Genomic DNA, 72,089 nt, shown 5'->3' on the forward strand with positions numbered 1-72,089 from the left:
TTGCAGCACTGTTTACAAAAGCAAAAAGATGGAAGCAACCAAGGTACCCATCGACAGATTAATGGATAAATAAATTACTGGAATATTACGCATCAATAAAGAAAAGTAATGAAATCTATGAAACATTTCATAACATGGAGGAATCTGGAAGGCATTACGCTGAGTGAAACTAGTCAGTTGCAAAAGGACAAATATTGTATAAGACCACTATTATAAGAACTCAAGAAATAGTTTAAACAGAGAAGAAAATATTCCTTGATGGTTACAAGATGGGGGAGGAGGGAGAGAGGGGTATTCACTAATTAGACAGTATATAAGAACTACTTTAGGTGACGGGAAAGACAATACACAACACAGGCGAGGTCAGCACAACTGGACTAAACCAAAAGCAAAGAAGTTTCCTGTATAAACTGAATGCTTTGAAGGCCAGCGTAGCAGGGGCAGGGGTTTGGGGACCATGATTTCAGGGAATATCTAAGTCAATTGGCATAATAAAATCTATTAAGAAAACATTCTGCATCCCACCTTGGAAAGAGGCATCTGGGGTCTTAAATGCTGGCAAGCAGCCATCTAAGATGCATCATTTGGTCTCAACTCACCTGGATCAAAGGGGAATGAAGAACACCAAGGACACAAGGTAATTATGAGCCCAAGAGGCAGAAAGGGCCACACAAACCAGAAACTACCTCAGCCTGAGACCGAAGAGCTAGATGGCGCCTGGCTACAACCGATGACTGCCCTGACAGGGAACACAACAGAGAACCCCTGAGGGGGCAGGAGAGTAGTGGGATGCAGACCTCAAATTCTCGTAAAAAGACCAGACTTAATGGTCTGACTGGGGCTGGAAGGACCCCGGTGGTCATGGCCCCCAGACCTTCTGTTCCCCCAGGACAGGAACCATTCCCGAAGCCAACTCTTCAAACAGGGATTGGACTGAACAATGGGTTGGAGAAGGATGCTGGTGAGGAGTGAGCTTCTTGAATCAGGTGGACACTTGAGACTATACTGGCATCTCCTGCCTGGAGGGGAGATGAGAGGGTGGAGGGGGTTAGAAGCGGGTGAAATGGACAGAAAAAGAGAGAGCGGAGGGAGAGAGCGGGCTGTTTCATTAGGGGGAGAGTAATTGGGAGTGTGTAGCAAGTGGGTTTTCGTGTGACAGACTGACTTGATTTGTAAACTTTCACTTAAAGCACAATAAAAATTAAAAAAAAAAAAAAAGATTTACAGCCTTGGAAACTCTATGGGGGCAGCTCTACTCTGTCCTATAGGATCATTATGAGTCAGAATCGACTATATGGCACCTAACAACAACATCTGAACGTTTGAACACAACAGCTGCTCTGTGGGAGAATGGTGTGGCAGCCTGCTTCCATAAAGATGTACACCCTTGGAAACCCTATGGGGCAGTTCTACTCTGTCCTATAGGGTTACTGTGAGTTAAAACCAACTATATGGCACCTAACAGCAAGAACATCTGAACGTTTGAACACAACAGCTGCTCCATGGGAGAAAGACACAGCAGTCTGCTTCCATAAAGATGTATACCCTTGGAAACCCTATGGGGCAGTTCTACTCTGTCCTATAGGGTCATTGTGAGTCAGAAATGACTCAGTAGCAAAGGGTTTGTTTGTTTGGTATCCATGGTTGAGCCAAATATAGATTTAAAAACATTACTGCAAGTTATATTTTACTGTCATTCAACTCTAACAGAATTTGAGGAAATTTTTGTGTACTTAGAGAAAACTACAGTTACTGAAATCTAAGGGGCGCTGGTGGCTCAGGGGTTAAGAGCTCAGCTGCTAACCAAAAGGTTGGCAGTTCACATCTACCAGTTGCTCCTTGGAAACTCTATGGGGCAGTTCTACCCTGTCCTACAGGGTCCCTATGAGTCAGAATTGACTCAACGGCAATGGGTTTTTGGTTTTTTTATGGGACTCTTAGATTCAGTTGTTGTAAACATAACAGGGAAATGTATGAATTGAAATTCTGACTGAGGTTGAAAACCCTGCCCATCAACATCAAATATTTGGGGATGCCAAACTTTCTGTGGGACTATAGGTATTTAAGAATAAAAATGGGACTGCAACTTGGGAACTGATACTAGAGGCAGGACTCATTACATTTCAGCTTCTGCGAGCTCTGCTGTTTAATGAGTAGCTAACAGCCCAGACTCTCTGCCAGGTGTATCTGGTTGGCGTGGGCTGAAATGGATCACAGGTAAAGAACCACTATGTTTGGAGAGCTCCAGATCTCCTTTGATCACCATGCAGCTAGTATTAAAGCCAATTTTACAAATACCAGGCAAAGACACCACAAGCCTTTCTGAGCATGGTTCAATCACCCAGAAAACCAAATTATCAATTTTTTATATGTCTTATAAGGAGCCTTGGTGGCGCAGTGGTTAAGAGCTCAGCTGCTAACTAAAAGGTTGGGGTTGGAACCCACCAGCCATGATGTGGCCATCTGCTTCCGTAAAGATTACAGCCTTGGAAACCCTAAGGGGCAATTCTACTCTGTCACATGGGCTTATTACCAGTCAGAATCAACTCAATGGTAATGGGTTTGAGTTTTTGATACGTCGTTTAAATGCAAAGGGAAATTTCATTTTTTTCAAACAGGTTATTACCACTGAAAGAATAAGGCTCCCTGCAGCACAGGCTCAAAGAGTTCTTTGTCGATTCATATAAGTGAAGAGTTAATTATAGAATTCTACACATTTTTTTTTTTTTACACATATAGGTTTAACCGGTTGCCATCGAATGGACTCTGACTCATGGCGCCTGCGTTTGTGCCAGAATAGAACTGTGCTCCACAGGGCTCTCAATGGCTGCTTTTTCAGACAAGGATTGCCAGGCCTTTCTTCTGAGGTACCTCCGGATGAACTTGACCCCCCAACCTTTTCGTTTAGCAACAGCCAAGTGTGTTAACCATCTGTGCTACCCAGGGGGTCCCTGTATAGGTTTACACCAACTTAAAGATGAAATTAGGAAACACAGCAAATGTTCTAAGATGCAACATTTTGTTACAGCCCATGGAATCAGTCTGCATTTATCAACAGCTGTTCTTATTCGCACATTTACTTTGTTTACAATTTTACAAAAATCTGTGAAACGGGAAACACTTTCAAAATTCAACTAGGTAGACATCATTCACCTGGTAAATCCCCATTGTGGGTTTTTTGTCCCTTACAATAGAAACCACTTCTTCCCCCTTGAAAATAAATAATTTGAGAGAATATCCTCTTGTTCTTCAGAATATTTTAAAAAGAAAGAACACCCAGAATAATTTTCCATTTAGAGACTCAGATGCTATCGTTTGCTGCTGTTGAGTCAGCCCACGACTCATGGTGACTCCGTGCACGACAGAACCAAACAGAGTCTGGTCCTGTGCCATTCCCATGATGAGCTGCAGATCAGACCATTGTGCTCCATTGGGTTTTCACTGGCTGATTTTTGGAAGCAGATTGCCAGGCCTTTCTTCCTAGTCCCTCTTACCCTGAAACTCTGCTCAAGCCTGTTTAGCATCCTAGCAACACCGAAGCCTCTGCTGGCAGGTGGGTGCTGACTGTCCATGAGGTGCACTGGCCGGGAATTGATCTCGGGGCTCCCGCATGGAAAAGACTGAAGCTGTCAAGGATTCTATTTTACCCGGATCCACGATCAATGCCCATGGGAGCAGTGATCAGGAAATCAAATGATGGGTTGCACTGGGCAAGTCTGCTGCAAAACACTCTTTACAAAGATTGAGAAGATGTCACTTTCCGATCTAAGGTGTGCCTGACCTGAGCCACGATATTTTCAATCACCTCATATGCATGCAAAAGCTGGATGATGAATAAGGAAGACCAAAGGAGAACTGACACCTTTAAATTATGGTGTTGGCAAGGAATATTGAACATACCATGGACTGCCAGAAGAACGAAAAAATCAGTCTTGGAAGAAGTACAGCCAGAACGCTCCTCAGAAGCAAGGATGACGAGACTGCATCTCACATACTTTGGACATGTTATCAGGAGGGATGAGTCCCTGGAGAAGGACATTGAGCTCACTAAAATACAGGGTCAGTGGAAAAGAGGAAGACCCTCAATGAGATGGATTGACACAGTGGCTACAACAATGGGCTCAAGCATACCAACAATTGTGAGGATGGTGCAAGACTAGACAATGTTTTCTTCTGTTATACACATGGTCGCTATGGAGGTTCCTTAGCTCAACTGGAAGTCAGGACAGTGTAGTTGACACAGAGGTGCCAGTCCTTGCTGAGGACCTCTAAGAATTCCGTGTAAGAAATTAGGTGTAAGTTATGGTCCTTGTCCTTGGACAGAATAGCCCCAGTGCTGAAACCAGGCTTTACTTTCAGGACATCAGCCAGCAGCGGAGAAGGGTTAGAATCAAAAGTGCAGAGTGGCCACCTAGACGTGGAAAATAGGGAAAGTGTGGGATGAGAAAAACTTCCTGGGACGATAACAAACTTTCGATGTGAAGTAAAAAATGGAAAGAAAAGGACTGTGGTTGAGTGATGGCCAAAAAATAAACACAAAACCACAGAGACTAACAGACTATTGACAGGACAGGACAGAGAGAGGAACTTCCAGCAGGAAATAGCAGAACGAGGTACACAGAATTAAACATAGGAGTCCTGGAGAAAAGGCAGGACAAAAGCAAAAAGCCCTAATGAGAAAAAGGCTGAGTGGGAAGAGGGGGAAGAGGTGCCCCAAGGTATGACATGGGAAATACGGAGGGGTTAAATGAGAGAGGTGGGAGAAAGAGGCAAGCATGTGTGTGTGTGTGTGTGCTCACGTGTGTGCATGCCTGTGTGCGTGTGAGAAGCACTGGCTATATCAGGCTGGTGGTGAGGGAAGGGAACAGAATGGACAAGTGAATGGAAGGCCCCAGTTGCTGAGAAAACAGAATGAGCAGTTCTAGAAAGGTAAGTGCTCAAGAAAGTCAACACTGATGGAAATCCTCGGGGAATCTGATAGGTCATCAACAACATAAACCACACTCAACGGGGACGGCTTCCCTGGAGCCCAGAGAATCAAATCGCTTGTGTTCACACCCACTGCTTCTTGGTTGTATGGATCAGCCGATGCCCACCTCAGACATGCTTGCTGGTTCCTGAAAACTGCGGAAGCCTCACGGGCTTTGTAGCATTGTTGGACCCAACTTCCTTTTATGCTCAAGGACTTCTGTTTTAGCTGGTTTGCCTTGCTGAGAGGCTTGGATTGTTGAATTGTTTTCCCTCTTGTTCTGATACTGTTTTGGGGCTCTACACAGAGTGGTGCTTGTGTACATTGTTTAATAAAATTTTTATAGAACTATAAGATGGAGAAAGGGCCCTGGTGGTGCAATGGTTAAGCACTCAGCTGCTAACCGCAAGATCGGCGGTTCAAACCCACCAGCTGCTCCATAGGGGAAAGACGTGGCAGTCTGCTTCCGTAAAGATTCTCAGCCTTGAAAACCCTACGGGACACTTCTACTCTGCCCTATAGGGTCACTATGAGTCAGAATCGACTCGACGGCAGTGGGTTTGGTTTGGACTTTAAAGGATGGGGAACCTTTTAAGAGTCCTTTGCTACAATGTGGAATGTAGTTTTGTTGTAATTATTTTATTTTCCTGTAGAGATGGTAATTTGGAGATGGGTCCCTCATACTTCCAACCTCAAAGTGTCATTCTTCCAACAAACATGTTTGTACTGTAGGAATTTGGGGGGAACCTAAATAAATGAAAAAGCGGTTTTGCCGTGTTTTGCAGAGGCTTGCAATGGAGCAGGAGCAGTAAAACACCTTCTTAAATAACCCTGGGTAAGAAAAGGCCTGGTAGGAATGAACCAAAAGACAAGCCAGTGCCGGCCGTTACTAAGCCTGTGGAGCAGAACAGGCTGAGTGGCTCAAGTGCAGGTGGGGAGTGTGATCCTGAGCCCCCCGCACAGTGCACCGTAATCACGCGTGTCAGGGATTCAGGCTCTTCACAGTCTGTGTGGCTTACCAACAGCAGGGCCAGGGTATTTCTTACAATGTCATTTCCTACACAGCATCTCACATCATTGTGTGGTGTCCCTGGGTGTCACAACTCACTAAGCACGCAGCTACTAGCCTACAGGTGGGTTGTTTGAGCCCGCCCAGAGGCACCTGGCTATCTCCTTCCAAAAGGTCTTAAGAACCCAGTGGATGGAACATAGTTCTATTCTGACACAGGTGTGGTCGCCATGGGTTGGAGTTGATTCAACGGCAACTGTGATGGTGGTGTGTGGAATTAATGCTGATTATGACATCAGTATTGGTTACCTATACTGCATAACAAATTAACATAATCTTAGCAGGTGAAATCAATACCATTTGTTAGTCCACTATTTCTCTAGCTTAGAACTCCATGCATAGGTTAGCTGGGTCCTCTGCTGAGGGAGGGTCTCATCAGGCTGAAATCAAAGTGTCAGCTGGGCTGTGTTCTCATCTGAAGACTCTGTTGTGGTTGCTAGTTGCTGTCCAGCCGGCTCTGACTCACGGCGACCCCATTATTAGAGTAGAACTGCCCCCTAGGGCTTCCTAGTGTCAGTTTGTCATACTGTAGGAGCTCCTGTGTTGCTGTGATACTGGAAGCTATGTCCCTGGTATTCAGATACCAGCAGGGTCACCCACGGCAGACAGGTTTCAGCCAAGTTTCCAGACTAAGACATACTAGGAAGAAGGATCCAGTGGTCTACTTCGGAAAGGAATTAGCCAGTGAAAACCTCATGGACAGCAGCAGAACACTGTCCAGTATAGTGCTGGAAGATGAGCCCCTCAGGGTGGAGTACGGCACAAGGCCGGGCAGTGTTCCATTCTGTTGTGCACAGGGTTGCTGAGTCAGGATCAACTCAACAGCACCAAACAACAACAACAATAACCTGCATGGAAGCCAATCTCCAGGCCTTTCTTCCATGGCACTGCTGGGTGGGCTGGAACCGCCAACCTTTTGGTTAGCAGCCAGAGCTTAACCGTTTGTGCCACGAGGGCTGAAGCTCTACTGGCGGAGAACCCATCTCCCAGCTCACGTGGAGGAGGCACTTCTGCCTGGTCCAGGGAGGGAATGGCTCATGCAGGACAAAGCATTTGAGCAGGCCATAAAGAAGGGTTACGTTAGGCAGAGGTGGCGGGGATGACCTGCACCTGGAAGGAGAGCCCGTATCAATATTCTGAAGGGAGATACTGCAATGTGTAAGCCTGGTCAACTGGGGACTCCAGGTAATAAAAAGCCATGGCTGGAAGGTTGCATAGGGCAGTATCTTGTCCTCAAAGACTGGCTGACCCATCAGACTTTATTAGGGAAATAAGGATGACATGCCGCAGGCTCAAAGACACAACTGAAGAATCAAGTACACAGTCCCAATGTTCTTTGTTGCTGGGCTGTTCTTTGCATCTCATAGTCCTTCCACAGAGAGATCTAAGGCTTTAGGATTCATTAATATCACCGTTTTCACCAGGTTTTTGAAGATGAGCCCTTTTATCATCAATTCCTTTGGTTTGAGACAATATAATGATGACAAACCCCATTGTCTGGAAGAGGCAAAGTTGTCAGTTTACAGGTGGCTGAAAAGTATTAAGGGTTTACTGGCTTCACTGAGATTAATGACGTAGATGTTTTCCACTGTTATGTTTCAAAAATATAAAAGCTGTTACTGAATAAAAGAACACAAACTTTGTTTTCAGTGTGAGGAGAACAACAGGGCAGCCAACAAACCAAAGCCATTGCTGCTGACTCCATCCTGACTCATGACAACCCCTGTGACAGGGCAGAACTGCTCCCTGGGGTTTTTCTTGGCTGGAATCTTTATGGAAGCAGGTCACCAGGCCCTTCTTCCACAGTGCTGCTGGCGGGGGGGGGGGGGGGGGGAGTCCAAACCACCAACCTTTAGGTTGGTAGTTGAGCACAAACTATTTGCATCACCGGTGGACCTAACAGCGGAGCAGAGTTACCCACGCTGGGTGGGCTGGGATGCAGAAGGCCTGGCTCTAGACCAGGTGTGCACTGAGGACAGGTGGCATTCACCTGTGCAAGCTGCACTCCCCTCACCTGTGAACTGGTGATAAGGATACCACTCTGCCTTCCAGATCACAAAGTGATCTGAAAACTTCCGTCAAATTACCAAGCATAATGCACAATTAAGTTAAAACTGCTACTCTCTGGGATGTAGTGATCTTTTTGATATCTGTGTATTTTTTTCATCTTTCTTTTTTTATGGGGAAACCCTGGTGGCATAGTGGTTAGGTGGTACAGTTGCTAACCAAAAGGTCCACAGTTTGAATCCACCAGGCGCTCCTTGGAAACTCTATGGGGCATTTTTTTTTTGGTGTGAGTTGACAAGCATGTTTCATATAACTTTATCAAACATTCATTCCTAAGTGGCAAAAACAAACAAATAAACAAACAAGCCAAACCCGACGCCATCAAGTCGATTCCAACTCATAGCGACCCTATAGGTCAGAGTAGAACTGCCCCATAGGGTTTCCAAGGAGCACCTGGCAGACTTGAACTACTGACATTTTGGTTAGCAGCTACAGCACTCAACCACTACACCACCAGGGTTTCCAGATACTTCAGGGGCTGCCTTTCCTATCACTTTGTTTGTGCAGAGCCTTTAATTTCAAATATTCTCTGTACACCTTCTTGCACACCACAATGCTGAGAGTTACACTGCGTCGATCCATCTCTTTTTCGCTGTCTCTCAACCTTACGAAGCATAATGTCCTTCTCCAGGGACTGATCCCTCTTGACAACATGTCCAAAGTGTTTGAGAAGCAGTCTTGCCATCCTCGCTTCTAAGGAGCATTCTGACTGTACTTCTTCCAAGACAAATGTGTTTGTTCTTTTGACAGTCCACGGTATATTCAATATTCTTCTCCAACACCACAATTCAAAGGTGTCAATTCTTCTTCTGTCTTCCCTATTCATTGTCCAGCTTTCACATGCATATGAGGCCACTGAAAGCAAGTCAGGCACACCTTAGTGTTCACGGTGACATCTCTACTTGGAGCAAGGTGGACTTTTGCATTTCAGTTTGTCTGTGTTTCCTCAGGCTGCCATAGCAAAAACCCACAAATAGGTGGCTTGTAAGAACAAAGTCATTGTCTAACAGTTCTGGAGGTTAGGAGTCCAAAATCAGGGTGTCAACAGGGTCATGCTCTCTCTGAAGGCTCTAGGCTGTCTCTTCCAGCATCTGGTAGCCCCAGGCACTGCCTGGCTTTGCTTAGCTTGTAGTACATCATAGGCCAACTTCCCTCTGACTTCCCTCTGCATCTGTCTGTGTCTCTTCTCCTCTTTCATAAAGACACTACTCACAGGGGATTAGGACTCGCCCTGCTCCAAGATGACCTCATATTTACTTAACTAATAACACCCACAAAGACCCTATTTCCCAACAGGGGCATATTCAGAGATACCTGGGGTTAAGGCTCCAACATATGGGGGCATGATTCCACCCATAAAAAAACACCCATAACACTATCTAAATTGCCTATAAGGCAGTGATAATTTTATGTAAATCTAAAAAAGTAATTAATAGTTTTTTTTAAATTATCTTTATCATACATTTGTATACAGCCACTAACTAACTCTACTGACTACATCTGAGCTGGCAGTAGTCATTCCACAAAAGCAGTGGTCAAATTCCACAAAATTTTATGTATAAGCACGAGCGTTCCACGGCTTTGTGGAAAAATACGTGATTTCTAGTCAAGGTTGAATTTCACTTGCACTTTCATAAATAAATTATGCCTGTCATTTCCATTAGACACGGCTCTTACCCTAAATCATTACAGAACATCTCTGAGAATCTCGGGACAGCTTCTATGTTCCACTGCAGTTATGTATATAACTCACCAAGGTGTTAGAAAGATTGATCGATAAAGCTTACGAAATGTTTCAGCATTTAGAAATATAAAAATGCTTAGAGCAAAAATTCCTACGGAAACAACAGACACTGAGATGAATATAACGCTTACTCAGGTTCACTCCTGGTTTAAAGAATTCCCTTAAAGACAAAAAAAAATAATAATTTTAGGATTTCTTTAAACCATAATAAAGGCATCGCTCTAATATTCTCTGTGATGTGACGTAATTGAGAATACGAAGTGAGATACAAGTGTTTCTACACCTCAGAGAAACAGTTAGAAGGTCTCTTTGTTGTTGGTTGCTGTCAAGTTGATTCTGACTCATGGCGACCCCAGGTGCAAAGAGTAAAACCTTGTTCCCTAGGGGTTTTCAAGGCTGTGACCTTTTAGAAGCAGATCGACAGGCCTTACTTCCGAGGCACCTCTGGGTGGTTTCGAACTACCAACCTGATGGTTAGTAGATCAGCATTTAACCATTTGCGCCACCAGGGACACCCAGAAGGTCTTCCAGACCTGATAAATGAAGCATCTGAGAAGTTGAACTCATCCTGATGGTAGAGCGTAGGGCCAGCTCTAGGGGAATGACCAGATGTGAACACGGAGAGCTTTGATGCCTGTTTGACGTGACATAAAACCAAAAAACCAAACTAGCTGCTGTGGAGTTGATTTTGACTCCTAGCGATCCTGCAGAGTAGAACTGCCCTACAGGGTTTCCAAGGAGCACCTGGTGGGTCTGAACTGCCGACCTTGACATCGTGTAGAGTACATTAAATACAAGGTTCATGCCATGAACACCATTATCTTGGTCAAGTAACAACCGATGGCTGCCTGTGGCCTACGCATGGTGTTCCTCACATTTCAGGCCAGGGATCCTTCTGTTCCTGTTTCCCAGAAAACTGTGTGTTACCAAGATGGTGGCAATGGGATTTCTGGAGGGTGGAACAGGAGTGTGGAGTGTGGAAAAGCACGGAAATTTTGGCTGGTCAGAACTCTGATTTCTGCCTGCATGCAAGGGTATGGTAGGTATACTGGCCAGCTATACACCCTCTTCATTGAAAATATCTGCAAAGCTTGCCCAAGGAGAAGGGGCAGAAAGAAGTACTAAATTAGTTTGCTCCTTTAAAAAAAAAAAAAAAAAAATTGTGGTAAAATATATACACATAACACAACACTTGTGATTTATTTTTTATGTGCACAATTCATTAACGTTGTCTACATTAGTCATGTTAGGCCACCATGACCCGTATCCGTTGCCAAATTTGCCATAACCATTTACAGAAACTCACTGCTTCCAAAACCATGGCACCTCTTTCCCCCATCTCCTGCCCCTGATAACTACTAAGTTTGGTCTGTATGCATTTGCCTACTTCGGAGATATCATATAAGCGGGATTATGCAATATTTGTTCTTTTGTGAAATCTGTCAACAGACGAATGGATAAGCTATATGTGTTATATCAATATATGTGTTATAAAGAGAAATTAAAGGAGCCTGGGTAACACAATGTTTAAGCACTTGGCTACTAACCCAATGGTTGATGGTTCGAACCCACCCCACTGCTCTGTAGGAGAAAGCCCTGGCTATTTTCTCCCATAAAGATTTTAGCCTAGAAAATCTTATGGGGGCAGCTTCACTCTGTAACAGATGGGGCCTCCATGAGCCAGAACTGACTTGATGGGACCTAACAACAACAACAAAAAGAGAAATGAAGTCCTGACACATGCCACGACATGGATGAGCCTTGAAAGCATTATGCACAGGGAAGTAAGTCGTTCCTTTGCCTTGAGCATACCAATCAAAAAATATAAAAATCTTATAATAATATTCAATATCTTAATATTGGAGTTTTCCATTTAAATTGCAACTTTTTTTGATGACTCACAGCCAATTTAAAGTTTTTGAATAGTTTTGAAGGGGGTAGAATTTTGCTTAAGACTCTGAAGCCCTGAACTTTCAACCAAGAGCCACAAACGAATGAAGATCTGAAGCTTACAAATGATTAAGGGACCCACTCTGGATGGGAGGGAATCACAGCAGTGGGATGCCTCACAAAAGACGGCCTTCAGGATGGGAAACGGAAATGCGCTAATGTAAAACACTTGACTCTCAGGTTTAAACTGTAGCCTCGGACACTGGGTCAAAACTATTGACCTGGACATGTGGAACAGAGATCGGTTACACTGATTGAACGAGGCAGTGTGAAAAGGTTCCCGGTTTTCAACATGACTGATATCCTGATCAATTACAATCCAGGCCGCTTGATGAGCGAAGGGCTCCAAGTCTGGGAAATCTGGTGGAATCTAAAACCAAACCTATCAATTTGAATCTGTCTTCTCGAATCATTGTTGGTTTCCAGTATGTATTCAAACGAAGGATGTGTTTGACAATGTATGATATTCACAATACTTATGTTTCTTTATTTGTCAGGCTTGGCGCTTATTTTCACCCTGAACTTACAACGTATCAAATTCAAATCAAAACCCAATAAACTGCATGTTAAAAGCCCTCAATTACACACAAACGCACAGTCACACATACACACACAATCAGGCTTCCGCACTCCCCCAACACACGCCCACACATGCACGCACACACACATAGAAACTACAATGGGATGCTGTTATGGATTGAATTGTGCCCCTCTCCCCCGCAAAATATGTGTTTTAAATCCTAACCTCTATGCCTGTGGTTATAATCCCACTGGGAAGTGGGTTGTCTTTGCTATGTTAATGAGGCAGGATTAGTGTAAGGTGTGTCTGAGTCAATCTCTTACAAAACATAAAAAGAGCAGATTAGGACAAGCAAGCAAGCAGAGATGCGGGTAGATGGGTGCCTAGCCACCTGGAGGTCTCCAGGGAACAAGGAAACAGAAGCTGAAGAGGCAAGAACCTTCCCTTAGAGCCGACAGAGACAGAAAGCCTTCCCCTAGAGCTGGCACCCTGAATTCGGACTTCTAGCCTCCTGAACTGTGAGCGAATAAATTTCTGTTCGCTAAAACCATCCACTTGTTCCACGTGTCATAGCGGCACTAGAAAACTCAGACAGATGCATCAAAAAATCATTCTATTTTTTAAGAATAGGGCTAGAATATATCATTGGTTTTGCTGGATTTAACAAAAGACAAAGTTATGAAATTTGATCATTATATTTAAATTTAAAAAATTTAAAAATCAGTATTTTCTTAATTATGACTCATGTTTTCCTCAGGCTACCTGAATGCATAAATATGAGGCCAATCATAAAAAAGGAAAGGTCATTCATTTATTCAGCAAAGATTTATTGATTCCCTTGCCACTGAGGATTAATGGGGTCTACTAAATCAATGCCCGTGGATGACGCCAACTGTTAACAACCTCAGCTGCTAATCAAAAGGTCGAAGGTTCAAGTCTACGCAGAAGCATCTCAAAGAAATGCCTGGCAATCTACTTCCGAAAATCAGTCGGTGAACACCCTATGGATCACAAGAGGTCTTCATGCTGTACTGGAAGATGAGACTCCCAGGTTGGAAGGCACTCAAAATACGACCCAGGAAGAGCTGCCTTCTCAAAGTAGAGTCGACCTTAATGATGTGGATGGAGTCAAGCTTTCGGGACCTTCATTTGCTGAGTTGGCAGGGCTCAAGGTGAGAAGAAGGAGCAGCGAACATCAATCCTGAGAGGTCCCACTAATCTCGCACCTTCCACGTGGCTATGTTCGAGTCACCTTCACTCCCCATTGTAGCCGATCCTGGAAGCAGGTCCTTAGTCAAGAAGAGACTGTGGGCATGTGGTGGGGGTTAGGGGGTTAACTTGGAAAAGCCCTGAGGGTCCACACTCCCCATGGCAGTGGAGGGAGGGAAGCGGCAATGGGCAGAGGCAACAGTGTGTGAGCAGCATGGTCCTGCAAAGCTGCCCCAAGTTGGAGCCAGGGGACAAGCTGCTGTGTTCCCACTCCAACCATCACTGAAAAGCGTGCCAGGTGGCTTGTTAAGGAGGCTGTCTTCAGGGAAGACAAGGTTCCCACCCAGAAGGCTGACAGCTGTCTGGAGAACAGGCAGCACCCCCAGTGGCTGGGGTATCTGAGCAGCACAACAAGGCCTCCACATCCACCCTGTGAAGTTCAATTTCATCCCCATTGCTCACATGAGAAAGTCCAGCAGTCCCCAAGGCAGTCTGTTAACTCAGCTATGGCCCTCACAAAGCCAGGTGTACCAAGTCTACCATATTGGTCTTCTGCCTTCCTGAGGCAGCTTCATAGATCATGGAGCCCTGGAGCTAAGCCCACTGGCCACCAGGAGCGTTGTATTGTGATGAAATACAAGAAAGACCTTTACCATGCCTCTTCTTAGAAACAAGACCCGGGTCCTGCAAACAGTTAACACAGCCAACTGACAAACTGGAGGTTCAAGTCCAACCAAAACTTTATCTTCTATCTTGTATCCACCCTCCATCCTCCATCTTGTACCTACTCTCCATCCTCCATCTTGTATCCATCCTCCATTTTCTGTCTTCCATCTTGTATTCATCCCCCATCTTCTATCTGTCCTCCCTCTTGTATTCATCCTCCATCTTGTGTTCATCAAACAACCCCCATCGGGTATCGAACCTTCCTCTTGTATCTATCTTCCATTTTGTAACTGTCCTCCATCTTGTATCCATTCTCCATATTGTACCCATCCTCCATTTTGTATCTGTTCTCCATCTAGTATCCATCCTCAATTTTCTATCTGTCCTCCATCTAGTATCCATCCTCCACTTTGTATCTGTCCTCCATCTTGTGTCCATCCTGCATTTTGTATCTGTCCTCCATCTTGTGTCCATCCTCCGTTTTGTATCTATCCTCTATCTTGTATCCATCCTCCATTTTTGTATCCATCTTCATCTTGTATTCACCTTGCATCCAGTATTCATCCTCCTTCTTCTCTCCACCCTCCATTTTGTCTCCACCCTCAATCTCACCAGGATGGAGAGATTCTACCCCACTACATAATCATGTTTGATCAATTTCAGACTGCAGCAGCTGATAAAAATCTTCTATTTCTTCATCTTTGGCCCGAGTGGTTGGTGCGTAAATTTGAATAACAGTCGTATTAACTGGTCTTCCTTGTAGTCGTATGGATATTATCCTATCACTGACAGCATTGTACTTCAGGATAGATCTTGAAACGTTCTTTTTGACGATGAATGCAACAACATTCCTCTTCGAGTTGTCATTCCCAGCATAGCAGATTATATGATTGTACGATTCAAAATGGCCAGTACCAGTCCACTTCAGTTCACTAATGCCTAGGATATCGATGTTTATGCATTCCATTTCATTATTGATGATTTGCAATTTTTCTAGATTCATCTTCGTATATTCCAGGTTCCGATTATTAACAGATGTTTGCAGCTGTTTCTTCTCGTTTTGAGTTGTGCCACATCAGCAAATGAAGGTCCCAAAAGCTTTACTCCATCCACGTCATTAAGGTTGACTCTACTTTGAGGAGGCAGCTCATCCTCAGTCATCTTTTGAGTGCTTTCCAACCTGGGGGGCTCATCTTCCAGCACTATATCAGACAATGTTCCGCTGCTATTCATAAGGTTTTCACTGGCTAATGCTTTTCAGAAGTGGACTGCCGGGTCCTTCTTCCTAGTCTGTCTTAGTCTGGAAGCTCAGCTGAAACCTGTGCTCCATGGGTGACCCTGCTGGTATCTGAATACGGGTGGCATAGCTTCCAGCATCACAGCAACACACAAGCCCCCACAGTACGACACACTGACAGACATGTGATTGAACATGCAATCAAGATGCATTGATAATTACTGGCGATTGGAACGCAAAAATTGGAAACAAAGAAGAAGGATCAGTAGTTGGAAAATATGACCTTGGTGATAGAAACAATGCCGGGAATCAAATGATAGAATTTTGCAAGACCAACGACTTCTTCATTGCAAATACCGACTTCTTCATTGCAAATACGGCGACTATACACATGGACCTCACCAGATGGAACACACAGAAATCAAATTGACTACATCTGTGGAAAGAGACGATGGAAAACCTCAATATCATCAGTCAGAACAAAGCCAGGGGCCGACTGTGGAACAGACCATCATTGCTCATATGCAAGTTCAAGCTGAAACTGAAAAAAATCAGAGCAAATCCACGAGAGCCAAAATATGACCTTGAATATATCCCACCTGAATTTAGAGACCGTCTCAAGAATAGATTTGATGCATTTTTCAGAGAGAACAAGGGGATACTGATTGGTTTAAAGTCAGGAAAGGTGTGCGTCAGGGCTGTATTCTTTCACCATAACTATTTAATCTGTATGCTGAACAAATAATATGAGAAGCTGGACTATATGAAGAATAACAGGGCATCAGGATTGGAGGAAGGCTCATTAACAACCTGCGTTATGCAGATGACACAACCTTGCTTGCTGAAAGTGAAGAGGACTTGAAGCACTTACTAATGAAGATCAAAGTCCATAGCCTTCAGTATGGATTACACCTCAACATAAAGAAAACAAAAATCCTCACAACTGGACCAATGAGTAACATCATGCAAAACGGGAGAAAAGATTGAAGTTGTCAAGGATTTCATTTTACTTGGATGCACAATCAACAGCCATGGAAGCAGCAGTCAAGAAATCAAAAGACGCATTGCATTGGGCAAATCTGCTGCAAGAGACCTCTTCAAAGTGTTGAAGAGCAAAGATGTCACCCTGAAGACTAAGGTGTGCCTGACCCAAGCCATGGTATTTTCAATCGCATCATATGCACGTGAAAGCTGGACAACGAATAAGGAAGACCTAAGAAGAGCTGACGCCTTTGAATTGTGGTGTTGGCGAAGAATATTGAATATACCATGGACTGCCAAAAGAACGAACAAATCTGTCTTAGAAAAAGTACAACCAGAATGCTCCTGAGAGGCAAGGATGGCAAGACTGCGTCTTAAAAACTTTGGACATGTTGTCAGGAGGGATCAGTCCCTGGAGAAGGACATCATGCTTGGCAGAGTACAGGGTCAGTGGAAAAGAGGAAGACCCTCGACGAGGTGGATTGACACAGTGGCTGCCACAATGAGCTCAAGCATAACAACGATTTAAGGATGGTGCAGGACCGGGCAGTGTTTCGTTCTGTTGTGCATAGGGTCGCTATGAGTCGGGACCGACTCGACGGCACCTAACAACAACATAATCATGGGAGTCACGGTAGTGCAAACGGTTAAGGTGCTTGGCTGCTAACCAAATGACTGGAGGTCTGAGTCAATCCAGAAGCATCTCCGAAGAAAGGGCTGATGATCTATTTCTGAAAAACCAGCCATTGAAAGCCTTGGGGAGCACAGTTCTACTCTGACACATAGGGGTCCTCATGAATCAGAGGTGACCTGACGGCAACAGGTTTACTAAATTAGCAGCTTTCCTTTACCTGGAAGCAATTAAGAGACAGATAAAGAAGGCAGGCAGTTAGAAATCCAAATGTCTAATTTACCCTGATAAAAGTTGAAGGACATAATTTAGAAGTGCAGAAAATGGACTTCCTCATAGTCAATTCCCAAAATAAGAGCTCAGGCTCGGGCACCCCTACAAGGGGTGACATTTGTGGTGTGCAAGAACAGAGCCAAATGCTTGCTTTCCTGGGGACAGGTTTTCTCCCAATAAGGATGGGAACTGAGGAAGGGAAAAAGCCAAGTTCCCTGTCCCAAACATATCAAGCAAGCAAGTCAACCTTTTTGCGATGCTGTGTGCTGCAGAGACTGTATATAAATTCACCAGATACTGTTGTTACTGCCCTGCAGTGGGGAAAAGGAAGTGTCAGAGAGACAGGGCAACAGTCAGTCTGGCTTCTGCCTTACTGGAATGTACACCCCAGATCCATGGACCTAAATACACTAGGGAGTCAGACACATTCAGAGTTTAATTTTGGCACAAAGGATTTATCGCATGTAATGTGTGTGTGTGTTGCATAAGTGGATAAAGGATCCACACGATAGTATCACTTCTTTATATACTGATGAACAAGTATAAGAATATGACAACAATATTCACAATCTTGATATTGTCCTTTTTCTCCTAGCATGCATCACTTGAGACACTTGTCATCTAAAATTTGCAAGTTGGCAGAGGTGCCAACCCAGTCACTAGACCCCTTCCCTGTGAACATATTTGCCACTTTCCATTTACATCTGCCCCGTGAGCCCCTATTTCTCCAGGCTGCTGTGAGCCTGAGGGCTCTGCCCAGTGACAAGACCCTACCCTGAGTTGAGAGTCAGACTTTTGAATCTTTTGTCCCAGGAATGGAGGAAGAGTCATCAACAACCTGTGTTATGTAGATGACACAACCTTGCTTGCTGAAAGTGAAGAGGACTTGAAGCACTTACTAATGAAGATCAAAGACCACAGCCTTCTGTATGGATTACACCTCAACATAAAGAAAACAAAAATCCTCACAAATGGACCAATAACCAATGTCATGATAAATGGAGAAAATATTGGAGTTGTCAAGGATTTCCTTTTACTTGTATCCACAATCAGCACCCATGGAAGCAGCAGGCAAGAAATCAAAAGACGAGGCGGGGCCAAGATGGTGCTCTAGGTGGACACTACCGCGGATCCCTCTTGCAACAAAGACTTGAAAAACAAGTGAATCGATCACATACATAACAATCTACAAACTCTGAACAACAAACACAGACTTAGAGACGGAGAACGAACAAATACAGGCAGACAGCGATCGTTTTCACAACCAGGAGCCAGCGTACCAGGCAGGTGACCTTCGGAGCCCGATTTTGGGCAGAGCCCGGGGGGCAGACGGCACAGACAAGAGGCCCAGCCCTACCCCCCGAACTCATCCGGGGAGAGAGCCTAGCTGGTTGGCGTGGGCGGCATAGCGGTGCAGCCGGTGGGAGAAGCACCCGGGAGGCATTGACAGATCTCGGAGCGGGGATAGCAGCGTCCCAGCCGGGGAGCCGTCCCGCCGGGAGTTTGGCGGGAAGCGGGCGTGGCACAAGCGTGGGGATCAGCTATATTTCCCTAAAGCGACCCCGGGGATGGGCCCAGCCGTTTGTGCGAGTGACGCCCACCTGGTTCACGCCAGCGGTGCGGCGCACCGGAGGGAGAAGTCCCCGGGAGGAAGTGACTGGTCTCGGAGCGGGGAGACCAGCGTCCCAGCCAGGGAGCCGTCCCAATGGGAGTTTGGCGGGAGTGGGCGGGGCGTGAGCGCGATCCCCTGAATAGACCCCGAGGACGGGCCCTGCTGTTCGTGAGGGTGACGCCCACCCAGTTGGCGCGAACGGAGCGGCGCGCTGGAGGGAGAAGTCCCCGAGAGGAAGTGACAGGTCTTGGAGCGGGGAGAGCAGCATCCCAGCCAGGGAGCCGTCCCGCTGGGATTTTGGCAGACGCGGGCGAAGCGTGAACGCGGGGATCAGCTCTATATTCTGAGGTGCTACACTCCTAGCTCTCTGATCCCTCCGCCACCCTCCCCAGGCGGCTCCATTAACATCCGAATACCCTGGGCCAGAGGGAGAATTCAGATAGGGATCTGACTGCATTTTTTTTAGCTGATTACCTGGAAAAACTAGTTTCCCAGTGATGGCTCGGAGACAGCAGTCCATATCAAACCACATAAAGAAACAGACCATGACAGCTTCTCCAACCCCCCAAACAAAAGAATCAAAATCTTTCCCAAATGAAGATACAATCCTGGAATTATCAGATACAGAATATAAAAAACTAATTTAGAGAATGCTTCAAGACATCACAAATGAAATTAGGATAAATGCAGAAAAAGCCAAGGAACACACTGATAAAACTGTTGAAGAACTCAAAAAGATTATTCAAGAACATAGTGGAAAAATTAATAAGTTGCAAGAATCCATAGAGAGACAGCATGTAGAAATCCAAAAGATTAACAATAAAATTACAGAATTAGACAACGCAATAGGAAGTCAGAGGAGCAGACTCAAGCAATTAGAATGTAGACTGGGACTTCTAGAGGACCAGGGAATCAGCACCAACATAGCTGAAAAAAAATCAGATAAAAGAATTAAAAAAAATGAAGAAACCCTAAGAATCATGTGGGACTCTATCAAGAAGGATAACTTGCGAGTGATTGGAGTCCCAGAACAGGGAGGGGGGACAGAAAACACAGAGAAAATAGTTGAAGAACTCCTGACGCAAAACTTCCCTGACATCATGAAAGATGAAAGGATATCCAACCAAGATGCTCATCGAACCCCATTTAAGATTGATCCAAAAAGAAAAACACCAAGACGTATTATCATCAAACTTGCCAAAAACAAAGACAAACAGAAAATTTTAAAAGAAGCCAGGGAGAAAAGAAAGGTTTCCTTCAAGGGAGAATCAATAAGAATAAGTTCAGACTACTCAGCAGAAACCATGCAGGCAAGAAGGGAATGGGACGACGTATACAGAGCACTGAAGGAGAAAAACTGCCAACCAAGGATCATATATCCAGCAAAACTCTCTCTGAAATATGAAGGAGAAATTAAGATATTTACAGATAAACACAAGTTTAGAGAATTTGCAAAAACTAAACCAAGACTGCAAGAAACGCTAAAGGAGATTGTTCGGCCTGATCACCAATAATATCAGGTACCAGCACAATACATGGTCACAAAACAGAATGTCCTGCTATCAACGCAACTCAAATCGGGAAAGCACAAAAACAAACAAATTAAGATTAATTCTAAAAAATAAATAAATAAACAAAATAATACACATAACAGGGAATCATGGAAATCAATAGATAAACGATCACAATAATCAAAAAGAGGGACTAAATATAGGAGGCATTGAACTGCCAGATGGAGAGTGATACAAGGTGATATAAAACGATACAAGTTAGGTTTTTACTTAGAAAAATAGGGGTAAATAATAAGGTAACCACAAAAAGGAATATCAATTCCATAACTCAAGAAAAAAGCCAAGAAAAACGTAACAACTCAACTAACATAAAGTTAAACATTATGAAAATGAGGATCTCACAATCTACCAAGAAAAACGTCTCAGCACAAAAAAGTATGTGGAAAAATAAAATGGCCAACAACTCACATGAAAAGGCAACAAAATGACAACACTAAACACTTATTTATCTATAATTACCCTGAATGTAAATGGACTAAATGCACCAATAAAGAGACAGAGAGTCACGAACTGGATAAAGAAACACGATCCATCTATATGCTGCCTACAAGAGACACACCTTAGACTTAGAGACACAAACAAACTAAAACTCAAAGGATGGAAAAAAATATATCAAGCAAATAATAAGCAAAAAAGAAGAGCAGCAGCAATATTGATTTCTGACAAAATAGACTTTAGACTTAAATCCGCCACAAAGGATAAAGAAGGACACTACATAATGATAAAAGAGACAATTGATCAGGAAGACATAACCATATTAAATATTTATGCACCCAATGACAGGGCTGCAAGATACATAAATCAAATTTTAACAGAATTGAAAAGTGAGATAGACACCTCCACATTTATAGTAGGAGACTTCAACACACCACTTTCGGAGAAGGACAGGACATCCAGTAAGAAGCTCAATAGAGACATGGAAGACCTACTTACAACAATCAACCAACTTGACCTCATTGACTTATACAGAACTCTTCACCCAACTGCTGCAAAATATACTTTTTTTTCTAGTACACAAGGAACATTCTCTAGAATAGACCACATATTAGGTCATAAAACAAATCTTTGCAGAATCCAAAACATCGAAATATTACAAAGCATCTTCTCAGACCACAAGGCAATGAAGCTAGAAATCAATAACAGAAAAACTAGGGAAAAGAAATCAAATACTTGGAAAATGAACAATACCCTCCTGAAAAAAGACTGGGTTATAGAAGACATCAAGGAGGGAATAAGGAAATTCTTAGAAAGCAACGAGAATGAAAATACTTCCTATCAAAACCTCTGGGACACAGCAAAAGCAGTGCTCAGAGGCCAATTTATATCGATAAATGCACACATACAAAAAGAAGAAAGAGCCAAAAGCAGAGAACTGTTCATACAACTTGAACAAATAGAAAGTGAGCAACAAAAGAACCCATCAGGCACCAGAAGAAAACAAATAATAAAAATTAGAGCTGAACTAAATGAATTAGAGAACAGAAAAACAATTGAAAGAATTAACAAGGCCAAAAGCTGGTTCTTTGAAAAAATTAACAAAATTCATAAACCATTGGCTAGACTGACTAAAGAAAAACAGAAAAGGAAACAAATAACCCAAATAAGAAATGAGAAGGACCACATCACAACAGAGCCAAATGAAATTAAAAGAATCATTTCAGATTACTACGAAAAATTGTACTCTAACAAATTTGAAAACCTAGAAGAAATGGATAAATTCTTGGAAAAATACTACCTACCTAAACTAACACATTCAGAAGTAGAACAACTAAATAGACCCATAACAAAAAAAGAGATTGAAACGGTAATCAAAAAACTTCCAACAAAAAAAAGTCCTGGCCCGGACGGCTTCACTGCAGAGTTCTACCAAACCTTCAGAGAAGACTTAACACCACTACTACTGAAGATATTTCAAAGCATAGAAAAAGACGGAATACTACCCAACTCATTCTATGAAGCCACCATCTCCCTGATACCAAAACCAGGTAAAGACATTACAAAAAAAGAAAATTATAGACCTATATCCCTCATGAACATAGATGCAAAAATCCTCAACAAAATTCTAGCCAATAGAATCCAACAACACATTAAAAAAATAATTCACCCTGATCAAGTGGGATTTATACCAGGTATGCAAGGCTGGTTTAATATCAGAAAAACCATTAATGTAATCCATCACATAAATAAAACAAAAGATAAAAACCACATGATCTTATCAATAGATGCAGAAAAGGCATTTGACAAAGTTCAACACCCATTTATGATAAAAACTCTTACCAAAATAGGAATTGAAGGAAAATTCCTCAACATAATAAAGGGCATCTATGCAAAGCCAACAGCCAATATCACTCTAAATGGAGAGAACCTGAAAGCATTTCCCTTGAGAACGGGAACCAGACAAGGATGCCCTTTATCACCGCTCTTATTCAACATTGCACTTGAAGTCCTAGCCAGGGCAATTAGGCTAGACAAAGAAATAAAGGGTATCCAGATTGGCAAGGAGGAAGTAAAGCTATCACTATGTGCAGATGACATGATCGTATACACAGAAAACCCTAAGGAATCCTCCAGAAAACTACTGAAACTAATAGAAGAGTTTGGCAGAGTCTCTGATTATAAAATAAACATACAAAAATCACTTGGATTCCTCTACATCAACAAAAAGAACACCGAAGAGGAAATAACCAAATCAATACCATTCACAGTAGCCCCCAAGAAGATAAAATACTTAGGAATAAATCTTACTAAGGACGTAAAAGACCTATACAAAGAAAACTATAAAACTCTGCTACAAGAAATTCAAAAGGACATACTTAACTGGAAAAACATACCCTGCTCATGGATAGGAAGACTTAACATAGTAAAAATGTCTATTCTACCAAAAGCCATCTATACATATAATGCACTTCCAATCCAAATACCAATGTCATATTTTAAGGGGATAGAGAAACAAATCACTAATTTCATATGGAAGTGAAAGAACCCCCGGATAAGTAAAGCATTACTGAAAAAGAAGAAAGTGGGAGGCCTCACTCTACCTGATTTCAGAAGCTATTATACAGCCACAGTAGTCAAAACAGCCTGGTACTGGTACAACAACAGGCACATAGACCAATGGAACAGAATTGAGAACCCAGATATAAATCCATCCATGTATGAGCAGCTGATATTTGACAAAGGCCCAGTGTCAGTCAATTGGGGAAATGATAGTCTTTTTAACAAATGGTGCTGGCATAACTGGATATCCATTTCCAAAAGAATGAAACAGGACCCATACCTCACACCATGCACAAAAACTAACTCCAAGTGGATCAAAGACCTAAACATAAAGACTAAAACGATAAAGATCATGGAAGAAAAAATAGGGACAACCCTAGGAGCCCTAATACAGGGCATAAACAGAATACAAAACATTACCAAAAATGATGAAGAGAAACCCGATAACTGGGAGCTCCTAAAAATCAAACACCTATGCTCATCTGAAGACTTCACCAAAAGAGTAAAAAGACCACCTACAGACTGGGAAAGAATATTCAGCTATGACATCTCAGACCAGCGCCTGATCTCTAAAATCTACATGATTCTGTCAAAACTCAACCACAAAAAGACAAACAACCCAATCAAGAAGTGGGCAAAGGATATGAACACACATTTCACTAAAGAAGATATTCAGGCAGCCAACAGACACATGAGAAAATGCTCCGGATCATTAGCCATTAGAGAAATGCAAATTAAAACTACGATGAGATTCCATCTCACACCAGCTAGACTGGCATTAATCCAAAAAACACAAAATAATAAATGTTGGAGAGGCTGCGGAGAGATTGGAACTCTCATACACTGCTGGTGGGATTGTAAAATGGTACAACCACTTTGGAAATCCATCTGGCGTTATCTTAAACAGTTAGAAATAGAACTACCATACAACCCAGAAATCCCACTCCTTGGAATATACCCAAGAGATACAAGAGCTTTCACACAAACAGATATATGCACACCCATGCTTATTGCAGCTCCGTTTACAATAGCAAAAAGCTGGAAGCAACCAAGGTGTCCATCAACGGATGAATGGGTAAATAAATTGTGGTATATTCACACAATGGAATATTACGCATCGATAAAGAACAGTGACGAATCTCTGAAACATTTCATAACATGGAGGAATCTGGAAGGCATTATGCTGAGCGAAATCAGTCAGAGGCAAAAGGACAAATATTGTATGAGACCTCTATTATAAGATCTTGAGGAATAGAAAAAACGGAGAAGAACACACACTTTTCTGGTTACAAAGGGGGGAGGGAGGGAGAGGTTTTTTTACTGATCAGTCAGAAGATAAGAACTGCTTTGGGTGAAGGGAAAGACAACACTCAATAGAAGGAAGGTCAGTCTAATTGGACTGGACTAAAAGCAAAGAGGTTTCCGGGATAAAATGAAAGCTTCAAAGGTCAGCGGAGCAGGGGCTGGGGTCTGGGGAACATGGTTTGAGGCGACTTCTAAGTCAATGGGCAAAACAATTCTATTATGAAAACATTCTGCATCCCCCTTTGAAATGTGGCGTCTGGGGTCCTAAATGCCAACAAGCGGCCATCTAAGATACATCAGTTGGTCTCAACCCACCTGGAGCAAAGGCAAAGGAAGAACACCAAGGTCACACGACAACTAAGAACCCAAAAGACAGAAAGGGCCACATGAACCAGAGAGCTACATTATCCTGAGACCAGAGGAACTGGTTCCTGCCCGGCCACAATCGATGTCTGCCCTGTCAGGGAGCACAACAGACAACTCCTGAGGGAGCAGGAGACCAATGGGATGCAGACCCCAAATTCTCATAAAAAGACCATACTTAATGGTATGACTGCGACTAGAGGAATCCCGGAGACAATGCTCCCCAGACCTTCTGATGGCACAGGACAGGAACCATCCCCGAAGACAACTCATTAGGCATGAAAAGGACTGGTCAGCGGGGGGGAGAGAGATGCTGATGAAGAGTGAGCTAATTAACTCAGGTGGACACTGGAGAGTGTGTTGGCAACTCTTGACTGGAGGGGGGATGGGAAGATAGAGAAAGAGGGAAGACGGCAAAATTGGCACGAAAAGAGAGACTGAAAGGGCTGACTCAAGAGGGGGAGAGCAAGTGGGAGAAGGGAGCAAGATGTATGTAAACTTACATGTGACAGACTGATTGGAATGGTAAATGTTCACTTGAAGCTTAATAAAAATTAATTTAAAAAAATTACTGCAAAAAAAGAAAAAAAAATCAAAAGACGCATTGCATTGAGCAAATCTGCTGCAAACGACCTATTTAAAGTGTTGAAGAGCAAAGATGTCACCTTGAAGACTAAGGTACACCTAACCCAAGCCATGGTATTTTCAATCACATCATATGCATGTGAAAGCTGGACAATGAATAAGGAAGACCGAAGAAGAATTGATGCCTTTGAATTGTGGTGTTGGCAAAGAATATTGAATATACCACGGCCTCCCAAAAGAATGAACAAATCCATCTTGGATGAAGTACAAGCAGAGTGCTCCTTAGAAGCAAGGATGGTGAGACTAACATACTTTGGAAGTGTTATGAGGAGGGATCAGTCCCTGGAGATGGGAAAGGGTCTAGCGACTGGGTTGGTACCTCCGTAAACTTGCAAATTTTAGATGACAGGTATCTCAAATGCTGCATGCTGGGAGGACATCATGCTTGGTAAAGTAGAGGGTCAGTGGAAAAGAGGAAGACCCTCCAAAAGATGGAATGACATAGTGGCTGCAACAACGGGCTCAAGCATAACAACAATTGTGAGCATGGCACAGGACCAGGCAGTGTTTTGTTCTGTGGTACATAAGGTCGCTATGAGTCGGAACCGACTCGACGGCACCTAACAACAACAACGTTCATCTATTCATTTTATTTTTCGGTAGTGAAGATAATTTCGAAATAGGTCCTTTATACTTACACCCAAAAAACATCATTCTTCCAACAAAGATGTGAGTGCAAGAGATGTGCCCTCCACTTTTCCCTTGTGCAGCCATGGCAGCAGTTAAAACCAACTTCAAAAGCAATGGAGTTCACTTCTTATGATAACCTAGCCTTGTACTGATACGTGTTTTAAAGCTGGAAGTCACACACATATACATGGGATTTGGTACAACTGACAGTCTTGGCCTGAAGAAAAAAAGACCTGGCTATAAAACATACTATTTTAAAAAAAGGCAAATGATTGCCAATACTATGGCCCCATATCTGAAAGTCCTGAATACGGAAATATATATGTATATGTATATGTGTGTATATATATATATATATATAGCTTGTCCAGGGCCTGCGTAATTCAACATCCACCAGCCTCTGGCTGCACCATAAAACCTGTACCTTTGCTGAGTCCCACACATGCGTGCTAAAGCTAGTGCTTTTCTGAGGCTGGCTTTTACCCGAGGTACCCTGCACTCTGAAAACACTGACTTGTCCATGGTCAACAAAGGAACTCCTGGCTGGTGAAATGGTTAACACGCCAACTGAAAGGTTGGCAGTTCAAGTCCACTCAGAGTTACCTCAGAAGAAATGCCCCGCAACCTGTTTCCAAAAAATCAGCCATTGAAAACCCTGTGGAGCACAGTTGTACTCTGACACACATGGGGTCACCATGAGCTGAAGAAAACTTGACAGTGAAAACTGGATCGTTCATATGGCCAAAAATTGTAGTGACTCACCAAAGGAAAAATGTCAACTCTAACAAGCCACTTGATAATGCCAAGATCTGAAGCCAGAAGCCCAATCCCTACTCAAAAAATAACAGTTGGTCCCTAAATTGTAATCCATGTCTATTTCTCAAGACTCCCAGATGAAATACCAGAATTGACTATTTGGACTCTCTCAAATCAGGGCTTTGAACCAGATACTTTCGTTTCGACCCCCTGCTGAGAATTTCCATTTCCACCCCAGATACACTGACTCAGTCTTTTGTACACGTAAGAATCACCAGGAGATTTTGTTAAAATGTAGATTCTGATTCAGTATATCTAGGGTGGAAATTCAACTTCTCAGCAGGGGGTCGAAATGAAAACAACTGGTTTGAAGCCCTATCTCAAATATACCCCTTTTTCTTCTGCAAAGTCATCAGGCAGATCAATGGCTAAATATCACCTTTGTGACAGATAAAAGCTGGGTCAGAACATACTCACTATATGTTTATTAATAATGGGCTGAAGGTGAATCCCAGACCTCAATTTCTGCCCAACTGCAGTCAGTCTAAACAACCTCAGGCCTCTCCATATGGGGACATGACCCTATAAAACTTACAGCATGGAGGATCAGACCAAAACACATGTTCTCCTGGCAAGGCTGCCTCCCAGAAGCTAAGGAAGGAGATAAAAAACAGAGCTATGTACCCCCAGTTCCTTGCTGCAAACTTAGAATCAGAGACATGACTCATCCTCCCCAACAGGGGAGGGAGTGAGCGAAGGACAGCGAGACCAGTAGTGCGGCTGTGCCAACGCATTCCCCCTGCCTCCTGAAGAGACAAAGAGCACAGAAACAAGACTCCACTCTCCCATCAGCCTCTCCTTCGTGCCTGAAATCATTCTAGGTGGTTACAGATGGGTTATATTTTGTACTGTTTATACTTGTATGTTATTAAAATCCATCTCAAAATGTCAAGACTGGATGGAAAATTCCCAAATTCGAAAAGAAAAGACCAGTTAAAAATAAGCTTGACTCCTACTGTCATAAAAAAAATGTTCCCAAAACAAACTAATAGCCCCAAATTCACATCATTGAGATAACTGGGAACATATGAGATAGAAGACTAGTCAAGCAGGTCGGATTGCAGCCACTGTGGTGTTTGGAAGATACATTACAGTCAATTCTTAAGAACATTATACGCAAAAGGGGAAAAACTCAATGCACAATCAGAATTTCAAAAAGAAGAAATACAGTACCCTTGCTTACAGTTTGGACTCCCTGGGTGTCATAAACGGTTAACAGACTTAGTTGCGGACTGAGAGGTTAGAGGTTAGCGTCTGCCCATAGGCTTCTCAGAAGAAAGGTCTGGCAATCTACTTTTGAAAAATCAGCCATTGAAAACTCCAACAGAGCACAGTTCTGCTCTGACATACGTGGGGCCGCCATGAGTCGGAGTCGACTCCATGGCAACTGGCTTGGGTTTTTCTGGGTCGCAAAAGTTTTCTACATTTGACAGGGTACAGTTTTACCACTTTTCTATCACTCTATTAGTGGAAAATATTTCTGTCTTCCTTCTCTGACAGGTTTCTGCTTTATAGTTCTGGCTTTTGCAGGTTTTACTGTAGTAAATAAATTATTCCCTTTTGGAACTATGAGTCGGAATTGACTCGACGGCACTGGGTTTGGGCTGGAAAACTGAAGTATTTTTCACTTAGAAAATGTTTGTCCAGTTTTGGATAATGGCTGTTATCACGCAGGAATACGATGACCATCAATTCCCCTGTGACTCCGCCCTAGAATTATTTGCGATTTACACTAGAAATTGTGTGTCCATGATGACTTCCTACTTCAACAACCAGAAGTGAGCAATCTTCTGTAATGTCTCAACTAGGAAAGATAAAGAAATCTGAAACGCCTGGCCTCTGCCTACCCCAGTTTTTACAGGAAGAATCTCGGAGGAATACCGACTTTCCTCAAAGTAATCCAAGGTTCTCCGCATAGTTCGGTGGGAACAGGTTATTTCAATGTAGGGACTTTATAGATATGTTGCCCAAATCGGAAGGAATTGTGCTCATGATGTTGAAATGAAGTCATTCCCCCAAGCATGTCCATCCCACTCGGGCCATCATTTTACAACTGGTGTAATTTGGTCATCACTGTTGTTGACCTCTGGAAGAATCTCTTCTACATTCCATTCCACTTATTTCTCCTCCATAAGTGATCTTGGGTTCTTTGACCAAAAGTGTTGGCTCGATTCAACAAACTCTCAGTTATGCTGGCAGAACACTTCAAATATAAACCTATCCATCTACTTTCTAAAGCTCAACAATTACTTGGTGGAATCAGCAAGAGCTTGCTAACTTCTTCCGACAGACTGCAAGTCTAGTATTATAAAATAGCCTTTTGGGGGGGGGGCGGGGCTTAAAATATATATTTTCACAATATATATGACAGTATTAGCACAAAGGACAGGGAAGGAAATGGAGCTATCCTGGTACAGAGTTGCAATATTTTGCCAAAATATAACTTGTATTAGACTATGATAAGTTAAACGTAAATATTGAAATATCTAGCACAAACCCTAAAACGTACCTCAAAAAAAGTTAAACCATTGGGAGAGGAATTAAAGTGCTACACTAAAATATTTGTATAACATTAAAAGGCAGAAAAGAAAGGACGGGGAGCAACAACAACAACAACAAAAAAGCCATGAAACATATATAAAATAAGTAGCAAAACGGTAGGCATGAACCCACCCATAGCAATTGTCATTGTTAGGTGCCGTCAAGTTGGTTCCAACTCATAGCAACCCTATGCACAAAACAATGAAACACTGCCCGGTCCTGCGCCATCCTTACAATCGTTGTTGTTTGAGCCCATTGTTGCAGCCACTGTGTCAGTCCACCTTGTTGAGGGCCTTCCCCTTTTCTGCTGACCCTGTACTCTGCCAAGCATGATGTCCTTCTCCAGGGACTGATACTTTCTGACAACATGTCCAAAGTATGTAAGATACAGTCTCACCATCCTTACTTCTAAGGAACATTCTGGTTGTGCTTCTTCCAAGACAGATTTGTTTGTTCTTTTGGCAGTCCGAGGTATAGTCAATATTCTTCACCAACATCACAATTCAAAGGCGTCAATTCTTCTTCAGTCTCCCTTATTCATTGTCCAGCTTTCACATGCATATGATGCAATTGAAAATACCATGGCTTGGGTTAGGCACACCTTAGCCTTCTAGGTGACATGTTTGCTTTTCAATACTTTAAAGAGGTCCTTTGTAGCAGCTTTGCCCAATGCAATGCATCTTTTGATTTCTTGACTGCTGCTTCCATGGATGTTGATTGTGGATCTAAGTAAAATGAAACTCTTGACAACCTCAATCTTTTCTCCATTTATCTTGATGTTGCTTAGTGGTCCAGTTGTGAGGATTTTTGTTTTCTTTTTTTTTATTTATTATTAACTTTTATTGAGCTTCAAGTGAACATTTACAAATCAAGTCAGTCTGTCACACATAAGTTAATATACATCTTACTCCTTACTCTCACTTGCTCTCCCCCTAATGAGTCAGTCCTTCCAGTCTCTCCTTTCGTGAAAACTTTGCCAGCCTCCAACTCTCCCTATCCTCCCTTCCCCCCTCCAGACAGGAGATCCCAACACAGTCTCAAGTGTCCACCTGATATAATTAGCTCACTCTTCATCAGCATCTCTCTCCTACCCTCTGTCCAGTCCCTTTCATGTCTGATGAGTTGTCTTCGGGAATGGTTCCTGTCCTGTGCCAACAGAAGGTTTGGGGACCATGACCGCCGGGATTCCTCTAGTCTCAGTCAGACCATTAAGTATGGTCTTTTTATGAGAATTTGGGGTCTGCATCCCACTAATCTCCTGCTCCCTCAGGGGTCCTCTGTTGTGCTCCCTGTCAGGGCAGTCATTGATTGTGGCCGGGCACTAGCTAGTTCTTCTGGTCTCAGGATGATGTAGGTCTCTGGTTCATGTGGCCCTTTCTGTCTCTTGGGCTCTTAGTTGTCGTGTGACCTTGGTGTTCTTCCTTTGCCTTTGCTCCAGGTGGGTTGAGACCAATTGATGCATCTTAGATGGCCGCTTGTTAGCTTTTAAGACCCCAGATGCCACATTTCAAAGTGGGATGCAGAATGTTTTCATAATAGAATTATTTTGCCAATTGACTTAGAAGTCCCCTTAAACCATGGTTCCCAAACCCCTGCCCTTGCTCCGCTGACCTTTGAAGTATTCAGTTTATCCCGGAAACTTCTTTGCTTTTGGTCCAGTCCAGTCGAGCTGACCTTCTCTGTATTCAGTGTTGTCCTTCCCTTCACCTAAAGCAGTTCTTATCTGCTAATTAATCAGTAAAAAACCCTCTCCCTCCCTCCCCTCCTCGTAACCACAAAAGTATGTGTTCTCCTCAGTTTATACTATTTCTCAAGATCTTATAATAAAAAAAAAAATTTTTTTTTTTTTTTTTAATACTGGTCTTACACAATATTTGTCCTTTTGCCTCTGACTGATTTCGCTCAGCATAATGCCTTCCAGGTTCCTCCACGTTATGAAATGTTTCACAGATTCGTCACTGTTCTTTATCGATGCGTAGTATTCCATTGTGTGAATATACCACAATTTATTTACACATTCATCCGTTGATGGACACCTTGGTTGCTTCCAGCTTTTAGCTATTGTAAACAGAGCTGCAATAAACATGGGTGTGCATATATCTGTTTGTGTGAAGGCTCTTGTATCTCTAGGGTATATTCCGAGGAGTGGGATTTCTGGGTTGTATGGTAGTTCTATTTCTAACTGTTTAAGATAACGCCAGATAGATTTCCAAAGTGGTTGTACCATTTTACAATCCCACCAGCAGTGTATGAGAGTTCCAATCTCTCCGCAGCCTCTCCAACATTTATTATTTTGTGTTTTTTGGATTAATACCAGCCTTGTTGGAGTGAGATGGAATCTCATCGTAGTTTTAATCTGCATTTCTCTAATGGCTAATGATCGGGAGCATTTTCTCATGTATCTGTTAGCTGCCTGAATATCTTCTTTAGTGAAGTGTGTGTTCATATCCTTTGCCCACTTTTTGATTGGGTTGTTTGTCTTTTTGTGGTTGAGTTTTGACAGAATCATGTAGATTTTAGAGATCAGGCGCTGGTTGGAGATGTCACAGCTGAAAATTCTTTCCCAGTCTGTAGGTGGTCTTTTTACTCTTTTGGTGAAGTCTTTAGATGAGCATAGGTGTTTGATTTTTAGAAGCTCCCAGTTATCGGGTTTCTCTTCGTCACTTTTGGTAATGTTTTATATTCTGTTTATGCCTTGTATTAGGGCTCCTAAGGTTGTCCCTATTTTTTCTTCCATGATCTTTATCGTTTTAATCTTTATGTTTAGGTCTTTGATCCACTTGGAGTTAGTTTTTGTGCATGGTGTGAGGTATGGGTCCTGTTTCATTTTTTTGCAAATGGATATCCAGTTATGCCAGCACCATTTGTTAAAAAGACTATCATTTCCCCAATTGACTGACACTGGGCCTTTGTCAAATATCAGCTGCTCATACGTGGATGGATTTATATCTGGGTTCTCAATTCTGTTCCACTGGTCTATGTGCCTGTTGTTGTACCAGTACCAGGCTGTTTTGACTACTGTGGCTGTATAATAGCTTCTGAAATCAGGTAGAGTGAGGCCTCCCACTTTCTTCTACTTTTTCAGTAATGCTTTGCTTATCCGAGGCTTCTTTCCCTTCTATATGAAATTGGTGATTTGTTTCTCTATCACCTTAAAAAATGACATTGGAATTTGGATCGGAAGTGCGTTGTATGTATAGATGGCTTTTGGTAGAATAGACATTTTTACTGTTAAGTCTTCCTATCCATGAGCAAGGTATGTTTTTCCACTTAAGTAGGTCCTTTTTAATTTCTTGTAGTAGAGCTTTGTAGTTTTCTTTGTATAGGTCTTTTACATCCTTGGTAAGATTTATTCCTAAGTATTTTATCTTCTTGGGGGCTACTGTGAATGGTATTGATTTGGTTATTTCCTCTTCGGTGTTCTTTTTGTTGATGTAGAGGAATCCAAGTGATTTTTGTATGTTTATCTTATAACCTGAGACTCTGCCAAAGTCTTCTATTAGTTTCAGTAGTTTTCTGGAGGATTCCTTAGGGTTTTCTGTGTATAAGATCATGTCATCTGCAAATAGAGATAATTTTACTTCCTCCTTGCCAATCCGGATGCCCTTTATTTCTTTGTCTAGCCTAATTGCCCTGGCTAGGACTTCTAGCACGATGTTGAATAAGAGCGGTGATAAAGGGCATCCTTGTCTGGTTCCCGCTCTCAAGGGAAATGCTTTCAGGCTGTCTCCATTTAGAGTGATGTTGGCTGTTGGCTTTGCATAGATGCTTTTTATTATGTTAAGGAATTTTCCTTCAATTCCTATTTTGGTAAGAGTTTTTATCATAAATGGGTGTTGGACTTTGTCAAATGCCTTTTCTGCATCAATTGATAAGATCATGTGGTTTTTGTCTTTTGTTTTATTTATGCGGTGGATTACATTAATGGTTTTTCTGATATTAAACCAGCCTTGCATACCTGGTATAAATCCCACTTAATCGTGGTGAATTATTTTTTTGATATGTTGTTGAATTGTCTTGGCTAGAATTTTGTTGAGGATTTTTGCATCTATGTTCATGAGGGATATAGGTCTGTAATTTTCTTTTTTTGTAATGTCTTTACCTGGTTTTGGTATCAGGGAGATGGTGGCTTCATAGAATGAGTTGGGTAGTATTCCGTCATTTTCTATGTTTTGAAATACCTTTAGTAGTAGTGGTGTTAACTCTTCTCTGAAAGTTTGGTAGAACTCTGCAGTGAAGCCGTCCGGGCCAGGGCTTTTTTTTGTTGGGAGTTTTCTGATTACCGTTTCAATCTCTTTTTTTGTTATGGGTCTATTTAGTTGTTCTACTTCTGAATGTGTTAGTTTAGGTAGGTAGTGTTTTTCCAGGAATTCATCCATTTCTTCTAGGTTTGCAAATTTGTTAGAGTACAATTTTTCATAATAATCTGATATGATTCTTTTAATTTCAGTTGGGTCTGTTGTGATGTGGCCCTTCTCGTTTCTTATTTGGGTTATTTGTTTCCTTTCCTGTATTTCTTTAGTCAGTCTAGCCAGTGGTTTATGAATTTTGTTAATTTTTTCAAAGAACCAGCTTTTGGCTTTGTTAGTTCTTTCAATTGTTTTTCTGTTCTCTAATTCATTTAGTTCAGCTCTAATTTTTATTATTTGTTTTCTTCTGGTGCCTGATGGATTCTTTTGTTGCTCACTTTCTATTTGTTCAAGTTGTAGGGACAGTTCTCTGCTTTTGGCTCTTTCTTCTTTTTGTATGTGTGCATTTATCGATATAAATTGGCCTTTGAGCACTGCTCTTGCTGTGTCCCAGAGGTTTTGATAGGAAGTATTTTCATTCTCGTTGCTTTCTATGAATTTCCTTATTCCCTCCTTGATGTCTTCTATAACCCAGTCTTTCTTCAGGAGGGTATTGTTCATTTTCCAAGTATTTGATTTCTTTTCCCTAGTTTTTCCGTTATTGATCTCTAGTTTTATTGCCTTGTGCTCTGAGAAGATGCTTTGTAATATTTCGATGTTTTGGATTCTGCAAAGGTTTGTTTTATGACCTAATATGTGGTCTATTCTAGAGAATGTTCCATGTGTACTAGAAAAAAAAGTACACTTTGCAGCAGTTGGGTGGAGAGTTCTGTATAAGTCAATGAGGTCAAGTTGGTTGATTGTTGTAAGTAGGTCTTCCGTGTCTCTATTGAGCTTCTTAGTGGATGTCCTGTCCTTCTCCGAAAGTGGTGTGTTGAAGTCTCCTACTATAATTGTGGAGGTGTCTATCTCACTTTTCAGTTCTGTTAAAATTTGTTTTATGTATCTTGCAGCCCTGTCATTGGGTGCATAAATATTTAATATGGTTATGTCTTCCTGATCAATTGTCCCTTTTATCATTATGTAGTGTCCTTCTTTATCCTTTGTGGTGGATTTAAGTCTAAAGTCTATTCTGTCAGAAATTAATACTGCTACTCCTCTTCTTTTTTGCTTATTGTTTGCTTGATATATTTTTTTCCATCCTTTGAGTTTTAGTTTGTTTGTGTCTCTAAGTCTAAGGTGTGTCTCTTGTAGGCAGCATAGAGATGGATCGTGTTTCTTTATCCAGTCCGAGACTCTCTGTCTCTTTATTGGTGCATTTAGTCTATTTACATTCAGCGTAATTATAGATAAATAAGTTTTTAGTGCTGTCATTTTGATGTCTTTTTATGTGTGTTGTTGACAATTTCATTTTTCCACATACTTTTTTGTGCTGAGACTTTTTTCTTAGTAAATTGTGAGATCCTCATTTTCATAGTGTTTGACTTTATGTTTGTTGAGTCGTTAGGTTTTTCTTGGCTTTTATCTTGAGTTATGGAGTTGTTATACCTCTTTTTGGTTACCTTATTATTTACCCCTATTTTTCTAAGTAAAGACCTAACTTGTATTGTTCTATATCGCCTTATATCCCTCTCCATATGGCAGTTCTATGCCACCTGTATTTAGTCCCTCTTTTTAATTATTGTGATCTTTTACATATTGACTTCTGTGATTCCCTGTTATGAGCATTTTTTTTTTTTAATTAATCTTAATTTGTTTTTGTGATTTCCCTATTTGAGTTGATATCAGGATGTTCTGTTTTGTGACCTTGTGTTGTGCTGGTATCTGATATTATTGGTTTTCTGACCAAACAATATCCTTTCATATTTCTTGTAGCTTTGGTTTGGTTTTTGCAAATTCTCTAAACTTGTGTTTATCTGTAAATATCTTAATTTCTCCTTCATATTTGAGAGAGAGTTTTGCTGGATATATGATCCTTGGCTGGCAGTTTTTCTCCTTCAGTGCTCTGTATATGTCGTCCCATTCCCTTCTTGCCTGCATGGTTTCTGCTGAGTAGTCTGAACTTATTCTTATTGATTCTCCCTTGAAGGAGACCTTTCTTTTCTCCCTGGCTGCTTTTAAAATTTTCTGTTTGTCTCTGTTTTTGGCAAGTTTGATGATAATATGTCTTGGTGTTTTTCTTTTTGGATCAATCTTAAATGGGGTTCGATGAGCATCTTGGATAGATATCCTTTCGTCTTTCATGATGTCAGCGAAGTTTTCTGTCAGCAGATCTTCAACTATTTTCTCTGTGTTTTCTGTCCTCTCTCCCTGTTCTGGGACTCCAATCACACGCAAGTTATCCTTCTTGATAGAGTCCCACATGATTCTTAGGGTTTCTTCATTTTTTTAAATTCTTTTATCTGATTTTTTTCAGCTATGTTGGTGTTAATTCCCTGGTCCTCCAGATTTCCCAGTCTGCATTCTAATTGCTTGAGTCTGCTCCTCTGACTTCCTATTGCGTTGTCTAATTCTGTAATTTTATTGTTAATCTTTTGGATTTCTACATGCTGTCTCTCTATGGATTCTTGCAACTTATTAGTTTTTCCACTATGTTCTTGAATAATCTTTTTGAGTTCTTCAACTGTTTTATCAGTGTGTTCCTTGGCTTTTTCTGCAGTTTGCCTTATTTCATTTCTGAGGTCAACCCTGATGTCTTGAAGCATTCTGTAAATTAGTTTTTCATATTCTGTATCTGATAATTCCAGGATTGAATCTTCCTTTGGGAAAGATTTTGATTCTTTTGTTTGGGGGGTTGGAGAAGCTGTTATGGTCTGCTTCTTTGTGTGGTTTGAGATGGACTGCTGTCTCCAAGCCATCACTGGGAAACTTGTTTTTCCAGAAAATCCGCTGACTGAGACGCTGGCTCCAGGCTCCGAAAACAGTCGCTGCTTCCCCGTATTAGTTCGTTCTCCGTCTCTAAATCTGTGTTTGTTGTTCAGGGTTCGTAGATTGTTATGTATGTGATCGATTCACTTGTTTTTCCGAGTCTTTGTTGCAAGAGGGATCGGAGGTAGCGTCTATCTAGTCCGCCATCTTGGCCCCACCCCTAAAATAGCCTTCTTAAACGTGTTAAGATTTCAACCCCTGAAACTATTGCCCTCAGATAATCTTTAAACCTTAAACCAAAAATATCTCCTGAAGTCTTCTTTAAACCAAACAGAGTTTAGCTTAACTAGTGAAGAATGTCGGCCTTGAGCACTGGGCCCTTTTTAAGAGCTCATCTGTACCACACTGATGTCACACTGATGTTATCACACTGACGACAGCATCTGGAAAGGTTAGATGGTGAGCTTAGGGGGCGGTGAGTTTACGTTAATGGGGGAGGAACAACTCTGAAAAGGAGGGTGACAATGGTTACATAACTCAAAGAATGTCATCAATGTCACCGAACTGTACATGTAAGAACTGCTGGATTGCTGGATGTTCTGCTGTGTATATTCTCAAAAACAACAAATAAAATAAATTAAAAAGGAAAGAAAAGGTTTTATAGAAAAATAGATGTTCAGATTCTATCATGTTTGTTGATCACATACTACGTTACTCCATGAGATGTTGGTAAAACCAAACGAAAGCGCCATGATCGTCAAGAGAAAGAGAACTCAGCTGTGTACCTCCTATTTACTCCTTGATGGGAAATAAGAAATGCATTGTATTTAAGAACACCAGCCTGAGGAAATCATTCTGTCTGATTAAATAGTGCCTCATGATTCAACGTAACAAGAAACACATGATTAGAAAATGTTGTTGGTGGTTGCCATGGAATCGACTCCAACTCATGGTGACCCTGTATATAACAGAATGAAACATTGCCTGGTCCTGGGCAATATAACAATATTGTGGAGATTATGTTCACATCTGGAAGAATGACTTCATATTTTCACTCCTGTAGCCATAAGGTAGGAACCCTGGTGGTGCAATGCTTAAGCACTAGGTTGTTAACTGAAAGGTTGGTGGTTCAAACCCACCAGCGGCTCCCCGGGAGAAAAGACCTGGCGATCTGTTCTGTAAAGATTACAGCCAAGGAAACTCTATGGGGCAGTTTTACTCTGACTTATAGGGTCGCTATGAGTCAGACTTGACTCAACAGCACACAACAACAACAACCACGAGAACCAAAGGCTTGTTCTTTCTGGATCCTGCAAATAAAGAAACTGATGAACACACACGGGGAAAAACTTGAAGCTGATCTCTTCTGGATGAAAAATGTAAAGTTCAGGTGAACCAACGTGAATACATATAGTGATTTCCTAAGTGTGGCTGGGCTAATGGATAGCAGACTGGCTAAGAGTACAGACTTTCACTTCAGAGTACCTGGACTCAAATCTTATCTCTACTTTAAATTTTGGCAAGTTACTTTACCTCTCTGTGCCTCAGTTTTCTTAACTGAAAAGTGAAGATAATAACAGCCCTTACCTTATAATATGGAGTCCCTGGGTGGTGCAAACTGTTAACGAGCCCAGCTGCTAACCAAGAGGTTGGAGGTTTGAATCCACCCACAGGCAGTGTGGCAGAAAAGCCTGCTGATCTACTTCCGAAAATCGCCTATTGGGAACCCTGTAGAGCACAGCTGGACTCTGACACTCACGGGGGTCAGTGTGAGTTCGAATCAAATCCATGGCAACTGATTTTACCTTAGATATGGTTTTGTGCTGCAATAATTAATTAATTGGCACAATGATTGAAACATACTAAATTCAAAAAAATTGTTACACATTATTATTAAAATTAAGATTTATTGAAGTAGTAACGGTTTAAGCAAAACCTGTCATGAGGATTCAGTACCTGTTCTTTGTCAGTGTTTACAATTGCCTTTAAGACCAAGACTTTAAGCCTTGTTTAAAGTGTTAAAAAGCAAAGACGTCACCTTGCAGACTAAGGTGCACCTGATTGCACCCAAGCATGTGAAAGCTGGACAATGAATAAGGAAGACCAGAGAATTGACGCCTTTGAATTGTGGTGTTGGCAAAGAATATTGAATATACAGTGGACTGCCAAAAAACCGAACACATCTGTCTGGGAGGAAGTACAACCAGAATGCTCCTTAGAAGCAAGGATGGTGACACGTGTACACCTCACATACTTTGGACATGTTATCAGGAGGTACCAGTCGCTGGAGAAGGACATCATGCTTGGTAAAGTGGAGGGTCGGTGAAAAGGGGGAAGACTTTCGACGAGATGGAGTGACACAATGGCTGCAACAATGGGCTGAAGCACAACATCGATCGTGAGGATGGTGCAGAGCTGGGCAGTGTTTTGTTCTGTTGTACAGAGACTTGCTATGAGTCGGAACCAACTCAATGGCACCTTACAACAACATAATTGGCTTAGAATCAAGTAATTCCCTCTGGCTGTCTCCAGGTAATGAGAACAGAAGAGAGCTGGACCAGGTACATAAATGATGTGTTTATCCCGGTAAACAAAAACTGGCTTCATTGTTTGTTGTCCAAGGAGAACGGTGTGCACGTGTGGTGGACAGAACACATCTATGTGTGTCCTTCCTTCCATTGTTGTTGTTAGCTGCCACAGAGTCGGCCCTGACTCATGGCGACCCCACGTACGATGGACTGAAACGCTACCCGGTCCTGTGCCATCCCCATGATCAGTTGTGGATGGGACTGTTCTGATCCACAGGGTTCTCGCTGGCTGATTTTCAGAAGTGGATCGCCGTTTCTTCCTAGTCCGTCTTATTCTGGAAGCTCCACCAAAGCCTGTTCAGCACCGTAACGACACAAAGTCTCTGCTGACAGAGGGGTGGTGATTGCGCATGAGGCACGTTGTCTGGGAATGGAACCCAGGTCTCCCCCATGGAAGGGGAGAATGCTCCCACTGAACCACCACAGTTCCCTATATCCTTTCTTCCAGAAAGGATAAATCTCCATTGCTGGTGTGTTCATCATTACTGTCATTTGTGATAAAAGGTCAGTAGAACTGAGAGTCAGAGGATGTGGGGAGGTCACCCACTGGAAGCATTCGCTGTTCTCTCAGGGCTCCAGCCCCCAGCAGCACCCTCAAAGGCGTCAGGATTCTCTAACAATCCCAGGCTCCAGTGAAGGAGTCCGCCTAGTTTGGCAGCTGGTATAGACAGAAAGCCAAACCCAGCTGAAGGCTTGCACAACAAAAAAAGAAAAGGGACTCCATAATTCCCCACCAGGGTGTGAAATCCGACCTCTGGCATCCCATCCTGACAGGTGGTTAAGTTTCATCCGCCCCACCTCGCTTGCTAAATTAAATGAAAACCGCAGGGGAGGGCGACCTCTCCTATTGTCTCCCCACAAATCTCCAGGCAAATAAAATATGTGTGGTCCACCAAAAACGGTGATCCACCTCTGGTGGCAATCATACGTGGCTATGAACTCCAACGAAAGACGAGGCTGCCTCAGACTTCCTCCAACCTGAGTATCATAGAGATGCTCTCCAAAAGGGACATTCTCCGTGACCTTCAGAGGTGACTTAAATACACATGCACAAAAGCTAAAAAAGTCTATGAATGACATGTAATGGAACTGGCAATACTGGAGAAACCACCAAGCCCGGAATGTGTTCAAATTCTGATTAAGATGGGATGGAAAATGTCAATGTATTTTTCATCTCCCAAATGACTTAAAAATATATATATATATATATATACAAAAAACCAAACCCAGTGCTGTCAAGTCGATTTCAACTCATAGCGACCCTACAGGACAGAGGAGAACTGCCCCATAGAGTTTCCAAGGAGTGCCTGGCAGATTTGAACTGCCGACCCTTTGGTTAGCAGCCGTGGCACTTAACCACTATGCCGCCAGGGTTTCCATATATATATATATATACATACACACATATATATACATAAAACTTTTTTTTTCACGTAAAGCGTAGGCATCATTTAATCAGAGTACATTCACATTTAGAACACATGGTTTACCTAATGGAACCAAATGGAATGAAGTCTTCTACACCATTAACACAGCTACATATAGATTTTTTTTTTTAATTTTTTAATTTTATGTGCCATCCTGGGATTTTTTCTCCTAGAATTTCTAACACCACTTACATGGGAAAATATGTTCTGAGTTCCAAACAATCACTTGGAACGACCCTAATGCAATAAACAAATCCACATGATAATACAATGTTGTTTAACAGTTGGGAGAGAAGCTTCTTTTCCTCTGAAGGTTGACCTGAATGATAATATAACTTGCACTGCGACATGGCATTAGGGGTCCTTGCACAACTGTCTTGGAATTAGACCCTTGGGAGACTGGGAAAGGCTGCTTTACATGTTTGAATCCTAAGGAGTGTTTCCATAGAAATTAGCAACGTGCCTTAAAGGTGGCTCCACACATGCGATAGGAAGAAAGTAGACAGAATGAGGAAATGACAAACAAGTGCACTTACCATGACAGGTCCGTGAAAGACCTACTGAAGTGAAAGCCTATTCTGAGACTCCACTCATCTCTGAGTTGTGAACTAGAGAATATTATATCTCAGGACTCAACCAGGTGTGGCGTGATTAACAACAGTGGAACAGTTGGCACCAGAATGGTGGAGGACTGGAAATCAATCCTGTTTTTTTGGAAAAGGTGAGCCGCTCAAATCCCCAAGTACTGAAAACCCAACCCAGCAAGGAGAAGGTGACATTGAATAGTCACAGAAGGCATCCAGCAAAGAAGGTTGTTGCTGTTCGTTGCTGTTGAGTCTGCTCCAACTCACGGTGACCTTACGTATAACAGAACGAAACATTGCCCTGTCCTGCACCATCCTCCCAATCGTTGATATGTTTGAGCCCACTGTTGCGGCTATTGTGTCAATCTGTCTCCTTGAGGTGACCCTCTGCTGGACATGATGTCCTTTTCTAGGAATTGGTAATAGATCATGGAACTGGAGACGGAAATCAGAAACAGCAGGTGAGATGTCATAAGAGAAGATAAGAACAGAATGTGATTAGCTTTCCATTTGCACAGAACCAGATCAGACCTGTAGCTGAACTGTTGATGTTATGTCTCACAGTGGTCTTAGGGATATACAGGGATTAACTTTACACACAGGGCCAACTGGCCCAACCAGGGGAAAAGGAAAGACGCAGAGATTAGGAAATTGGCTGCTCGATGAAGTTAATGCCGGAGTGTACAGGGCACACCACCAGGCAGGGGGGAACAAATCCACTAAGTTCTGTCTTGTATAACTTGTACCCTAATACGGAAACATTATACAGATCAACTTCACAGGAAATTACATTTGAGCATACCCCATGTTTATTCTCTGTAATGCCATTAACATATTTGGCTCATTTTATTTCTCAAAACTGCTACAAGGTGTAAGAATTGCTTCTGTTCCTTTTCAACAGCTGCTTTGGCATCTGAAGCTACCAGAGTTGCTGCTAACTAGAACAGGGATGCGCCAGATGTCTTGGAGCTCCAATCAATAATTTAAGTTTCCAATGTTTAAACGTCTATTGCGTTTTAGCAACCAGATCCCCAGCTGCTATGTCTGTGACTCCTGTCTTATCTTGCCTTTGTTCATAGTCCTTTTTGGACTCCTGACTGTAGATGCTTTGATTTCCAAGCCAAGACCACGAAGGAGCCACACAGATGTGGTCATTCAAGATGGCGGCCACGGGGTAGACTCTTTGGTCTGGATTCTAGCCAGAAAGTTTTTCTCCCAAAACTCTTTCACACTCACGAGAAATTCAAATAAAATGCAAACATGTGGCGATGCCTAGACACCGATGTGAACCTGGCACAGCTCACGTTAGGTAACCTGCTGCCATACTTTTCATGTTTGCCTACTTCTGTTCTCCCTCCATCTGAAAAGTAGAGGGATTTATCTCACTTCTAAAAGGTGTGTATAAACCAAGCCAAAGACTTCTGGAGGCTCAATTCCGCTTTTTCCATAAAGTTGGAACAGAATTTCCTCAGATAAACCAAAGCAGCTGTGGCAATTAGCCTGACAAGCTCCCATCCCCATACTGTTTTGTCTAATGACTTTGCAAACAGCGCAGCGCTCATGAGCCTTAATCACCACACCACCCACTGCTGTCCCACGTTCATCATCGTCTGTCTGAGCTCATCTGTCTTTGCTGTCACAGTAATGAACATGGCAGTGGGAGCACTCAGTCTAGCACACAACATCCAGAAGAACAGTGACTACAGCAAGTAACCATGCACGAGCAATGCCCTGTCTTACTTTGTTGGTGGATCAAGTTAACCCACTTCTGCTCTCTGAATGGTACATGGGGAACAAATTAATCAACTTCAGAGCAGTTCAGAAAAACCAGCACCAGAAAAGAAATGTAAAGCCAACCCTTCTATAAACATGTGTCTGCATACCTAAACATGCCTGTGTCTACAGAATTCCAAATCACCACATATCCATGCTTCACTGAGTTCATTAGCTGTCTTCCTATTAGTCATGACTCAACAGCACGACAGTGCTCCCACCTTGTAATTACTTGCGTCTTGACCACCTACATCAGCCACAGGATTGCCAAATGGCAGAAATTGCTCTACCATTTTCAGTAGTCAAAGAGAGGAAGCCATGGAAAGACTAGCCAAAAAAAAAAAACAGTTGTTATCAGGTCAGTTCCAACTCCCAGCAACCCCATGGGTATCAGAGTAGAACTATGCTCCTCAGAAGGAGATTGCCAGGCCTTTCTTCCAAGGTGCCTCTAAAATGGTACCTCTAGGTAGGTTCAAACTACCAACCCTTCTGTTAGTTGCCAAGTACTTAACAGTTTTTGCCACCCACAGACTCCATGAAAAGACTAAAAAGGTCGATTTATGCCAATGTAATGAGGCCTCAGTAAATAAATATGGACTGAGTCTTCTACTCAGCAGCAGCTGAGTCATTGCCTGGATTAGCGCTTGCAGTCTACAAACAGCAGAGTAGTTGTATTTTGCTCAACTCTCTGAGCAAATAAATCCAAATCGGCCTGCCCCGTGATTTGAATGGGCTGCCCTTTTAGACATGCCTTCATTTCTAGCAAAGCTGTTGAGCTGCTGGGTGTCCCCGTTCACAAAGATGCATGGCTTGAGTTAATGGGTGTCAACCCCCACCGTGGCTCATTCCGTACTTACACCAGATACGCACGTTCACACCGCTAACTCCACTTCTGCAAGCCAGCCACTTACTTTCAATTGATATAGTGGTTAGGGATTTACACCCAGCATTGCCCTTCAAGGTGACGGCAGCCCTTTTTCCCTTGGGTTAGTGGTGCCACAAAACATGGCTGAAGTCCCCTCAACATCGGTGGGCTAATTCGCAGTCCTCAAATGCACACGGTAAATTCCCCAAACAGGAAAACTATCAGGATGATAAATAATCCCCCACAAGTTTAATTTTAACCTATTTCACAAACGAAAACAAAGCCAAATCTGTTTTGCTTATAAAACTGGAGAATGAATGGGGAAGAACATCCAAGTTGAGATGCATTTCTGTGTTTACAGGAGAGCTAATTAAAGCATTGACAGAATACTTATAACTCGCCAGTGGGCAAAGAAAACGGATTACACACTCAAAGTTTTATTATATACCATTATAAAACGTGGGGAAGGCTCAGTTAACGAGGAATAAAAGGAAATCTTTTGTTGAAGATAATAACTGAACATAATTTATTAAGTACTAAGGAATTTTTTTTTTTTTTAAGGAAGGTTTGAAGGAGCCCTGGTGTTGCAGTGGTTAAGCCCTGAGCTGCTAACCTAAAGGTCAGTGGTTCAAACCTACCAGCCACTCCGTGGAAGAAAGATGTGGCAGTCTGCTTCCATGAAGGTTTACAGCCTTGGAAACCCTATGGGGCAGTTCTACTCTGTCCTACAGGGTCGCTATGAGTCGGAATCAACTCGACGGCCATGAGTGAGGAAGGTTTCATTTTACAATCAGTCTGTACCCAGGGTTTCTCTACATCGGCGCTATTCACATTTTGGGTTGAATAATTCTTTGCTGTGAGGAATTGTTCTTTGCATTTAAGTTGTTTAGCAGCATCCCTGGCCTCTACCCACTAGATACCAGTAGCCTCCGGCCAGTTGTGACAACAAAAAAATGTCTCCAGACATAGCCAAATGTCCCCTGGGGGGCAAAAGCACTGCCAGGTGAGAATCAGTGGCCTGGAAGAACCAATGACAGGCAAGGAGGTCGACGTTAAAAGTGGGAACAATGAGTTAGCTAGTGGCCCATGAATTCATTTAACATTTTCTGAGCACGGTTTACGTGCTGGGCTTACCCCTGCCCTCAGAAGGGGCGGGAGGACAGCCATGGCAAACGCCCAAGCTGCCATTGCAAAAGGACCAGGTCAGCCATTGGACGTGTGAATTCATCAGGAGGGTCACGGAAGCCACCGAACGCTCCCGAGCTGGGGGTCCATGACCTGACCCGTATTCCAGAAAGTGTCTCTGTCTGTGGGGTCCCCGGGTGGCACAAACAGTTAACACACTCAGCCGCTTGCCAAAATGTTGGAGGTCTGAATCTACCCAGAGTTGCCTTGGAAGAAAGCCTCGGTGGTCTAATTCCAGAATATCAGCCACTGAAGACCCCGTGGAGCACAGTTCTACTCTGACACACATGGGGTCACCATGAGTCAGAGTCAACTTGACGCAGTTGGTACTGGTGTTGGTATCTCTCTGTGCTTGGGGAATGGACAGGAAGACGGCAAGTCTGACAGTGTGTAAAGTTTGCAGAGGGTAACTGTATCTCTAAGAACGGAAGGGGAAGGAAGTGAGGGGGAAGGATCCCTGAGTAATTACTGGAGACAATGGAAGGTAATTGATGGGTGTATTTTGAGGGTGGGTTGCCAGGTAAGAAGAAAGAATCAAGCGAGAATGAGTCTTGGTGTCCCGGCTCTGGCTTGGCCAAGATGGTGACCTCTGATGACCTTACAGAAAACAGGGCCTGCAGGAGACTGCAGATGTGAATTGGATGACTTTGGGCTCAGCTTCTTCTGGATGGAAAGCTGAGGGTTTCCACTGTTTGTAAAATCAATATTTTCATTATCCCAGTTACTTTAACAAAATAAACCTAAGAAATAATTTTATAAATCAAATAAAAACCTATGAAATCTCAAGTTTACAATCATTCTTGTATTCTTTTCATGAACTTAGGAAAACATTTTTCTACCTTTCATCTTAAATCTAATTCCTCAGTTGTATAATTTACATAGGAATTACAAAACTAATATGTTAAACTTTTATTATGTACAATTCTCTTAAATATTTTCCTGCATTAACTACCAATATTAACACAAAAGTACAAATGCAATATTTTTTACATTTTCTATATTATAGTTAAAAAGCCCTGTTGGAGCAATGGTTAAGCTCTCAGCTGCTAACCTAAAGGTTGGTGGTTCGAACCTGCCCAGCTATTCCACACTAGAAAAACCTGGCAATCTCTCCCATAAAGGTTACAGTCTAGAAAACCCTATGGGGCGGCTCTACTCTGTCACATGGGGTTGCTGTGAGTCAGAATCGACTCGATGGTACATAGTCACAACACAACGACATGTTCTTGGCATTCAGCTTCCCCGGGTTTAAGGGACACTCACTACAAAAGGCAGTATGCTAACCACGCAATTTGCTTTTCCTGCTAAGCAACTTAGATACCTTCTCAGCAGGCAGGTGTTTCATATGAGACCTGTGGTCACAGACATATAGCTCTAGTCTCTCCGAGAGCTCTTTTGAAGCCCCCTTGTAATGGGAAACACTGAGTCTAGTTCCGCTATAATGTGCACCCTTGACATCCAAGTTACCTATCACATATCACCTAGTCTCCATCTCTGACTTGAGCTTACAATACCCCATGCCAATTACTTCACCAGAACTCAAATCGCCTATCTAGTGTGTGTGAGGGCGCTGGTGGCTCAGTGGCAGAGACTCTTCCCCTTTCGTGCGGGAGACCTGGGTTCAATTCCTGGCCAATACAGCTCATGCGCGGCCACTGCCCGTCTGTCCATGGAGGCTTGCGTGTTTACTGTGATGCTGAACAGGCTTCAGTGAAGCTTCCAGACTAAGAAAGGCCTGGTAATCTACTTCCAAAAACCTACCAGTGAAAACCCTGTGGATCATAGCGGTCCAATCCACAACCTGTCATGGGGATGGTGCAGGGCCAGTTCCTCTTTTTCACTGACCCTCTGCTCTACCAATCATGACATTCTTCTGCAGGGATTGGCCCCTCCTGATGACTTGTCCAAGGTAAGCAAGATGAAGTCTTACCCTCCTCACTTCTAAGAAGCATTCTGGCTGTTGTACATCCCAAGTTCCAGTTACTAACTGATGTTTGCAGCTGTTTCTTCTCTTTTTGAGTTGTACCACGTCAGCAAATGAAGGTCCTGGAAGCTTGACTCCACCCATGTCTTTAGGGTTGACTCTACTTTGAGAAGGCAGCTCTTCTTCGGTCGTATTGTGAGTGCCTTCCAACCTGGGGGGCCCATCTTCCAGTGCTGTATCAGACAATGTTCTGCTGGCATTCACGAGGTTTTCACTGGCTATTTTTTTCTTTCCAGAAGTAAACCATCAGGTCTTTCTCCCTGGTCATCTTAGTCTGGAAGCTCCACGGAGACCTGTCCACCATGGGTGAAATACCTGGGGCGTAACTGCCAGTGTCACAGTAACACGCAAGCCACCACAGTAGGACGAACTGACAGACAGGTGGTAGTCAATATATAAACACATATAGACACAAATTAACAAGACAACCAATTTTTGTTATTATTTTTGTGTATATTATATTTGGGAAAAGAGAAAAAATACTACCTTTTTTAAAAACACATATTTCCACAAAGAAGCCATTTTTCAAATATATCATTTCGTGCAAAAATCTGCAATATACCAGTGCCCTTATAAATATCAATGACTCCCAGGATTCTGTCTCGGGTGCCTAAGACAGAGCTGTTCCTCCACCTGAGCTAAGGACGACAGAGAGATGAGTCGATGGAGGTTGGTCAAGATCAGGGACGCAGCTGAGGGACTGCTGAGTATAATAAGTACTGCACTCAATCCATAAATTAGCTCTTTAAATCTTTAAAATACCTCTTGGAGTCCCCGGGTGGTGTAAATGGCTAACATGCTGGATTTGAGGTCCAAGTCCACGCAGAGGCACCTCGAAAGAAAGACCTGGCAATCCTTCCAAAAAATTAGAAATCGAAAACCCTACGGTGCCCAGTTCCAGTCTGACCCACGCAGCGTTGCTGGGAGTTGAAGTTGAGTCCACAGCAACCGGTTTGGTTCTTCCAAGTAAAGAAAGTAGGATAAAATCATACCACAAAATTACCCTAGCCAAACTTTCAACTATGTCAAAAATAAGGGAAAACTAGCTCCCTCAGAAATTTACCAACGGCGACAGTGAAAAACTTAGAAAGTGGTAGACAAGGGGAAAAACAAAGGGAGTTAATTCTGAAGACAACAGGCTCAACTTCTTCCCATCACTCAGCAAACACACCTGAGTGTCAACAGCATCCTGAGAATTCCTAACAACACCTCTAACTTTGGAGAGAAACGCCCACAGATCAAGGAGTCTTGGAAGGGCTGCCAGACGGAAAATGGCGACATGAGAGACACCAGCAGCTGGGTCTGACCAGTGCAGTAGGAAGCGAAGGCTCCAGGGCCACAGGCAATTAACTAGGCCAAGGGTCTACTACGACCTGGAGCCCTTGAACCCCACAGGTTTGGACAAGGCGTGTGATTAGACAGAAGGAGCATGAGTCGGGGACCTGTAACAGACTTCAGGAAAGGGCGCACCGCTGGGTACTCTAATGAAGCTGATTACCCACTGCCACAACTCAGCTCCGCCCAGCCTCTGCGTCCGCAGTCTCTAATAACATGGATGGGTGAGTGCCCCTGGCCTCCAGCTCTGAGGGAAAAATACACGGGCAGCAGAAGCAAGTACAAAAAAAGAAAAAAAAAATCATTTACATCAGAACAGATATAAATGAAAATTCAAACGCAGACGAGATGAAAAGACACTACCTGATGACTATGGGAAATTACCATGAAACCTGGATAAAATGGAAACCAAACCAATGGCCGATCAGCAGACCCAGAGTCATGGCCACCCCATGTGTGTCAGAGGAACACGGTGCTCCGTGGGGTCTTCAATGGCTGATTTTTCAGAAGGACGTCGCCTCTGTGGGGACTGGAACCCCCATCCACTCAGTTACCATTTGCACCACCTGGGGTCTACAGCAATATATGCAACAGATGGGGGGCTCCCCAGCAATATATGCAATGGATGGGGGGGTCTATAGCAATATATGAAACAGATGGGGGGGGAGATGAGAGAGTGAGAAGATACCCACCCATTCTGGAAGAAAAGACAAAAGAAATAAAAAATTCTCCGAAAGTTTTTTTTGTTTTGTTTTTAGTTCTGTTGAAAAACTGATTAAAAACATGACTTGCATTGCTTAAAAAGAGCTTAACGTTAAGGTAGTAAAAGTACCAAAAGAGATAAAAAGAAAGCTTGCTAAGCTAAGGAAACCAAGCGATGCCAAAGGCAATGAACAAAGGAAGCATCAGGAAACAAGATAGGTGGGGCTATAAATTGAATTTCTGCTTGAAAGGAAAGCCATCTGATACAGTGAGGGAGCTGAAAAGGATAATATGTTTATAGTAAAATTTGAAAGAGAGGTGATGACAAGTATGAAGGATAAAGATGAAACAAACAAACAAAAAAAATTAAGGATGTCCCTGAGTAAAGCAGCATTTTAAACAACACAAATTTATGGATACGTAGGCTTTGTTGGAGAACAACCTGGTGATCTGCTCCTGTAACATGACAGCCTAGAAAACCCTATGGGGCAGCTTTACTCTGTCATACAAGGTTGCTATGAGTTGAAAATTGACTGGACTGCACCTAACAACAGTAAAAATATTTTGAAAATCTTTACAAGAAAGGTAATCTTTATGTATATTTTAAAATAATATGTTTTTGTTTCAGGTGAAAGTTTACACAGCAAATTAGGTTCCCATTGAAAAATTTTTATACAAATTTGTTTCATGACATTGGTTAAAATTCTCAGTCTGTCAGCATATTCACTGTTTCCAGTTTGTTCTGTTTCTCTTCCCATCTTTGTTTCAGGGTAAATGTTGACTGTTTGGTCTCATATAGTTGATTATTAAAGGGAACACAGTACTCAGGAGTGATACTGTTTATTTTATGAGCTATTCTATTATTTGCCTGATAGGTGAACTCCAGGAATGGCTTCAGTTCCAAATTCAAAGGGTGTCTTAGGGCAACTGTCTTCAGGGGTTTCTGTAGTATCTATAGGTCCAGTAACTCTGGATTTTTTTAGTAATTTGAGTTTTGTTCTACATTTTTCTCCCATTCTATCCAGGACTTTCTACTGTGTCCCTGACCAGAAAGATCAGTCGTGGTAGCCAGGCCCATCTAGTTCTTCTTGTCTCAGGTTAGATGAGACCTTGGTACATGTGAGCTATTAGTCCTATGGACTAGTTTCTTCTCTGAGTCTTTGGTTTCCTTCATTCTCTTTTATTCCAGATGAGTAGAGGCCAAAAGTTGTATATCAGATGGCTGCTCCCAAGCTGTTAAGACTCTAGGTGCTACTCACCAAACTAGGCCGTAGAACATTATCTTTAGGAACTATGTTATGCCAATTGACACGTTTCCCACAAGACTAAGATCTCAAGCCTTTTAACCCAATAAACCAATCCTGAGAGGTGTCTGGGTATGTCTAGGAAGTCTCTGTAACTGAGCCCCCTACGTGCTTTACTATCTATATGCATACACGTTCAGCACACACAAACACGCATATACATATGCCTACAGATATACCTATACATGCAGGTACATATGTCCTCACATACACATATATACATACTGTCATGGATTGAATTATGTCCCCCAAAAATGTGTGTATCAACTTGGCTAGGCCATGACTCCCAGCACTGTGTGGTTGTCCTCCATTTTGTGATTGCAATTTTATGTTAAAGAGGATTAGGGTGGGACTGTAACACAATTACATTAATGGGCGATATATGACATGTAGCATACAGTATATAGCCTAGTAACATATGACATATAGAATCAATTAGCACTTTGTAACTAATCAGTAAATGCCTGATGAATTTAAAACTTTCATGCCATATTTTAAGGGTTCACTCAAATGTTTAGTCATACAGGAAAAGTACAAGTGACTGGCTTAACAGAAAGGTTGTTCTTGCTCTCTAGATAGACAGATTTATAGATCAATATATATAGACAGGAAACCCTGGTGGCGTAGTGGTTAAGTGCTACAGCTACAAACCAAAGGGTCGGCAGTTCGAATCCACCAGGTGCTCCTTGGAAACTCTATGGGGCAGTTCTACTCTGTCCTATAGGGTCGCTATGAGTCGGAATTGACTCGATGGCACTGGGTTTTGGTTTTTGGTATATATAGACGGATGGTTGGGTGGATGCATGGATAGACACACAGAGACCAAAACCAAAAAAAAAAAAAAAAAACCCATTGCTGTGAAGTTTGATTCCAATTCATAGAGAGATAGGTTAAAAAAACAAAACAAACAGTTGCCACAAGTCCATTCTGATTCCTGGTGATTCCATGCGTGTCAGGGTAGAACTGCACTCCATAGGGTTTTCAATGGCTGTGATCTTTCAGAAGTAGATCCCCAGGCCCGTCTTCTGAGATACCTGTAAGTGACTTCAATCCGCAGACCTTTCTGTTAGTAGCTAAGAGGTTAACCATTTGCATCAGCCAGGGACTCCAGATTGATAAATGGATAGACAGTTGTTTTGGGGTGCTTTTGAGTCAATTTTGACTCATAACGACCCCATGTGACAGAACAGAACTGTTGCGCAGGGTTTTCTAGGCTGTAATCTTTATGGGAGCAGATCACCTGTTCTTTCTCCCACAGAGCAGCTGGGTGTTATTTGAACTACCAACATTTCCGTTAGCTTCTAAGCACTTAACCGTTGTGCCACCAGGGCTCCTAGATGGATAGACAGCTACATATAATCTTGAAATTTATGGGTACCATTCAGAAACGATTGACTATTCTTGGTTAAATCATTCCAGTAATGCTCATGTGAACGTAAGTCCGTTGCATCCATTCATTCATTGTTCACTCTGTCACTTGACAAACATTTACTGAGTGCCCACTGTGCATAAGTCACCGCTATTATAAAGAAAATACATCAGTGTACAAAATACGGCACTGTGTTCACAGACTTGACAATCTAGTGGGGGAAACTATCAGGCAGAGACAGACACGCTGAAGAAGAAAAAAAGTCCCTGAAAAGGAAAGTATTCCTGGAGGCAAGGTCGTTCCTTGGCAAAATGATCATACTGGAAATGTTTATTTGCCGTTGTTTAATCTTTCTTTAACTTGTGTGGATTTTTCTCCTATTCCCACCCTTCTGAGCCCTTGATGTCAACCGAAACCTGTACGTGGGAAAGTATACAACTGTCTCCTATTGCTGATGTGACACAAATACACAAGTGGTGGCTTTAAAGAACAGAAGTTTATTGTCTCACAGTTCTGGAGTCTGGAAATCCAAACCAGGGTCTCGGTAGTTGCATTTTGCCTTGTAGGCAGTACGGGGCACTTCATGGTTCTTTGATTTATAGACAACCCTCATGTATTGTCTTAGGCTGGGTTCTCTCGAGAAGCAAAACCAGTGAGGTGAGTTTATGTGTGTAGAGAAAGAGAGAGATTTATCTCAAGGAAATAGCTCACATGGTTATAGAGGCTGGCAAGTCCCAAGCCTGTGGGTCAGGTATCAGGCTGGAGGCTTCTCCTGATTCACGTAGCTGCAGGAGATGACAAACCCAAGATCGGCAGATCAGATGGTAGGCTGCTGGCTCACGGGCTGCGGAGGCTGACAAATCCCAAGATCAGCAGGCAATACAGCAGGCCGATGGCTCAAGTTCCAAAAACCAGAGGTCAGATGATGATGAGCCAGATACAGGATCCCGAGCAAGCAAGAGATCTTTGCCAGAACATCCATGTATATTGCATACAGGCCAAACCGAGGAAACTCCCCTTACAACTGATTAGCTGATTGTATCAGATCACGTCATGGGGGTGATTACATTATATCACAAAACAGAGGTAACTATATCATTACGTAACTGCCGAACTACATCCTTACATAACTGCAAAACCACTGAGACTCACGGCCTAAGCAAGTTGACACACAACCTTAACCACCACGTCTATCATCTCTGTTCCCGTGTGTGCAAGTCTCTCCATCTAATCGGCTCTTTTTAATCTCAGAAGTGATTAGATTTAGAGCCCACCTTCCTGAGGTATGACTCATTAATGTGACAAAGAAAAACCTACCTCCCAAACGGGATCACATCCACAGACAACGAGGTTAGGATTCCAACACATATTTGGGGGGTACACAATTCAATCCATAATAACAAATGCATTCTCTGGAACGATACCCCCTTTGATGTGCATAAAAACAAAACAAAAAACCGTGGCCGCTGAGTTGACTCAGACTCATGGCGACCCCATGTGTGTGTTGGAGTGGAACTGTGCTCCACAGGGTTTTCAGTGGCTGATGTTTTGAAAACAGATCAGCAGCACTTTGTTCTGAGGAACCTCTGGGTCGACGTGACTGGCCAACCTTTCCGTTAGCAGCGAGGGTGTTAAGCATCTGCACCACTCAGCAACTCCTTGATTGCACAGCACAGTATATTCTTCAGTTACATTGCCTCATTTGATTCCTACAACACCTGGAAAGAAACGGCCTGCTGTTTTCAATGTGTCATGCCACCAAGGATGTTTGGATTTTCACAGCTCCGATCACAGCAGCAACAACACCAGCAGGACAATATGACAATATTGACTTTAACTGGAGCCCTGGTGGTGCAGTGGTAAAGAGCTTGCAGCTAACACTTGAAATCCATCAGCCACTCTTTGGAAACCCTATGGGGCAGTTCTACTCTGTCCTGTAAGGTTGCTATGAGTTGGAATCGACTCAACAGCAACGGGTTTGTTTTTTGTTGTTGTTCTTTAATTAACTTGAGCCCTGTACGTTTATTTTTCGTTTAATCCTCACAAAAGTCTCTGAGGTAGGTACTGCTACTATCCTCAGCTCATAAACGAGCTAACAGTTTAGACAGATCCCTTATGTTGTGCAAGGCCACAGAGTGAAGAAGTGGCAAAACTAAACAGTCCAGGTCTGAGTCCAGATCCTTAGCTACTAAAGGCGGTGCTGCTGAGTCAGTTCTAACCCGTGACGACCCCATGTGTTACAGTGTAGAACCGCCCCATAGGCTTTTCTTGGCTGTAATTTTTATGGACACAGATCCTTCTTTATGAAACCAGGCCTTTCTTTCCAGCACCACTGGATGGGTTCAAACCACCAACCTTTGTGTTAGTGGTTGAACGCAAGCTGTTTGTACCACCAGGGACTCCTTTAACTACTCCAGTACCAAACCTGAAAAGCAATGGAATGCACCCAGCATTTTTGGAATTACATGTCACACATTTGGCTATGGATGATCACACACAGAAGTATAAACCATGGGCAAAAAAAATTACATGGCTGAGTTGAGGCTTCTCACAGTTCCCACTTTTAGCTATTTTGAAGGCCTTTTAATGTTCAGGAGCTAGTAACACTGTGCACTGTAGGTATTGTGCGTGACCTTCAGCACAATATTTACCAGAAAATAAGTTTAAATGGGTCACCCTGACATTCTGAGAATGATCTAGAAAGCAGATGAGACAATTTCCTCCTCTTTTGCCAACAACTAATATCAAGATATCAGAAGACACCTGGTTAAGTAGAAATTAAAAGCAGGAGCTATTTTTTAACGTTGTGTTGGAAATAAATGCTGCGGAATTATAATCCTAGAATTCATATTAATTCACATTTCCTAATATCTCACAGAGGCACGGTTTGCAAACACCCCCCCCACACACAAACACAGAACACCCCCATTTCCGCAGGTGGGAAAAATGAAGGCAACTAACCCTGTTCCCTGGTGTCATGGATTGAACTATGTCCCCCGCAAAAGGTGTGTAGTAATTTGGTCAGGCCACGATCTTCAGTATTGTGTGGTTGTCCGCCATTTTGTGATTGTAATTTTATGTTAAAGAGGATTAGGGTGGGATTGTAACACCCTTACCAAGTCCTGTCCCTGATCTAATATAAAGGGAGCTTCCCTGGGGTGTGGTCTGCACCACCTTTTATCTTACAAGAGACAAAAGGAAAGGGAAGTAAGCAGAGAGTCAGGGACCTCATACCACCAAGAAAGCAGCACCTGGAGCAGAACGTATCCTTTGAACCTGGGGTCCCTGAGCCTGGGAAGCTCCCAAAAACCAAAAAACCAAACCCACTGCCAACGAGTCGATTCAGTCTCATAGTGACCCTAGTCTGGGGGAAATTCGACAAGAAGGCCGACAGAGAGAGAAAGCTGTCCTCTGGAGCCGGTGTCCTGAATTCGGACTTCTAACCTAGTAGGCTGTGAGAGAATAAACTTCTCTTTGTTAAAGTCACGCACTTGTTGTATTTCTGTTATAGCAGCACTAGGTGACTAAGACATTTGATAAGATAGTAGTATGTAATTCTGAACTAAAAACAATTTTTTTTAAGTTTCCCCAATTTAAAACTTCTTAGAGGCTTTAATATTCTAACATGAATTTGAATCTTCACAGCATGAACTATTTACCAAACTTACTTCCCCTCAAACATGACTTTATACCGTTTTCAGCTTCTTGACTAGTTGCTATGCCGAGCTATCAAATTGACTTCCACTGTTTTCATTGACCAAATAACTTCACATATGTAAAGATACACAACATTGGTAGGGTTGCCAGATTTAGCAAATAAAAACACAGGAAATTCTGTTAAATCTGAAGTTCAGATAAACAACAAAGTGTTTTTTAATTTAAGTACGTCCTGCACTGTTCGATATTTCGCCCATAGAATCCTTCACTATTGCAACGTGAGGCTTGAATTTTGTCTTCAGTTCTTGCAGCTTGAGGATCGCCGAGCGTGTTCTTCCCTTTCAGTTTTAACCCTCTTCTCGAGTCACCTTTTGAAATCTTCTGTTTAGCTCTTCTACTTCATCATTTCTTCCTTTTGCTTTAGTGCTTCACGTTCAAGAGCAAGTTTCAGAGTCTCTTCTGACATCCATTTCGGTCTGTTCTTTCTTTTCTCTCTTTTTAATGACCTCTTGCTTTCTTCATGTTTGATGTCCTGGATGTCATTCCACAACTCGTCTGGTCTTCGGTCATTAGTGTTCAACGCATCAAATCTATCCCTGAGATGGTCTCCAAATTCAGGTGGGATCTACTCAAGGTTGTACTTTGGCTCTTGTGGACTTGTTCTAATTTTGTTCAGCTTCAACTTGAACTTGCATGTGAGCAATTGATGGTCTGTTACACAGTCGGTCCCTGGTCTTCTTCTGACTGATATTGACCTTTCGCTACTCTTAGTTCCTCAACTCTCCTTTTGCTGCAGCCCTGACGTATATGTTATTTAAAAAAAAAACAACATTTACTTCCCTTACCAACTCATACCCCTATAAACTTGAAGGAATTTATTGGCTAGCGGTGAACTTTGTAGTTAAAATTTTTTTTTATCACTACAAAATGGTATGTTGGAGGACGAGAAACAGCTGATAAAGGCCCAAAATTTGTCACTGGATATTCTCAGGTGTATGTGATGGCTGTACACTTAAGTCATTATTATAACGTTCTCTAAGACTTACTTTTTCACGGTGACTAACACGTCATTATTTTTCTTAAGTAACGAAAAGCTGGGAACTCTGCCAAAAGTTATCTTAGCAGATGCTATTTTATCATTTCGATGACTCCCATCATTTTTCACATTCTGGTAATTATATTTCCGAGGTGGAATTCATGCTGAGCACGGTGTGTTGCTGCTACAAAAACAGACCCCCCCCGAAATGCGTTAGCCTGATGACTCCCCCAGTCCCAGGCCTGCGGGGCGCCATGGCCTGCTTCGCCCGCCATGTGTTTTTTGGGGATCCACTATTTCCCATCTTGTGTCTCTTCTCCACTCACCTTCCCACTCCTGGCCCACATCGGATTACCTGTGGGGAATCATTAAACTCACGGTGCCGTTTTGGGAGGATGAACTCATGGCAAACATCCTGGAATTAGGGAAGAAAAGAACCACAGACTCTAACCAATTAGTTGCCCACCTTTGAATTGAACAATTACAGCATTTCCGAAGAGCGCCAATGGTGTAAAAAGGCACAATTACATGTGAATGTTTGCGTAAAATGACACCAGCTCATATTGCCTGTTGTCTTCAAACAGATTGAGACAGGAATCCCACCAGTTTGGATATCTAATGAAGTCTTCAGCTAAATCACTTCATTTCATCAAATTCACAAAAAGATAATCTTGGCTTCTCATAGTTCAATGCTCATTAGGCCACATTTGTCCCAAGAGCAGAGAGTTAATAAAACACGTAACTTCATTCCAAACTGGCATAAAAACCCATGGCTACTGAGTCAATTCTGACTCATAGTGACCCCACGTGTTACTGAGTAGAACTGCTCCGTTGGGTTTTCTTGGATGTAATCCATCCGGAAGCAGATTGCCAGGCCTTTCCTCCTTTCAATCTGCCTATCTTTAAGTTACTAGATGATTGCAAACTGCTTGCACTACCCAGGCTTCTCTCCAATTGTCCTAGACATTGGGAATATGCTACTTATCCTAGTCCATCTTCCTCTGAATGAGGAAAGAGACATAAGGAAAAATGTACACACTCAGAACTGTCCATCAGTCTACTTAGCGGTACGACAAAAAGCACATTAATTCTCACACAAAAGCCCAGGTTTGTGAGAACTGGAGGCGACACTGTTTTTCATTCTGAATTTCGTCCACAACCAAGAGCAGTCATTCCTTTCCTACAGCTTGTGAAAGTCAGCCTATGGTTGGGTCACCTTGGGTAGAAGCTTTTCTTTCCCAGCCCTTTCCAGATCAAAGGTCCCTACTAAGTGGACACACCTCACTGGCAGAGAGCAAAGAAGTCCTTGTGCGTGGAGGGCCTTCGAGCTCTTTAAGGGAAAAAAAAAAAAACAGAAAACAAAATCCAACTGAAAAAGGTTGAATGGCCTAGAGACACAGGACCAGTTGGAGCCATTCAATTAGAAAGTTGACGGGTATTAATTTGCCTTCTTTATTTGTTCTGAAAGGTACCAGGCTGCTTTCATTAACTATCCATTAAACTGGCTAATGGGCCCTGGAGAGAACTCTGCTCAAGAGGCCACTTGGAAGACCGGATTATGCTAGAAACATATGATCTGAAATATAAAGAATCCTTTCTACGTATCTCTTTTTTTCAAGTGAGGAGTAAAAGCCTAATGATTAGATTTCGAACGCAAAGAGATGGGCTTCTTCTACAACAGGTAAAGAGAAAAAAACTACCAGAATTTTTGAATTAGCAAACATTAAGTTTGAGGATAAGGTGGAGGGTTTAGAGGCAAGAATCACTAGTAACAAATCCATTGTGAACTTTGAGAAGAATGAAAACATTTATTTCTCTACTTAAATGGCTAACAAGACTGGCAAAGCTGAGGGGACTGCCATAGCTAATGCTTCAGATCCTTGGGAAGAAAGAGATTATTGAAGCTAATAAATTAACAATCTTCGAAGTGACTTTAATGTTACCTTTTTCTGTACACTCAGGATATAAAAGCTTTTTCTCTCCTCCCTTTTTACTTTTTTCTCTCTCTCTTCTAAGTCTGGAAGTCCGACAGTTTAGAGCCCATAGACCACAAAAGGCAGAAGGTTGTTTTGCATCAAGGTTAATCTGACTGCATTAAATAAATATTCATTTGCAACTTGCATCCTTTATATGGTTTAAAAGAAACTGTGTACAAGTCATGACAATACTGAAAAAGTAAAAGAAACCAGGCTGTTCTGGCCTGAACATACTGTTTCCAAACTAAATTCTGTACATTAAAATTAAAGATGAATTTAGCATCTACAAAAACTACGTGGAAATACACCCTCTCAGTGATATCTGTGTATGCATAGACACGCATGCACGTATACATAGGTAAGCCATTTTCTACAAGATCAACAGATTATATACCACTCAGCCTTTACAAGACTAAAAACTGCATTTCAAACAAATTTACTTAAGTAAACTATCAACTTAACTCACGCTAATTTCATTTTCAGCATTCAGCTCTCCTCAGATTTATAAATCCAGGATGTGAAAACATTTATAGTTTTAGCAAATAATTTTATGAAGTTATGCATATAAAAACATGGATACTGTTTTTAATCTGAAATCCCTAGTTCTGGGTTAAAAGTATGTCAGAAGTTTCAACCAGAGGGTTTGCTGTGACAGAAAGTGTTGAAGGAAAGCTGAGTCCAATGGTAAAGTAACTGTAGCAGAAAGATCAGCTTTTGTTTCCCTCCCTGCGCAGCAGTCTGTCACCCACAGCTTATGCTTACAAAGTTACGCTACCATCATTTCTTCAATGCTCACCTTTGAGATCAAGAAACAGATAAAGGGAAAAATGTGGAACAGAATTTCAAATTCTCATGGACTCCATATTTTCTGCAGCCCTCAAGGCTGAAAGAACCCCTGAAACTATTGCCCTGAGGTAATCTTTAAGCCTTAAACCAAAAACATCTCCTGAGGTCTTCTTTAAACCAGACAGTAGTTTAACTTAACTAGAAAAGAACGATTGCCTCGAGCCTTGAGCTTTTTTAAGATCTATACGGTGTGGAAACCCTGGTGGCATAGTGGTTGAGAGTTCGGCTTTTAACCAAAAGGTCTGCACTTCGAATCCACCAGGTGCTCCTTAGAAACCCCATGGGGCATTTCTACTTTGCCTTATAGGGTTGCTATGAGTTGGAATCGACTTGGCAGTCCCAGGTTTGGGTTTTTTTTTTTTGTTTGTTTGTTTGTTTTTTAATATGGGATCAAACTGACAACAGCAACTCAAAAGATTAGATAGGAAACTTAGGCTCGGTGAGTTTATGTTAATGCAAAGAAATAACTCAGAAAAGGACAGTGAGAATGGTTGCACAACCTGATGAATGTAATCAGTGTTCCTGAATTATACACGTAGAAATTGTTGAATTGGCGTATGTTTTGCTGGGTATATTTTCGACAATAGCAAAAAAAGAAAAACAAACCTAGAAACAGGTCCTATCTAAACAGTCTTAACTCGGGGGTTTGGTGTCATCAGTTATTCCCTCTTACATCCAAAATACAAATTCCTCACTGTAAGTGTGCTACCCCTTCCAAAATATTTACCTTTTAGCAATGACCCTGACTCCCTCCACATAGGAGTCAGTGTTTTCAGACGCCCCTGCAATACGAGAGATCGGTCTGACATAGATGGAGCCAGGACCTGAGTGGAGAAAAGTGCTCCCCGTGCTGGTAATCAATTTAATGTCCGTCAGCTCCAAATGCACACTTCTTCGCTCTGCTTTGTGGCACTCAGAGCCAGACCCTTTAAACGTTTCTGCTTTGGCAGTGGGCACACTGTTAACGTTTGCCAGTAGAGGGTGCTGGAGGGACCCTACAAGGGAAAAGGGCTCCTTTTCCTGGTTCTGGTGAGCTCCTCCCTTTGTGCTCTTATGTCAGGAATGTAGGGGGAGGGTCCAGTGGTGCTCACCCTCCAACAAGTCTTGTTTGTCAACCCCAGCCCATGGCTCTCTGTGCATCAGGCAACCCAGTGGACCAGCTCTACCATGGGCCAACCTACCATCCAGGGGCTGCAGCCATAGTCTCCCTATGAAGTCTGAATCCCAGCCTTGCAGAGGGCCCCTCCGGGGTTTATTCCTCCCTTCGGTCCTCTTCTTCAGCCCTGTAGTACTCCTTAGAGCTCTCTTTCACCTCTTAGTAACCCATCCCTTATTGTAAATAAGTTGCTGTGGCGTTGACCCCGACTAATGGTGACCCCACGACTGTCAGAGCAGAACTGAGTTCCATACGGTCTTCAGTGGTTGATATTTCGGAATCAGGTTGATAGGCCTTGATTCCGGGCCGCCTCTGGGCAGACTCGAGCCACCAACCTTTCAGTTAGCAGCCAAGTGCATTAAGCTTTTGTACCATATAGGGACTCGTCATTTTTTTACAAGTAGTAAATAATTCTTTATGTTTAATTTTCCCTTTTCAAATAACTGGTGTGGTATCTGTCTCCTGGCTGGTGTTTAACTGATAACATTCCTCAAATCTCTTTCATAGCTCTCGTTCCAGGGTCCACCCCTAAATAAAGTATAGATATCAGAAAAACATATATATCCAAATGGAACTCAAAAGTACTTCAATTCCCTTTAACGCCAAACTCATCACTTTCCAGGATTCTCTTGAACAAGGTCAACCTCAGAAGTCCTTGACCTGTTGAAAATAGTGCTCAAGCAGCCCCAGAGGTCAGGCATCTGAGCTCTGAGTCACAGCTAGGACGAATGAAGCCCCCCTGCCTCTTGCTTACATGTGTGTTGTATACGGCATTTTAAGCTCCTCTGGCGAACCCACGCATACACAGCACTCCCCGCTTCTCATCACGTCTGGATCCTATCTACGACCCTGCACCCACACATGGGTGTCTGACTGAGGACAGCCAGGAAGCGGAAGAACTTTATGGCTGGATACAGTGCACTTAAAACAAAACTCAACTCTGCTTTGTCGTTTTGTTTAGATGAATGTGATTTGTTCCTGTGAAACGTCGGTAGCTAAAGGTGAATAACCAGGCCCTGCTCAGCTGCAACAGGGGCTTTCGTCACAGAAAGAAAATAGTACTTGCAGTTGGGGTTGTCAGCTTTTTGCGGGGGGTGGTAATTTGTTTGCTTTTGTCTCCCCTTCATTAAGTCCCTAAAAGATCCAGGTAACTGGATAATATTGGCTATAATTGTCCTAGTTTCTTAGTGGTGCTGTAGCAGAAACACCATAAGCAGGTGTTTTTAACAAATAAAAACTTACAGTTTAGGGGGCTGTTGTTGTTAGGTGCCATCGAGTCGGTTCAGACCCATAGTGACCCTATATACAACAGAACGGAACACCGGCCGGGCCTGCGCCATCCTCAAAGTCGTTGCTATGTTTCAGCTCATTGTTGCAGCCACTGTCTCAATCGAGCTCTTGAAGGTCTTCCTCTTTTTTTTTTTTTGCTGACTCTCTACTAAGCATGATGTCCTTTTCCAGGGAGTGGTACCTCCTGGTAACAAGTCCAAAGTATGTAAGACGCAGTCCTGCCATCCTTGAGTCTAAGGAGCGTTCCGGTTGCACTTCTTCCAAGAAAGATTTGTTTGTTCTTCTGGCAGTCCATGGTATATTCAATATTCTTCGCCAACACCATAATTCAAATGCATCAATTCTTTTTCAGTCTTTCTTATTCACTGTCCAGGTTTCACACGCATGTGAGGTGACTGAAAATACTATGGCTTGGATCAGGTGCACCTTAGTCCTCAAAGTGACATATTTGATTTTTAACACTTTAAAGAGGTCTTTTGCAGCAGATTTGCCCAATACAGTATATCAAAGTATACTTTTTTTTTTTTTAATTTACAAGAGACCTAGTTTTGATCTAGCCAAACCCCAAATGCTGGCATTTAGCTTGTCCAGTCGAACAATTAGACATAGTGGAATGCAGTGAACATGATATATGATCAACATTGTTTGAGAATAACATGGAAGGATTTTATCTGCCCATAGCCTAAGGTGCTTACATGAAGGTGATACTTCATACACCCAGCCCAGGGAGGAGGGGGTGGTTCTATTTTAACCTGAGGCAGCGCATGGCCAGGAGATGCGAAGTACAACCTGTCCCTATAAATCACCCCACCGTGGGCCAGAGAATGGCAATATGTTAGTCGGCGTGCCAACACACGAGACCGACTTGGTTGAGAGGATAGCCTCGCCTAAGGGCCCCGTCCTGTTTCGTGATTAAGTTTTGGATTATTTGTGTTTCTTTCACCGACGTTTAAAACTTTCCCCATAGGGCATCATCTGCATCGCCACAGCAGTCTGGTCGCTGTTGATCCAAAGTCTGCTTTATTTCTTCAGTCGAAAATAACCCTTTGTGGGCAGTGAATTTAAGGTAATGGTGGTGGAGCGATCTGGAAGAGGAGAGCAAGGATGATAGCTCAACTTGAAGCATGTCACCAAGGGCACTGAACTGCACCTGTAGAAACCATCGAAATAGTGTATCTTTGGCTGTGTAGACTTTCACCATAAATAAATAAATCTCTTCCCCTAATATTATGTGGTTGCTTTAAAATTTTATTTGTAATATTTATTTACGTTTCTTCTATCAGTGCTTTGTTGTGAGAATGCTAACGCATTTTTGCCTCTTCAAATTTACCTATGAAAGAACGCTAGGTTCATTGTTAAAACCAAAGATATTTCACTGAGTTTTGTGTTAGGTGCCTTCGAGCCGGTTCCGACTCACAGTGACCCTATGTACCATGGAACGAAACACTGCCTGGTCCTGCGCCATCCTCACAATTGTTGTTATGCTTAAGCCTATTGTTGCAGCCACTGTGTCAATCAAAAATAATGCAAATTAGTAGTCTGCTCTATTCTGTATATTTGCATTTACTTTTCTCTTAAAACAGCACATTTAAGGAGGGAATGTGTTAAGCAACCAGTTTATCCAAAAAAAACCCAAAAAACAAAAAACCAAACCTGTTGCTGTTGAGTCAATTCCGACTCGTAGCCACCCTATGGGACAGAGTAGAACTGCCCCATAGGGTTTCCAAGGAGTGGCTGGTGGATTCGAACTGCTGACCTTTTGGTTAGTAGCCAAGTTCTTAATCACTGCGCTGCCAGGGATCTGTATGGTTGGTGAACAAGCAACCAATAGAGTTCTCGTCTCCCATTGTGTCTCTTTCTTCTACTTCTTGGAGGTAGTCTTTATGTCCTCCAAAGTTCAAAGACTATTCTAGTCTTGACAACGCTGTAATTCAGGTGTTTGAGCTTGAAAAGGGCGTTTTCTTTCTCTGATCTACTTGTATTTATGGACTCATTTAAGCTCCACATCAACTCCTCATGCTGCCACGTTTTGCCCATCCCCTGGCTTGGTTCTTCCACATTCTCTTGGTTTCCTCTTTCATGAAACAACATCTCTCCTGGAAGATGTGAGAGTCATGGGAGCCATCTAGAATTCTGCCTGCCACACCCCCAAATAAAAACGTCCAAACTGATTGTTTTTTCTTTCCTTATGAATGTGTGACCTAAAGGGTCCTAAGCAGAAATGGGAAAATGAGTACATGCTAAACAGCACTGCTGAAGGCTGAAACTCGCTTCCAGATGGTAAAGTTAGAGGCTTACATGACTCGCAGACAATGCAGTGAAGTCATGCCCTGAAGAACACGAGTAAATGGAAAAAATGGGTGAGGAGGGAGGAGACCAGGGCAGGAAAAAACTGAGCAGCAGTAAAGATTTAATTTTTAAACACTCGTGAGAAAAGAACGACTTCCAAACATTTGAGATGTCTGTCTTTAACAGATCTAAACTCACTCTAAATGGCAACGTCACATCTGTAAGGGGATCATTAAATGACGTTGGGGCGGATGAACCATGCTGTTTGCCATGATGACACGGATGAGGTGATTCACAGGGAGTGTTAATATGCTCAAAATAACGCACTCTTCAGTATTATCTCTATTTTTACACATACTTTTAAACATCGGAAAAACAACGAAGGGCATTATACAAAAGACTAGATGACTTTCTTTTATTCTTTATGAATAGCAATTGTTGTTGTGTGCCATTCTATGGATTCATAGTGACCCTGTATGTTACAGAGTAGAGCTGTCCCATAGGGTTTTCTGGGCTGTGATCTTTTCAGGAGCAGATCACCGGGTTTTTCTTCCACAGAGCTGCTGGGTGGGCTCGAACCTCCAACCTTTCGCCTAACAGTCAAGTGCTTAACCATTACACCCTCAGGGATCCTTAAATATCAATTATAAAGTAAGAAAGAAAAGACTAAGAAGAAGCAACGTGGTATATGAAATGGTCACTGGAATATGGGAAAATATGATTTCTGGTCTTTGTTTCTCCTTTAACTGGCAACATGACTTCTGACAAGCATGACGCCCTCGGTAAAGCATGGCGCCCTGTGTTTACAGTGAGCATACTAGATCACTTTCTCCTTTAATGCACAAAGAGCAGATCGTTGACTTGATGAAGTATTACGGGCAGGTTCACCAATTTTCACTGTTTTGGAGCACTCTCCAAGTTCTCCATGAACTCTCCGTATCGCCCAATCTCATTTAATGGATTGTAAACAACCTGCTTGCTTCTATCTCCTCCCAGAGATGCAGATTCCCTTTCCTAATTGCAGAAGGTCCTTTGTTTTTGTCTGACTTGAATCAGACCGTCTGGTTTCCACTGTCATATGCCCATGGGCACACAGCTAAGTGCAGTAGCTCATTGCTTTCATTTCTGGGTCGGGACTGCTGTTTTATATGGCCACGATCTCATTCGTCAGGCCCCCTGCCTGAACCCACTGCATTTTAGTATCTCAACTTTTCACACCACTCCTTCTACCAGTCTCTGTAACTGAGGCCAAATCCATAAGGAAGAAGACATCAATTATATGGCTTTCTGTTAAAGAGGTGAATACCAGCAACTCTCCAGTTTTGCTTTGTCTCCCTGGGGGATTCGAATGCATTGCGATCACCTGTTGTTCCATTAAGCAGAAAATTCATCAAAATCTTCCATTGCATTAGCCATTGTCTTACCGGTTCTTAAAGAAACAACAACAAAAATTTAGTCACAGGTCTTTATGAATATAGAGCAAGCTCTCAAAACGCCCACGCACAGAAAAATAAGAACACAGCCCTACTGGGTTACACAGCGTTTGCACCGTATTTCTGCACACCAGCAGGGCTTTGTTTTTATTCTTCATTACTTGCGGGTAGGGTTGTACAGGGAGGGGGACAGACAGCATTTGGCTTGTGTTTAAAAGATTCGTGTGATAAAATTCCTTATTAACACGTTTTCTACTTTCCAGTACCAGTACCTTGTTGAGCTTGAACCATGACCATTTTTAAATTTGAGAAAGACCCTTCGAGCTGTGGTGGCACAGTGGTTAGGAGCTCAGCTGCTAACCAAAGGGTCGGCACTTTGAATCCACCATCTGCTCCTTGGAAACCCTACGGGGCAGTTCCATTCTGTCCTATAGGGTCAGTGTGAGTCGGAACTGACTTGAGGACAAACCGTGTCTGTTTTTTTGGTGTTAGAACAGGAAAACAAATAAATATTGAACAGAGCGCTTTAAGCATTATCGGAGATAATATAATAAAAATCAAAGGCTCGTTCTTTTTCTTTTATGTGCATGTTCCTGGAATGCATATTCCTAGACAATTTTTATGAGTTAGTGTGTATCTGAAGTGAGTAAAATATATATACACACAGACATAGGTATACACATATGTACACATGAGATATAGCTGATATATATAAACACATACACACACATATATGTACTATAGATGTCTGATTATAGCCCTATGGACAATATAGGTCTGCTATATATATGTATGAAGGAGTCCTGGTTGTGCAGTGATTAAAGCACTCAGCTGCAAACTAAAAAGCCCAGAGTTTGAACCCACCAGCCTCTCCACAAGAGTAAGGTGTGGCAGTCCGCTTCGGTAGATATTCCAGCCTTGGAATCCCTATGAGGTACTTCTACTTGGTCCTATAGGGTTGCTATGAGTTGGAATTAACTCCATGGCAATGGTTTTTTTGCTTGCTTTTGTTAAATGTATAAGGAGCCCTGGTGGCACAGTGGTTAAAGAGCTTGGCTGTTAACCGAATGGTCAGAGGTTCGAACCCACCAGCCGCTCTAAGGGAAAAAGATGTGGCACTCTGCTTCCATAAAGACTACAGCCTTGGAAACCCTATGGGGCAGTTCTACTCTGTCCTACAGGGTCGCTGTGAGTTGGAATCAACTCAAAGGCAATCTTTTTTTTTTTTTTTTAATGTTAGAAAAGGAAAATAAATATTGAACAGAGTGCTTTAAGCATTATCAAAGACAATATAATAAAGTCACAGGCTAATTTTCTTTTGTGTGCATGTTCCTGGAATGTATCTTCCTAGACAGTTTTTATGACTTTATGTGTACCTGAAGTGAGTAAAATATATTTACACACATATATACTGTACACATGTATGTATACAGGAGACCTGATGGCATAGTGGTTAAGAGCTATGGCCAGGCGCTCCATGGAAACCCTATGGGGCAGCTCTGCTTTGTCATATAGTGTCGCAATGAGCTGTAATCGACTCTACAGCCGTGGGCTGAAAATACGTGTGTGATATAGACTCATTAGCTTCAGGCACTGCTGTTCTTAGACCCTTTATCTATAAAGTGCCACTAGCTAGAGACTCTATCAAGAGATTAGTTATCCTATGGTGTGCCTGTTTCCACCCTCGAAGAGAAAGCAGACTGGCCATCACTTCTTAAAGAAGCCCCTGGAATAACTGTTTACGTGGTACTGCCCTGAAATGGAGAGCTGTAGGTCCAAGCCAAAAAGAATGGAGCACTTTTCACCATAGAACAAGCAGGCTTGCCCATTTCCATAGCTAATGCTCGTAAAGTCTGAACACATACTTAAGACAGGCTACCAATAGAACTTTGCTATGAACAGGTGTCTTCAGCTTCTCCGTACGTTAATACCTTGGAAAAGGGAGTACACTTGCTTTTCAGTTGAGCCTTTTTATCTGGCTAAACATGTTCTGGAGTCCCTGGGTGGTGAAATGATTAAACACTCACCTGCTAACCAAGCCAGGTGAAGGTTTGAGGCCATGCAGAGGTGCCCTGGAAGAAAAGCCTGGGAATCTACTTCCAAAAACTCAACCACTGAAAACCCTGTGAGCACAGTTCTACTGGGACACATGTGGGGTTGCCAGGAGTTGAAGTGGACTGGATGGCGACTGGTTTTTACTAGTAAACGTGTTCCGGCTAATAAAATTCAGACCAGGAAGGATGCCACAGAATTGCATGGCCAAGGATAAAGAGCTGGAGCTGCAATATGAAATGTAGGATGGAACATCTTTTCTGTCCCCATTAATCCCCGAGTTTTGGCTGATTTGTTTAACGTGCAGCACACTCCCAACAACAGCTCACCATTACGTCAGTGAAAAGACACAACTGTCATAGACTAGGCTTCCCAGAAGCAGACCCCGGGATTAAACTTTCAGAAAAAGTGGAGGGGACCCAGCAGCACGGGTAGGGTGTGAGAAGTCCATGGGGACGAAAAGGAAGACAATAAAGGGAGCCCTGGTGGTGCAGTGGTTAAGAGCTTGGCTGCTAACCAAAAGGTCGCAGTTCGAATCCACCAGTGGCTCCTTGGAAACTCTATGGGGGCAGTTCTACTCTGTCCTCTAGGGTCACTATGACTCGGAATCAACCAGATGGCAATGGGTTTGTTTGTTTGTTTGTTTATCCCGTTTCAGGCCTTTATTACATCTAGTACTGACTAGTAAGAAGCATTCTCAACCTCTCCTTCTTGGTCCTGCCCATTATAATGTTATTGTTGTTAGTTGCTAATTACTAATGGATGTTTGCTGCTGTTACTTCTCCTTTGCGGTTGTGCCGCATCAGCAAATGAAGGTCTCGAAGGCTTTACTCCATCCATGTCTTTAAGGTCCACTCTACCCTGATGAGGCAGCTCTTCCACAGTTGTATTCTGACTGCCTTCCAACGCAGGGCTCTCATCTTCCAGCACTACATCGGACACTGCTCTGCTGTGATCCACAGGTTTTCATTGGCTGAATTTCAGAGGTAGATCACGAGGCCTTTCTTCCTAGTCTGAGTCTGGAAGCTCCACTGAAGCCTGTCTACTGTGGGTGACCCTGCTGGTATTTGAAATACTGGTGGCATAGCTTCCAGCATCACAGCAACATGCCAGCCATGGTAGTATGACAAACCAGCAGACGGAGGTGGGCCCAATGCTTAGTACTAGTCTATTCCTGCCTCCCTAAGCAGGGTGCCCTGGTGGCGTAGTGGTTAAGTGCTAAGACTGCTAACCAAAAGGTCAGCAGTTCAGACCCACCAGGCACTCCTTGGAAACCCTATGGGGCAGTTCTACTGTGTCCTGTAGGGTCGCTACGAGCCGAAATCGACTGTCAGCAATGGTTTTTTTTTTTTGTCACCAGGATGCATAAAAGAGGGAAACAGACCACTAGTCTTCAGTGCTTGGATCAGAGGGCCAAAAACTCCTATCAATATATGTGGACTTACCTGCCTACAAGGTCCCTGAGTAGCGCAAATGGTTTGTGTTCAACTCCCAGTTGAAGGGTTGGTGGTTTGAAACCACCCAGCAGGGCTTCAAAAGAAAGGCCTGATGAACTGCTTCAATAAAGATTACAGCCAGGAAAACCCTATGGAGCTCAGTTGTACTCTGAAACACAGAGAATCAACTCAGCGGCCACAGGTTTTTTGTTGTTGTTTATTTGGTTTTGGTTTTGTCTGCCTACACCAGCCTCCTGAAATAGTCAGTTTGGACCAACAGCTTCTCTGCAAACCCCATCTTTCATGGTGGCTGTCCTGACACTTTCCATCTGGAGTGATGGCTCTCCATCACTGTCAGCCTCCCACCTGGTTTAAAAGAGTTATATCCAGGGTAGGAACCCTGTGGTGCAGTGGTTAAGAGCTTGGCTGCTAACCAAAAAGGTCTGCAGTTTGAATCCACCAGCTGCTCCTTGGAAACCCTCTGAGGCAGTTCTACTCTGCCCTATAGGGTTGCTATGAGCCGGAATCAACTCGACAGCAACAGGTTTCAGGTTTTTTTTTTTTTTTTTTTGCATATCCAGGGTCCTCGTCGAACAGACGACCCAAATCGGACTTCGTTTTTTTATCATAAAGGTATAGTATTTCCGTTGCTAGGTGCCATCAAGTCAATTCTGACTCATGTGATCCCATGCGACAGAGTAGAACTTCCCCACATGGTTTTCTAGGCTGTAATCTTTCCGGACTCATGGTGGCAGTAAAATGCCCAGGTCTTTCTCCCACAAAGCCACTGGGTATATTTGAACCACCAACCTTTTGGTTAGCACCAAGCACTTAACCATTGTGTCACTATGGCGTACTACTCTGTAATACATGAAAAGCTGAGAGTTGTGGCCACCCTACCTCTCACCCTATTCTGATCTGCTCAAGGCCTGTCCCAAACAGAGAAAATCATCTAGTGAGGTTTCCTATCACTGAGTTGTGGTGTGTGGAAAATAGTGTCTTGATAACGAGGTCATGGTGATTACCTGCGGGTTGTTGTTGGGAGCCATCGAGTTGATTCTGACTCCTACTGACCCTATATGATAGAGTAGAACCACCCCATAGGGTTTCCTATGTTGTAATCTTTACGGGAGCAGACTGCCAAGTCTTTATTCCCACTAAGCCTCTGGTGGATTTGAACCGCCCACCTTTCAGTTAGCAGTTGAGTGCTTAACCACTGCACCACCAGAACTCCTCAGCCTAAGAGCAGAGTAGTTAAGGAGGGTTTCTTGTGGAGTGGATGAGTCTTCAAAGGGAACGAGGAGTTAGCAAGGCACCCTGCACTCTTCTGATGCGTTCATGAACACTCTCTGATTCCCCTTTGCCCTCGGGGTGCCCTCTATATGGACCGCATCTGTTGTCTGCTGGCCTGCTCAGCTCCTTCTCAATGCCGGCTCTTCCATGTTCACAGAGGCTCGGCCGTCTTTGCTCACCAAACGTGAGCCTCCAGGCCCTACTTTGCTCATCAAAGTCATACATCCACATGAATCTCCATAAAGCATTCCTGCCTTTGAGAGAGAAAGCTGAAATGCTCATGGGTGGAAAAACGTTGAGTCTGAGTTTTTTTCAAAGTAATCTAAAGGAGACCGTGGGAGCAGGGACCCGATGAATGGCAGACGACGCTCAAGGCTCACATGGTTGAATACATACGTAGTGACTAAAGAAGAGTATTTTTATAGTCTACATACTGCTCATGATTATTCTACATAATGAAAAGAGAACTAGGAAAACCAGAGGTCCACGGGTGATGCAAACAGTTTGTGTTCAACTGCTTACCTAAAGGTTGGCGGTTCAAACCCACCCAGAGGCACCACGGAAGAAAGGACTGGCAATCTGCCTCCATAGAGACTGCAGCCAAGAAAACCCTATGGAGCACCTCTATTCTGTCATATACGGGGTTGCCATGAGTCGGAATCAATTCAACAATAGGTTTCAAGGAAAGCAGAGAATAACTGGGATACAACGACATTGGTATCTGACAGTCTTGCGTTATCTTGAAAAAAGCTAATTTGTGATTTGTTTCTATTTATTTTCTTCTACTAGTTTTAAGGTCTAGTTCTTCCATCTTGCTATCCAAGGGATACTGCTCTGAATAATTTAGAGGAAGAGATATCTTGTATTGGAATGACACTACCCACTTTTGGGTAAAGGCTCTGAGCGACTACAAATGATGACTTGTGATGGAAAATTTTACTCCCAGAGGCTCCGTTATCTCCCATGTGAACCCTTCATCATGCACCACAAAGGACAAAGTCCGTTGAACGGCTGCTGACATTGCTGCAGCTGCTGGAAGCTGTCGGAATTGGGAACGAGCCTCCAATATCCTCTGGTGCTAAACTACATGCTATTACATTTCTGGTGGTTCGATTCCTTTAGGAAAAAAGAAAATAAATTCACCCGTACCATTTAATTAATTGTGATATGATTCTATTGACATGGCCAGGGAATGAGAAGATATGTTTTTCCTCTAGATGATTAAAAATAAAGCCTGGTTCCCCCCCTCCACCCAAAAAAACCTGAAAGCACGTCCCTCTCATAACACAACAGCATTGTTCCTCTAAACGACTTCACCCTCCAGGAGTCTACTCTGAATTTATCGTGGGTTTGCTTTATTATTTCTAATAAAAGCAAACACAAAATATAAAACAGGTTAAAACAAATATTCCTGTATATGTCACCCAGAATCAGCAATAGTACAGTCACTTTTGTTTCAGACACTTCAAAACAGCATGAGAGATTTCACACAGAGATGAAGTCGTCTGTCATCACCTCCCATGGCCTTCCGCGCTTTCTCCTTCTCTTTCCTCCAG

This window comes from Loxodonta africana, chromosome Y (assembly GCF_030014295.1).
Source record: "Loxodonta africana isolate mLoxAfr1 chromosome Y, mLoxAfr1.hap2, whole genome shotgun sequence".
NCBI classification, from domain to species: Eukaryota; Metazoa; Chordata; class Mammalia; order Proboscidea; family Elephantidae; genus Loxodonta; species Loxodonta africana.